General features: G+C 37.6%; 1 protein-coding gene across 2 annotated transcripts; it reads right to left on the bottom strand.

Moving 5' to 3' along the window:
- Positions 1-6,738: 6,738 nt before the first annotated feature.
- PKIB (cAMP-dependent protein kinase inhibitor beta) lies at positions 6,739-41,915 on the bottom strand. Of its 2 annotated transcripts, XM_083350385.1 has the most exons (4): positions 41,697-41,859; positions 41,321-41,397; positions 9,273-9,450; positions 6,739-8,623 (listed from the first exon to the last, which is right to left on the bottom strand). In XM_083350385.1, exons 3-4 carry the CDS (start codon positions 9,418-9,420, stop codon positions 8,547-8,549), a joined length of 225 nt encoding a protein of 74 aa, XP_083206511.1. In that variant the 5' UTR covers positions 9,421-9,450; positions 41,321-41,397; positions 41,697-41,859; the 3' UTR covers positions 6,739-8,546. The 2 variants fall into 2 exon arrangements, with proteins under 2 accessions (XP_083206511.1, XP_083206510.1); XM_083350384.1 differs by lacking the exon at positions 41,321-41,397 and having other exon boundaries at positions 41,697-41,915.
- Between the last annotated feature and the right edge of the window lie 8,589 nt (positions 41,916-50,504).

Genomic DNA, 50,504 nt, shown 5'->3' with positions numbered 1-50,504 from the left:
AGTGGGGAGGGGAAGAAAAAAAGAACAGGTCGGGCACAAGAGAGATTGCCTAAGCCAGGGGTGTCAAACTGGTGGTCCATGGGCCGGATGTGTCATGTGCAGCCCACCCCCACACTGGCTCTGCAAAGGCAAAAAGCATCACGATACGTCGTGATATGTCATGTGATGCGATCGAGTTTGACACCCATGGCCTAAGCAGAGGTGGGGAATGATGGCCCCTTTATGACTCGTGGACTTCAACTCCCAGAATTCTTGGGCCAGTATGGCTGGTTTAGGAATTCTGGGAGCTGAACTCCACAAGTCATAAAAGGGCCATTGTTCCCCAACCCTGGCCTAAAGTGATCACTTAGGCCAGAGGTGTCAAACTTACAAGTCACATGATGTGTCGTGACATATTGTGACTTTTTGCCATTGCCAGCAATGGGGTGGGCTTGGTTTTGCTATGATGCATCAGGCCCGTGGGCCGGCAGTTTGACACCCCTGACTTAGGCAATCTCTCTATCCTGTGTGTGGAGAGTGAAGGTTAGGTACAGAACAGTGCCTACTAATAGCAAATACTTTGCTGAAAGAGAAAGAAAGTTGGCAAAGGTTGTAAATGCAGACACTGGTTATTATTTCAAATTCTTTTTTCAGTGCTGTTATAACTTTGAACCATTGCTGCATGAGGCAAATAAATAAATAAAGTCTACCTGTGTTTCATTCTGCTCTACTCACAGTCACTCATGCCTTGATTACCTCCACAATGGATTCCAGTAAAATGCTTTAAATGGGGCTGCTCTTGAACAGTATCCAGATGTTTCAGCAGGTGCAAAATATGGTGGCATGCAGTTATGTGTGTCCCTAGATGGACATATGTTACATCTTTGCTCCATGAGCTTCACTGGTTGCCATTTTGTTTCTGGTTGTAATTGAAAGTTTTTTTCTTAATCTTTAAAGTCCCACATGGCATGGGGCTGGGTTACCTGAGGGACCACCCCATCAGAGCTGGCAGGAAAAGTGTGGTACATGTGTGTCCTGTCTGTGAAAGAGTTCCATCTGTCAGGACCTAGGAGGTGAACCTTTCCATCATAGCTACCACCCTGTGGGACACCATCCCTCCTGAGGTGAGATTAGCCCCAATCTTTACAGCTTTCCTTAAAGCTCTCAAAACATTTTGTTTTGTTTTTAGCAAGCCTGTGGATACCCTGAGTTTGCATGCTGGTTAAACCATATGTAAACCTCTTCCCTTTCATAGTCTTGTTTTAACCATGCTTATTCTTTTTATGGTGTTGCAAAATACTTTAATATCCGATTTCACTTTACACACAAAGTCACTGGGTGAGATGGCTGGCCATATAAATTTGATTTAAAAAATTCATTCATTCATTCATTCATTTAGTCAGTCAGTCAGTCAGTCAGTCATTCTGGTTGTGGCTTTACAGAATTGTGCAGTAAATCTATATGGAGAGCAGCACAGAACAGCCGCATTCTAGATCAGGCCAATGTCATTTATATTGACATGATTTCATCTTGGTTCTGAGGGGAAAGCATGCAAGTGACTGCATGGATGAGCAGCCTGGGAAAGTCAAAATGCCTAATAATTCCAGTGTCACTTGGATATTTGTGAAAATACCTTTAGGAAACCTATTTATACTCTTCCTGAGAAACTGTGATATGTCTATCCTTGGGCTCATCCACACAGCCCTCTTTTTTTTTTCTATAATCAGTGAGCCAGGGAAAAATTATGTTAACATAAATCATGCTTCTGTCTTATAACCGAAGAAAGTTTTCAGAGCAAGTGAATTGTTCAGTGACTGAATCAGATATCTCCACAGCAGAACTGCTAGGCCGGTTAGAGTTTCTGTCTCTCTTGGTCGTCATCTAGTTATTGTCGTGTTTTGGGCTGACCAGGAGCAAATCCTAGATAAATGTTAAAGTTCCAAGAGGGGATTTTGTACAGAGTACGGAAGATGACATTCATGGAGATATACAAATGCCATTGCCAAGGCATTGAGTGGTAAAAATTATTTCAAGTCCACAAGGAACTGATAAAATTCAGAAGGAACTCAAACCAATACTTCACTGAACTTTAAAGAGGAGGAGGTACAACATTATCAGACTTGCAAAGTTCTGTTACTATAGCCAATCTCAATAAAAAAAATTAAGGTGCTGGTACTTACCTTTAAAGCCCTACATGGCTTAGGCCCGGGATATCTGCAGGACCGTCTGCTGCTGGGGACGACTTCCCATCGCCCAGTGCGCTCACACAGAGAGGGCCTCCTCAGGGTGCCGTCAGCTAGACAATGTCGTCTGGCGACCCCCAGGGGGAGGGCCTTCTCTGTGGGAGCGCCAGCCCTATGGAACCAGCTCCCCCTTGAGCTTCGGATGGCCCCGGACCTCCGGTCCTTTCGCCGCGACCTCAAGATGTTCCTTTTCCATCAGGCTGACCTGGATTGATGATGGGTTTTTAAAAGTTTTAATTTTTAACTGTGTAATTAATATTTGGGGCTGTTATTTAATTTTTTTCTTAACTTTTGTACTGTTGGTTTTTTATTGTTGTTAGCCGCCCTGAGTCCTCTGGGAGATAGGGCGGCATGTAAGTCCCATAATAAATAAATAAATATAAATAAATAAATACTTTTAGCCTCCCTGTGAGGTTAATTTCTTGGTCTGGTCTATTGAATGGGGCTGACAGTTTTGTTTTCTAAGGCAGTGCCCCTTTGTGGCTCATTATTTTTTAAAATGCATCAAGTTACATAGCTGTGAAAACCAAAGTTCTGGTTTCTTTTGCAGCCCAATAGGTACTGATGGGATAATATTTGATGGGGGAGGGGTTGGAGAATATGATCCCAAAGCTGACCTGCTAGGCCAGTGCCAGTTAGGGGAGTCTCAGCAGTGGGTTGGCAATGAGGAAGAAGCTGTGCATTATGTACCCGTTCTCTACAAACAATTTTCCCCACAAAGCAGAATATGTGGATGAGCTCATTATCAAAAGGAGTATCCTCGACTTACAGCAGTTCATTTAGTGACCAAAGTTACAACAGCATGAAAAAAATGACTGTTTTTCACACTTAACAACCATTGCAGCATCCCCATGGTCACATGATCAAAATTCAGGCACTTGGTAACTGACTCATATTTATGACCATTGCAGTGTCTTGGGGTCATGTGATCCCCTTTTGCAACCTTCTGACAAGCAAAGTCAATGGGGAAGCCAGATTCACTTAACAACTGTGTTACTAACTTAACAACTGCAGTGAATCACAATGTTTCACTTAGCAACAGAAATTTCGGGCTCACTTGTGATCGTAAGTTGAGGACTACCTGTATGTATGTCTATTTAGCCTGTTTCCTCTTGTAAAGAAATGCGTCCAAGTACAGGAATATTTCAGAAAATATTAACACGGGCTTTATCCAGGAAAGATGAAACGAATAAAACTGACGAGAAAAAGAATTTTATTTTTTCAATCAGAGATACAAGGAGGAATCCTCTGCAGAGAACAGCTGAATCTGTCCTTGAAAGCACAATAAAGGCATGCTAGTGGTGGTTGAGTAGAAAGGAATACTATATGTAAATGTTGCATGTATATATTTTACCAAGTACTCTGTTTTTAATAAAAAGGCTTCTCTACTCAGTGTTTTGACCTTCCTCAAATGCCTGTCTCCCTCCTGCCCCTTCTCTGTGTTAATATGTACTCTGGCATTACAATGTTATCTTAGGGAGCACACTTTAACCTATATGCATACTTATACATACTCATACTTCTTAAATTTAATAAGGTGGTTACAAGGTTGTAACTATGGAATAAGTAAACATATAAAGGGTCCTTGGTGCTCTCTGAGCTTGGTTGCTTTCTTGCAAATGTTTCGTTACCCAAACTAGTAACACTAATGATGTTACTTAGTTTGGGCAATGAAATGTCTGCAAGAAAACAAGCAAGTTCAGAGAGCACCAAGGACCCCTTGTTTCAAACCCATATTCCCCTTTATAAGTAAACATATATAAAAATAATTAAGTGATGTTGAACTCTGTGGTCATCTCATATCACCTTATGTTTTATGTAATTATTTATTTTTATTTTTTAATTCCATTTACTATAATTATTACATAATACAATATAACTTTAAGTCTATAAATATTTCTATTCAGAAGCAATTTCAGCTTCAATTTTTTGCTTCTTCAGCTGCTCACCGATCCCTGCCAACCAAGTTATTTCCTTCTCTTCTTGAGAGTTGACCAAGGCTACATTATTGGCTTCTAGAGCATAGCAGAATTATATCGGGGGGTTTTCAGAAAGCTAGAGGACCTTTTTGGTAGAAAAGAGAAATCATGGCAGCCCAAAGAAAAAGTGCAAGGATAAAAAAAAATTGAAAGACTAGAATACAATGGGAAATCTTTTCAATCTAGTATACAACTTTATCAAACTAATTTGATGAAACTAAGATACTTGTTTGGCTGAATAGCTACAAATATAAGCTATCCTTCTACATGCAGAAGTTTTTTTAAAAAAATCTGGCTTTAAGTTTATAGATAAATATGCTTCTATTCATCAATTCATACATTTATATAGTGGGGTAATGCATTTCTTAGAAACAAAAAGTATACATCGAAGAGAACATCTTTTTTTTTAAGTAGATAAAATCAGCTTGTAAGAGAATCTATCATTTTTGGCCTAAGTTGGCCCAGTAAACCTAAGTTTACTGTTGACTTAGTAAACCAAAAATGCCAAAGTAGTAAATACAGGTAGTCTTCAGTTTATGACTGCAATTGAGCCCAAAATTTCTGCTGCTAAATGAGACAGTTATGTGAATTTTGTCTCATTTTACAACCTTTCTTGTCACAGTTGTTAAGTGAATCACTGCAATTGTTAAGTTAGTAACACGGTTATTAAGTGAATCTGGCTTCCCCTTTGATTTTGCTTGCCAGGTCACAAAAGGTGATCACATGACTCCAGGACACTGCAACTGTCATAAACATGAACCAGTGCCACATATCTGCATTTTGATACGACCATGGGGATGCTGCAATAGTCATAAGTGTGAAAGCTGGTCCTAAGTCATTCTTTTCAGTCCTGATGTAACTTGGAACAGTCACTGAATGAACGATTGTAACTCAAGGATTACCTGTAATGCTTAGGGACAGTAGATTGATCAAGTTCTCTTTTTGGAGATTTGGGCCAGGACTCTCATCTTGGAAGGCGGAATCCAATATTTGACACACTCACTTGCAATTGGCATTTTTCCTATGGAATGGTGGCTGGCCTCTTATTAGTAGAAGCCCATTAAGATCTGCTGCAACAAATCCAAAATATTTGGGCACGTGCCACAAAATCATTTTTTAATCTGTCCTTGGCACTAAACTGGTACACAATTGCATTACTAGATTTAATAAATCTTAATTTGCCTTCTTTCATGGATCTTCTTCCTAAAATCCAGACACAACTACCTAGCATGCTCATGTTGAAAATGTTGGTGCCATATGCTTAACCTTGGCTTTGTTTTAGGTCAACAATTCCACAGATACTGATGCTCATTAAAGTCTAAGCCAAGTTCCTATGAATGCCTGCACATTTTTTTGTTTATTAATTTGTTTGGAGGTAAGGGAAAATAATATAGTGTTAATTCCTATTTAACAGTTCTTTTACTTTTTTTTCTCTTTCAACAGTCTCAGAACATGCTCTTTCTTACCCTTCTTTAGAATATTTGTATTTCGTATTTGTTAAAAGTTGAAAATTTCACAGCAAGATCAGCTATTCTTGGAAGTTATTTATTTAAATATAAAAAGCATTGATATTAGCTGGCTAGTAATTGTGATCCTGACACATTTGAGAGTTACTGGCATGGGAAAAACTGCTGGAGAGAACTCTGGAATCTACATGAATTTTGCTACTATACATTTATTACAATACAATAAAACCTTCTGGTGGGAAGTACTGTTCAGAAGGAATGCAGCAGTACTTTGACAGGTTTGTGTATATTCAACGTTTAGTTCCATGAAAACTAGCTAGTGTGAGTCACAATCAATACTGATGAAATGTATCTGTGCTATAATAGCATAGTTGCCATTTAATTCAAATGGGCGCAGAGTGCCACCTATTGATTACAGAGAAAATGTTCAACCATATCATTGTTTTGTTGCGCCTTATGCTTAGGATCAGCCTGAAATCTGAAAGTTAACAGGACTCAAAATGTTGCATGATTAATTTGGTATCCAATAATATTAACATTTTTAGAAAATAAATAGAAAAAAATAGCTGGTATTTGAGGGGATAAAATGTAGAAGATTCATTCCTTTGGAAGAAATGTGGCGTTTTGTGCAGAGATCTTAGAAAGGTATCAAAATAGCACAAGGCACACTGTCTTAGTCAACAAAGACAAATCTTAATACTAATACTAGTATTAGTAATGAATACATTTGGTACATTTGGTACAGAGTCATATGCCCATAAGTTACAATTGTGGTTCTCTGAGGCAAGGTAGCCACTAGTTATTAATGTACTTCAACCCAAAATATATTGTTTGGAGTCAGTCCAAACTAATTCTATTGAAAGAAAATGCACATGAATATAATCAGAATTTACATCAAGCATGAGAAATTGAAATTTGTTTTAAAATAATGACTCTGTGCCCACTTCAACCTCAGTGATTATGCTCTAATCTGGGCTTAATTGATTTTTCCTGGAGTAAAAAACTATACAATTGGGTCATGGTATTCTTGTGCAAATAATACACACATACTATATTTTAAAGAATGCAATCTTTATTATTAAATATGGATCAATCCTTTGGAATAGATAAAATATATCAGGAAGAAAATGCTTTAATAATCATTACTTTAACAGGATCGGTTATAAGCCAATAAGCCGACACCCTAACTGAAGCAAAAACTTTATGTTCTTAGATTTTGTGAGGTATGAACTGATAGAACACATTATTCTAATGTAAGGATAATCTATTTCATTCCTCATGCTGAAATGAAATTTAAAAACCATTGCAGATGTCAGGGATTTCTTTTAAAAACTAATTAACAGAATTTTGAGTTTATAGAAAAGCCAGTCTTGAGAAAGCAAAATATCAAATGCACTCAAAAGAACTTCAAAATCTTAGTTGATCTTGACTTGTCTTGACATTTTGAAGGAGCGAAAAAAAGAGAGGCATTTCTGTATGTCTTGAACTTCTGTACATTTCTCAGTCGAGTTCAGATTTGAAAAAGGTTTTGTGGGGCTAATCTCCAGATGCATTTTCTTTTTCTTTAAAAAAATCAAGCTTCGTGCTGTGTCAAAAATAGTCTGGGTCTTGGCTTCTGGGAAAATTAAACTTTGGTATCCAGGGTGACAGAGAAATGTTACTTTAAAGTCTGCAGAGCAGAGGCTTTCCAGATTAGTGTGTAGAACTAGATGAGTTGTTACAATGGAAACTGAGATGGATTTTTTTTTGGGGGGGGGGCAGTGGTTAGCAGGAGGTTTGTCCTATTTCAAAAATGTCCCATATTCTTCTAGTTACATCTTCAGTATCCACTACCTGTTCCTATGTGGAATTATATGTGACTCCTATATGGAATTTGATTGTTTGATAAATAAGGATGCCTATCTTCTGGTACAAAACAGCAATACTCATTATTTATTTAATTTTATTTTTAATCCCATTTATATCCTGCCCTCCTCCGAAGACTCAGGGTGGCTTACAATTTTAGCACAAACCAATGTGCTTAACAATAGCCTTCATTCTATATATATGCCTGCTTATTAGGGCTTTCACCCCCCCCCAAGCGGTATTATTACAAAGTCAGCTTATTGCCCTCAACAATCTGGGTCCTCATTTTACCTACCTCGGAAGGATGGAAGGCTGAGTCAACCTTGAGCCTGGTGGGATGCGAACCTGCACTAATTGCAGGCAGCTGGTGTTACTTAAGGAGGCATTAGCCCACTGCTCCACCAAGGCTGTTATAGTTTAGAACTAGATGCTCTTTTTACTATATTGTTGAAGTCAGGGTATTTCTCATGAGTTCCTTAACTACAAAGAGCACTAAAAAATTCTCCCACTATTTAGCAACGTCCTACGTTTTTAAAACATTTGTTGTATAGTTTATTCAGAATCATACTCATCTAAATTCACTGACTTTTGTATGCTGACTCTTATATACATAAAGTTTGATATATTCTGGGCCTCAAATTACTGATTTTGATATGTGCTTTTGTGTGCTATTCTATGTATAAAATGTGTGTATATGTGCGTGCGCATGTATGTACACATATATACTAAGCTCACACCAAATCTAATATCTACATTTTATATTTATTATCAGAAAAGACCCCAAGTTATTAATGATGTTTGTTGTTGTATTTAGTTCTTTTCAACAATCAGCTGATTACATTGGACTTCATTTGTTCAATAACTGAAAACAATTCTCTTTTTTTTTCTGCAGATACTGGCTATGATTTGTAAATTGCTTCTTGATGAATTCCATATTCATATTAGCCAGCTACAAATATTATATACTTCAGAATCTTGGACATTCTGCCAGTGAAGTTCGTGGATAATCACCAAAACCAAGCATTTTATAAATATTAGGAATCCATTGTTTTTTCTTCCATCACTTGGTTTTTCATAGTGGCATCAGAAAATGCTTCTCCTCCTTCAGCTCCTTTAATTAAAAAGATGTGAACATGAGAAAAAGTATTAGCTTTACAAAGAAAGAGCCAAAACATCTGGAGTTTGAAAGAACTTTTCACAATATTTGCTCACTGTAATATTAGATGCCCAGAGTTTTAAACCAAATTTAAAGAACATGTGCAGCTCATGAAAAAAAAAAGTATGGCAGATATTATGTAACAGCTGTAAATTGGTGTGCTACCTGTTATTGTGGTAAAATTACAAACAAGGCAGCTTCTTGGCCTATGAAGTTGGAAATATCCTTAGAAAATTACTTAGTAATGTGATAACCTAAGGAAGAACATTTCTTAAAGTTATTCAACAGAGAAAGGTAGCCTTTGATTGTCTCAAAAGTGCTTTTTCAGGGCTTTCTGTTTTTTTCTTTAAAGACGTTTCACTTCTCATCCAAGAAGCATCTTCAGCTCTGACTGGATGGTCATTCCATCTGCAAGGAATATAAATCCTTCCATTCCCCATCATCCAGTCAGAGCTGAAGAAGCTTCTTGGATGAGAAGCAAAATGTCTTCAAAGAAAAACAAGAAAGTCCAGTTGCCTCCTGAAAAAGCACCTTTGGGACAACCATGACCTGGATGACTGAGAATCTCCATAGACGTGTAGCTTTTGATTTTTGAAAGTATTACCTTCTGATATCGAGAGTCCGGCTAATTTGTGTGGCAGTTCAGATGTTCCAGCTCCCGCAGAAGAACCCAGAATGTCTGGTAAGGCATTTCGGCGTCCTGCCCGTCCCGATGCAGCAAAATCTGTGACTACAGGCTCAACATCAGTCATCTCTGATGTCTTTCCTCATAGCAACATCTCCTGAAAAACACCAAGAGTCTCAGCTTCAATATTTTGGTGGCCAAATGCAAACCAATCTTGAGAACAAAGTAGCTACTCTTTTAAAAATCAAAATATACTTTTCCTTGGTAGAAGGACAGGTCTCAACACATCAGTGCTGAAACTTTATCCCAAGAGTCTATTTCCTGTCCCCCCCATCTCCACTTTCTACTTACAGTATTTTTCACAGCATTCATGAATAGAACAAAGAGAAATACCCAGTGACTTCCTGTAACTCTACATATTTGAGTGAACTATTTCTTTCTTTGTCTTTTTTACATGGTTTTGCCAGTCAAGAAAAAGAATACTATTCAGAGGAACTTTTTCAAAACTTAAAAACAAGCCCTTCCTAGAATTTGAAGATACTGCAGAAAGCTTTGTTTCAAAGCAATATCAAGAGACAAAATTATCACTAACAGCAGGTACAACAGGGTCACAGATTTTATAATCTCCCCCCTTTTTTTTAAAAAAAAATAGCTTTTGTATACTTGGGGGAATAACATTTTAAGCCTTAAAGCGAAGAAGAAGAAGAAACATACCATCTGATTAAGCAAAGAAACTAAGCAATCTCATTCCTATCTATTAAAAAGCTCATATTTTTGTGGGGTTCTACTACCCTATTTTCTGTTTAAGATGTGAACTAAGGAAAAAAGAATGGACTAATTATATAAAAGCTTTATATTAATTTGGGGGGAAAAAAGAATTTTACAACATATTCTATATGCTACTGATGACATCCTGTGGCTAAACCTGGAACTGCAAGCAAACCTTTTGCTTATTCTGACAGCTGACTGAATAACAGAGTTGTCCTTGATATTATCTTCAAAGACAAGTGTGGAAACACCTGGCACTGAGCATTGGAGGAGCATTGGAGGTGTAAAATTACTGACTTCTATTAAAATAGCCTCCATGGAAGACATAGCTGTAAACACTAACAAAATGTATGACTATATCCCACCACTTAACTACAAATTGATATTGGACACAATCTTGGCTATAACTGAGCATATTAAAGCTAAATTGCATGATAAACCTGACAACTCAAAGCCACCAGACCAAACTTTGACCCTAAATGATGAACTGACAACCCAAAAACAAATAGAAGAACTGGAAATTAACACTGAAATAGGAGACTATAAAGAGCAACAAACGCAGCCTACGGAGAACTTTGAAGTCCAAACTCCAACTTTAACTACAAAACATACAGTTCAAAAAACAACAACGCCCGAAGAAAGCAACATTAAGAGCGAAGATATCAAAGGCCTTTAAATACAGTTTGTTGAGGATTCAGCTAATCAAACGATAACATTAGCTACTATGTTTTACCTAACCCAGATGGAAATGGAACAAGAATTACATCAAACATCAAAAACTGAGCTATTAAAGCTATATTTCAATGATTATAAAGGGGACACCAGCTTGGCAAAACTGTCATTTGGATGGTCTCCGTGGATTCAAATAAGAGGTGGAGGAAGAAAGGCAGACACATTTGAGAATTTAAAGACACTAAGGTGGAAGCCTGATTGGCACAAAAGGAAGGTGAGAGTTAGATTTAAAGATTTAGATTTGTCCTTTTTTTGGAATTTGTAAGGACAGAACTTAAAAAAAATCTTTTTTGATGGACTAAGGGGAATCTTAAAAAAATATAAATATAACTGATTTCATATTTAGGTTTTAGATTTTTAAAGGAAAACAAAATTAAGCTTTTAGAATAAAACTTTGAATTATATACTGCTCAAAAAAAATAAAGGGAACACAAGATAAGACATCCTACTATTAAATACAGTACACTGTGTTGTTTAAGTGTTCCCTTTATTTTTTTTGAGCAGTATACTATAGAATTTAGAATCTTATAATATAAGATAGTATTTTAATAAGTGTTGAATGGTTAAGACAAAAAAAATCTTTTCTAACAATTAGTGATTTGTTAAGATGAAAACTAGAATTTACTGTTAAATCATAAGAATGATTTGTAATGAACATGTAAGTTTTGTAGACAAAAGAATTATCCTTTACTGAAATAGGGAACTGTAGGTTACCCAAAAAGTAACCTTTCTTCTGTATATTATAGGCCACTTTAGAGTATTTTATTGCAATTAGGTAAAACTTAAAAACAGGATTTTGATATGTATTAGTCTAATTACATTGAAAACTTAATTGATTAGGTCATATCTAGAAATGTACTAACTTGATCACTTTGACTATGTGAAAACTAAGGGAATCTGAGAGGGAATCTTTATTGATGCAACCTGAACTATTTACAAACAACTTATTTGTTACTTTTTACTACCCAACCACCATATTGCTTCACAAATACATGTATATGTAAATATTGAAAAACCAATAAAACTTGAATAAAAAAAGATGGAACTAGTAAATGTTGTATTACTGTAACTGGATTCAGGAATAAAGGCCAATTTTAACAATTAACTCTTTACAACTCATTGTAAAGATATTTGTAGTTGTTAACATGTTTATTAGTACAAAAAATCATCTACCCTGATTGCTGTCCCTTAAAGAACTTTTTTTCTAAATGTTCAAGCCAAAAATACTGCCAGCATGATTTTTACAAACTAATGAAAACAAGACAAGCCCATCTTATGATCTATAAAGAAAATCTTATAGGAAAGGGAAAAGGAACTCAAGCAAATTCAGGCACAAATTCTTAGCATTTTAACATTCTTTTAATGATCAATCCAAATGGAAATGAGCTGCTCACACTTCAAACAAGCACCTCTGACAAGGATACCACTATCATCAACTCTTACAAGTGCAGTCAAGATGGCAGTTCTTTGCCATCTGCTGCTGCTTCTTTGGTTATTTACAGAACTGTTGATTGCAGTAGCCTTTGTGTGTGATGCTTGTTTTACAGGGAAACATTAAACAATACCATCATGTTAGCTGCTGTCATGCTGAAATATTTTCTCTTGAATGAAGGACAGTCCTTGGTCAAGGCTGTGGCCATGACAGTGTCCATATAGCAGAGTGAAACCAAGACGCAGGATCAAACTGCAGTAATTTTCCAGCAGTTTAATGGAGTACTCTCATAAATCAGTGGAATCTTTGCTAACATTGAACAAACACAATTAGTCCCAAGAGATACATTCCCATCTCCTTAGTATTTGTACATCAGTAATCTGTTATGGTATTTGCATAAAAATGCACATAGTAATAGGAATACGGGGCAGAAATCATATGTAGCAGGTTCAAGCCAATGCTTGGGAACCCACCAATTTTCACAGGGTAGGAGCATCTGAACCTGAAACAAGACAACGTACAACTATGGTACTATAATGAAGATAACATCAGGTTTTCTTCAAATCTCCTAGTCATTATAAGAGGACCTTTTTAGATGGTCAGTTGTTTTCTTTCTTTCTTTCTTTCTTTCTTTTTTTAAAAAACTAGTTTTTTTAGATCTTGTGCTAGGATAATTGCATTATAATTTATTGTCTATAGCAAACAACAATTAGAACATGATTTACAGGAATATTTAACCAGTCTACTAACCATTGCATGTTGAATCAAAACACAGTGCTTGGTAATGTCCCAATTCTTAACTAATGCATAACACAAAAACTAAATGCTTAGCAAACACATGTCTACTTAGAAACAAGTCCCACTGCATTCGATGAGTTAATCTTAGGCAAGTATAAATAGGATTCCCACCTAAATTAGCTGAGTCTTCTTTTTTCTAATTTTATCAAATTAAATGCTGTATTCTAACTTTCCTTTGCCATATTTTAGAAATACTGTAATCACTAAAATATTGGAAAATTTCCATTATTTTTATAGTCTGGAATAGGGGGGGACAGTGATGCTTTTCAGATCTTTTGAATCCCAACAGTGATCATGCTTCATCATTGGCCAAATTGGCCATTGTCATAATGATAATTTAAGGGTTTTCTACCCACGTATAAGAAAACAACCTACATTATTCAAGACCATCACTTCACTAACTTGTGTAAGAACGTATAGGATCAGCACCAATCTGGCAACCTAATATTGCAACTGTTATGAGGACTAGTGTCAAGATAATGAGTGTGTTTGTCTGTGTGTGTGTGTGTGTGTGTGTGTGTAGTGTATTATTTTCTGCCTGCAGGAAAAAAAACCCAAGGTTTTGTTGTTTTGCAACAAAGTTAACCAATTAAAGATCCGAAGTCTTTGCAATTCTACCCAGAAACAAATAATGAAGTTAATTTATTTTCCCAAAGTCATTCATCTTTTGTCTGATCTTATCTCATTAATATAACTCAACTCACATGACTTTCCATATTTAACCCTTCTATTCTAGATTCTAGGGTGGAAAACAGAATCCTAAAAGCCTCTCTGCCCTATCTTGTACAAACAAATCGTGTTTTATGCTCATTATTTCTATTCTCTAAGAACTGACACATCCTCCCTAAATAATTCACTGCCCTCTTTCCCCGGCCACATCAATACCCTGGCCTGGTATTGAATTCAACACATCACTACTGCAATCTTTATTAGGTCTAGTTGAAAAGTTCAATGTTTTAATTTTTGGGGTTCACTGAGTTGCTTAATTGGTTGAATGAAGATCTTCAATGAAGCTGTTGAAAAAATTGCACTTAATTCATCCCTTTTAAAAACAATTTCAAATGACTGATAAAACAAAATCAATATGAAAATTAAGTCTTCCATAAATCTGTATTGTTTGCTGTAAGACATACTGTATGTTTAGAAGAAATCAAATCATGTTTCTGATCAAGGTTTTCATTCTAATGTATAAATCAACATGTGTGGCTTGGCTGATTCCATATTTCCATAAAAATAAAAATATATAAATTTAAGATTTATATAATTATATAACACAATTATTGTTTGTTTACAATGGGAACCCAAACATTCCTTAGCTATTTATTCAGGTTTTCAACCCTCTGTTCAGGTATGGTAATTTACCTTTACCTATGCTGGTTGTCAACACTGCTAACATTGGATGTTCCTGCTCTGACAACTGATGAAAATGCAGCCATTTTCTCTATTCCTTTAACATGCTTTTTCTTACTTTAGAAATTAGGTGCAGCAGAGGGGAGGGGGTTGGAATGTAAGCTCAGCTAGCCATAATAATAATGCTGCTGTGGGAACCCAAGGACAAGCTGGTAACATTTTAGCGGGCTGAGGAGCTGAGGAGAAAGCCTGTGTGCTTCAAACTAATTGGGGAATGTGATTTATGACAGTTTATTGGGGGTGGGAGTTGTACTTTGTTACTTTGTATCTGGGGGAAGGGAATTTAGTTTTTGGGTTCAACTATGTGGAGGACAGGAAGGCCTGGAGGAACATTGTCCATGGGGTCACAATGGGTCGGACACGACTTTGCAACTAACAACAATAAATGTAGTGCCAATATTTTGTATCCCGAATAAATATACTTTAAGGAAGAATTTTGCCTCAAAGTTCTTTTGATGGGTTTCATCTATTGGAACCATGACACTGGCATTAAAATACTATTTTCTTCCTTATTCTACAGTGTTGTATAACAACCTCAAAATATATACAGGGTTACCTTTCAGTATCCACATTATGTGGGTAGCCAATTCTAATGATTAGTAATGGATATGATGAAAATGGTACTTATTAGATGCCTTAGGCTAATGTAATCCTGACTGGTCTCATCAGCCTCCATTCTCCAAAGAGGTGGACAAAGCTGTGCATATAACATCCTGAAGGAAATACACTATATATTCACGGATGTGTTCATACAGTTGTCATCAGGATACAAGCTTAACTTGAGGACAAATTGTTATTTTTCAAATGTCTACTACCAGCTGGATCAGGAGCTGCTGCAGTGTTACTGATCCATTGGATCTGTACAAATATAGTAATATGCGTACTCCTAAAGTATGGCAGATTGTTGTTGTTTTTTATCAAGTAGTAGGAATAGTTCCCGCCAAACTGCCGACCTTCTGATCGACAAGCTCAGCGTCCTAACCCACTGAGCCACCACGTCCCTATATAGGAATAGTTCTCTGTCTACCCTCATCAATCCTTCTCTGCTGTGTTCTGAGAGAAAATTGTGTTGCACAAAATTCCAAGAACAGTAATGGAAGTGTGAACTACCTTATGCTACAACTCAAACTCCCATCTCCTTGATTTATTTGCAAGGTCAAAAGTTCTTTGTTTTGTATAGTTTATCTTTATTTCCATCTCTCTCACTGTTAACATATTCCCTGGTAGGCAGAGATGTGTTAGGGCTAAATCAATGTTTCTCAACCTTGGTGACTTTAGGATGGGTGGACCTCAACTCCCAGAATTCCCCAGCCAGCTTTGTTGAAGTCCACCCATCTCAAAGTTGCCATGTTTGACAAACACTGGCCTAAATGATATAGAAAACAAAACAGAATGAAAAAGTGAAAGAAATTATTTTCTGTTGCCAACATATTTTTGTTTGAAAAATCTTAAGTTGCTATTGGATTTGAGTACTAAGATGTGCCCTTTCCAAAGATAATTTAAATCCTTCTCTGTCCAGCCTCTTTGCTAGCTTGACTGAACATTTTTCAAATCATGCTCTCACCATTCGTCTCTTTTAGTGTCACTCAGGATGTTTCTTTTTCATACATTCAAGTATAAATAGAAATATCAGCAAATTTGTAAGCAACGGAAACTTTACATTCTTCAAATGTTGATACCTCACAAATATGCTTTCCTCAGAAATGAATAGTTTTGCAAATAATCACACCTGCACAGTTACTCACTCAGCATTCCATTCCTCTTGTGAACCAGCACATTCAGAATGTCTAACCTGCTGTAGATTGATAGGTAATAAATCATTTCTACTCCCAATACCCAGTTGGTGACACTGCACTAGGCCTGATGCAATTAAACATTTGAGACCTTATACCAAGACACCTTGGACATAAATATTACCATCTGCTTCATATTAGTAGAACAATATATTATGACTACAAGGTCATCTTTACAAAAGTCTATGCAGCAAAATATTGCTGGAGACCCAATAATATAGCAACCTCAACTCTATATCCATCGTAAGTCAGAACAATCATACCCACTATATGGGTGAATTTGTCCATTCCTCCATATCCCCCTCCCTTCCTTCCTTCCTTCCTTCCTTCCTTCCTTCCCTCCCTCCCTCCCTCCCTCCCTCCCTCCTTCCTTCCCTAAGAGCAGAGTGGGGGAAAGTGATTTGCAATGAGGGAGGGAGAAAAACAGGCAAGAAATACAGCTGTGGATTTGTCACCTTTCTTGAGGAATGAAGAAAGGCACCATCGCCTGGAGGTAGCCAGCAAATGGCCCTCTCGCACTTCACATACCTGTGGGCTCTGGGGGAGGGGGTGCTGTGAACGGTGTGAGAGTCCACATTACCTGTGCAATGCCGCCCAACCCCCAGCCCGCTCAGTTTCGGCAGACAGCAGGTGCTCCCCTCACAGTGTGGAGAGCCAGCCTCTCTGCACTGTGAGGGAAGCATGCCGCTGCCTGCCAAAACTGGGTGGGCTGGGGGTTGGGCGGTGTCATGCAGGTAATGTGGACTCTCACACCACTTGCAGTGTCCCTCCCCCAGAGCCAGATATGTGAAATGGGAGAGGGCTATTTGCTAGAGCCTTTCTTCATTCCTCATGAAGGTGACAAATCCCCAGTGTGTGACCAGGGGATGGGGCCGAGGTAGCGGGGGCTGATTCCTTGTTGTTTACAGGATGAATCCGTGGGCCACAGGAGACCAACTTGCAGGCTGGACGTGGCCCACGGGCCTTGTGTTTAACATGTCTGATCTAGAGGGAAATGGAATGTTCTGACACATTATGAACATCCTTAATATAAATCTGTCAGAACCACACTCGCCCCCGAAAGACAAGTCAATTGAGGTAGGGTTATAGCTGTTAAAACAATAGAGTTGGCTGTAAAATAAGATACTCCATTTACAAAAGTGGATCTGCATTTGCATGTAACTATCATTCTGTCCTATGAACTCAAACCATCTCACACAGAAACACACAAATATATAGACTTGCATGCAAAACTCCCTTTCTTTTTTTAGCAGAAACTGTACAACAAAAAAGAGGATGAGAGAAATGAGGGATGGCCTAAGAAGAATATATAGCTGGACTGAACGAAAAATGGATCTGGGAAGGAAAAACTGACTGGAGAGGAGGTAAGAGAAAGGGATAGCTGAGAGAGAAGAGAAGAGAAGAAGAGAGAAGAGAGGGAAGCCAATGTTTAAGTAGTGCAGAAAGGGTTACATTCACTAGGTAACCACTCCTTATCAAGTCAAAGTAATCTTTGGGCTAATTTTCAAACACATCGATGCATTTAAGCAGTGAGGTATGCAAACTTTTGTACCATTCCTTTGCTTTCAACAACCTCTGTTCCTATTGATAAATGTAAGAAAATTGCCCAATTCCAGTAAATTCCTTGAATATACCATATACAAACATCAGCTTGAATTACATGGTGTTAAGACGGAGCCTTACACAACTGCAAAAAAAAATATTCTGCTTCCTGTAGGTGTCATACATCTAGAGGAAGTCTTCCGTATGTATAGAAGTGAATTGTGTCTGTAGTACGTATGTAAAACATACTACCACTTTTTTTTCCTACATTTGATGCTAATACTGGGCATCAAGATGGTTAACTGCCCGAAGATTGGAATTAAACCAGGAAGAACTTTCCAGATAATTTTGTTTTTCACCTGCTTCAGGTTTTGGTGAAGATAACGTCAGACAGTTGATCAGTGGCTCATAAACTGAGGGTTATTACACCCCAAAATGACTTTGTTTTCTCTAAGGTGCATGGCCCATATATCAAGAGGAAGCCCTCATTATGTGTATAAGTAAACAGTAATTTGGGGTAATGGAGCAATATGTCATTGCTTGTTTGTGAGTTGAGGATCCGTTTGGGACTCGTGTGACTTAAGTCATTTGTGTAAAACAGTTGTCTCTCTGTGTTTGTGTCTCTGTGTTTGTTTGTGTAAGGATATTATTCAAAACAAAAAAAGTAGTATTCTCCAAACTATTCTCCAAAGCACCTGAAGGCAGGACAAGAAGTGATGTATGGAAACTAATCAAGGAGAGAAACAACCCAGGAAAGATTCTCTGACAGAACAATTAATCGGTGGAAGGAGTTGCCTCCAAAAGTTGTGGGTGCTCCAACACAGGAGATTTTTAAGAAGAGATTGGACAACCATTTGTCTGAAATGGTATAGAGTTTCCTGCTTCAGCAGGGGGTTGGACTAGTAGAACTTCCAACTCTGTTATTCTGTTATTTAAGAATCATTGGAGTAGAACCATGGGTACCATCTTGCATTCTCTGAAGCCCATAGAGCAGAGGTCCTCAACCTTTTGGGTACCAGGGAGAGAGGTTTTTTCCACAGACCAGAGGGTGCACAGTTTTGTGTGCTGCCTGCATCTCGCAGATGGGGCTTCGCTTGTTTGTGCAGACCAGTTGCTGGCATGCCATGGCCCGGTACTGGCCCACGGACTGGGGGTTGGGGACCCTTGCCGTAGAGAACTGAAGTATAATTGGTTGGCGCATTAGTAGCATAATCACTTGTTGATGGAAGTTATTCATCAGTGGAATGAGAGGTCATTTTTGTTATTCCTCCTTCCCATTGCCTCTCCACCATAGCATCTCCCTCTGCTTTGGAGAGTTGGGAAATTGGTGTAAGGCATGAGGTGTAAGGAAATCTAAGGAGATCATTCAGGTGTCTTCACACAAACGTGCTTCTTCAGTACATTATTGCTTATGATTAACATCCTTTCTATTTCATAAAGGATTCTGTTCTTTTCATAGTTACTCCAATCTGGTATTTAACAAACGCATGCGTCATTAACAGTATTTAACTATCTTTTGTATTTTTTGTTCTAAGCACAATTCTACTAAAACTGGGAATAATGATTGTAAAAATTACAACTCAGATAATGGCTACCATTATAAAACACTTATAAAATAATTTGATTTTCACAGATCTTTCTTTGCTTTTATTTGGCTTACATACACATTCCCTACATCTCATAAAACTCTGGAATATTTGAGGGTTGCATGGTAGCAGGATCATATATTGGGGAGTAAAAATTCATACTGCTGGCAGATGCTTTTTCACTGGTATAGATAACATAGAATGCAGTTAAAAAACAACCACAGCACAACTTTTATTATTAACAACATGTACTACCTATGATATTTACAATTTCTACATTTCATCAAGTTAAATGGCCCCAATGTGTTCTTTTTATATCTACTTACCTATCTACCTATCTACCTTCCTAATTACCGGAATAAGAAACAATGGTTTCACATGATGACTGCAGCACCAAAGTAATGATTTTTTTGGGGGGGGGGAGAGATACAGTGTAGTGTCAAACAGAAAACTTGGGAAGAGGGTGTGAAGGTATCCATGGGTGCAAACATCTGGGAAAGCAAAGGAAAATAATGAGATTAGTGAGGAGGGAAGGAATTCCCAGAAATAAAAATTAGATACTTGGACAGATACCTGTCCTTCCGCATGGAGAGGAAGGACAAGAAGCAAGGGAATAACCAATAAGGACTTATTGTGGTCCAAAAATCAACCTAGCCCTATAGCCAAACTATAACAATCAGAATTGGAATTTGTTAAGTCGGCTTCAGGAACAGCCAGGAGTAGCATGAGAAATAAGTAGCTTAGGCTGTTGAGTTGAACTGCTTAAATTCTTCTAATCTAGCCTCATTCATTTCACTTTGGGCATGGCAGGAAGCTTTTATGAATTCCTAGGATATTTATTGAAAGATTTGTTCTTTTTTTCAGAACTAGGAAAAAAATCTAGATATGATCCTCTGTAGAATAGTGGAGAAGAATCTATATGTATAGATCTGTACAGTACTGTATATATGGGAATGTATAGAATCTCTACAGAATCTTCTCTCCTTAGGACTCAAAAGTCCTATAGAATTGGTCAAATGGTAGAAGAGATATATCCCACAATATTCCATTGAGTGTTTCTGCTATAACTGAACTAAGGAGAAGGGCGGTATAGAAATTAAATTTTATTATTATTATTATTATTATTATTATTATTATTATTATTATTATTATTATTATTATTATTATTATTATTATTATTATTATTATTATTATTATTATTATAGCAGAATAGGGCCTTCCTTATACATATCCCTAGGAACAGTCTTCTATCGGTAATGTGAAAATGCCAACTTCTGATACAGGAGTAAATTGCTTGATTCCAGTTGTTCGAAAGCAGATAATCACAGAATATAGGAAGATCACAATTGAAAGCTCAAGCAAGTACATTCAAACTGAAAGACTGAAGTGCTATCATATGTCTATTTCATATGAAAGATGAGAACAAGGCTGTTTCTCAAGAGAAATGAAATTGTTCATAGTAGTTAAGAAATGTGCAGACTTTCTACCGTCTCAGATCAACCTGACACACATTAATGCAAATCATTCATATCATCCTAAAGCACTTAAAAGGTATAGCTGGGATTTACAGCCCAAAATCCTGGATGATGGCCTTATTCAGTATGAAACTACTGAACAGTAGTTATAAATTTATACTACTCCATATAATCTGTAAATAAACTTGCTAACAGGCATAATTGTTTGATTGTTACTTAGGAACACAATTTCCTAATCAGGCTATTTAAAAAAATAACTTGAGGTGAGGTATTAAAGCAAGTTTATCGGCTTTGGGGAAAAAATATAGGAAAAAAACAAATGAACTGATACTGAGGTCTGAAAAGCCCTTAGATTCATTTTTTTTTCTTTTGTAAAGCATGACAGCGGGAATACATTATGCCACTAACAAGCACCATGCTGAAGCTGATTCATGTACCATGTTTGGCAGATATCAAACAGCTCCTGTGAGTCATTCCTGCATTTATGCACATCCATAAATACTGCCTATGCTAATGTTACAAGGCACACCAGAGGAAAAACAAAGAAATTGAACCCTAGTATCACGCACAAACCAAAGGATTCCTTTGTTTATACATTACACTATACTGAAATTCAGCTTTCAACTGAGATTTCCCACATAGTTGTACCACCCAAGATGTTTTTTTTTTCCTCTCGGGAGCCTTGGGGCTACTTCACATTTCAACAAAGTGCAACAGTGGTGTGGAGCTGAAATCGGCCCCCAATTCCTGAAGCTGTAGACTTCTTAGAGACTCGGACAGAGTCCTCTAAAGAGTTGGATAGAGTTTGATTGTATTTTAGCTTGTTTTAAATAAGATGCTTTTATTTTTTTTGTTTTGTTACATTTGATCGCAGTCTATCTTTTTGTATGGTTTTGAAAGATAGGAGGGTCAGAGATTCAATCTACCTTTTGTGTGCAATGTGTGTGTACGTACTCACATATACTACACAAGGTATTTTCCTTTGCAGATCAGATTTGAAAAGACTTTTAGTAAATATAAAGAAAAGCTGTTAGGCAGGTTTTGTAATGAGAATATTCTATATAATTTGGAGGAAATAAAACATTACAGATTAGATCTTGAGGAACTGTGATCAAAGGAATGAAATAATGCATTTGCTTAGCCCAGCTCTTCCTTTCCTGCTCTGTGTTAAGATTCCCCTCTATACTTTCAGGGTGAAAGAGAAAGAAGCTAGTTCTTTCATCCTATTCCTGCATGACTCATTTCTAAAGTAACATGCACTGAATTGTCCTACATGTCAAACACAGAAATTTAGTATCACTTTAGGACAGGCATAAACAATCCACAACTCACAGTGCGCCCCCCCCCCCAAGCTATTTATATGCATGTTCCAGAATGAACCATGCTGAGTTGAGCAGCAACACATCAAATTGCAGAAATGCCTTTTCACATTAAAGTGAGAGAAAAAACCTATATAAATGGAAATCTAAACTGATTCTTGGCTAGATAGCCATGGAGAAAATCTGTGTGGTCGCTGAGAGTTAACATTGACGTGATGGCTCATAAGCAAGCAATCAAAACTGGGCTTAGGCTAAGCAAACATGTTTGATTGAGCAAACATGTAGTGAATAATTGAGCAGTACAACTGAACAACAATCTTACTGTATATGGGCATCAAGCCCTCACGCTACTGCCATTACTCAAAAGTTCAATACTCTTAACAATATTGCTCTTACTAGCACGGGTGAGGCTGGTAATAAAATACTGCAGTTGATTACTAAGTACATATTTACTTTCTAAAGTAAACAAAGCAACACACAACTCTACAAAGGGCATTTATATTTTTAAGTTATATTTCAAATTGCTAGCTTCCCAACTGGGCTTTTCAACCAGACATGCAAAGGATTTTAAGAATGGTCAAGGGGAGAATAAACATTCTTTTCTATTGAAAGTGAAAACAGGAGAGTCAAAACAGGAACCTAACTATCCAAACTAAATTTCTGTAAGTTTTACATGCAAGGTTGGGAACAAATCATAAATAAGTGTTTTAAACTGTTGGTCAGGAACCACAGAATTGTTGGCAAAGGCATCCTTCTTTGGTCTTGTCTGGCTGACAGCTTTAAAGGAGAAACTTGAATGGACTAAGACATAAGAGGGTTGACTACAAGCTAAGCTTATGTTTCTAGGGTGCAAAGGAGGGGGATCCTGTTCTTTGCTGTGGTAAAGAGATATGGGGTAACATGGATGGAAAACAGGATACATTATAACTTTTAATGTCAATTTTCTGTTGCATGGAAAGGATGGGGAGAGGTACTGTTTTTTGTAGGCTGCTATCTAGTTTCATTTAAAAAAATATTCAACTATAAAAAAGCAGAGCACTGAACAAAGGAAACAGTGATGGAGATTGAAATAGTGGCGATCTCCAAGCAAATGCTGTTGCCCTGGATAGTTATAAATCTGCAGGGAAATTAAGGTAGGATTCACTAACTGCATGAATCTGTTATTTAGTGGATCCTAAAAACATGAGTGGCCTTTTTCTGTCCAACCATTAATCACAGAAAAAAGATCAGATATTTGCCCCTTCCACCGAACAGCGTTGCTTATAATTCCATGTGCCTCTACATACCTTAAGATTCTGCCCAGAACCTTTCAGAGGCTTGTAACTGACCCTGTTTTGCTCTCAAATTAAGGAACTTAAGGACATGAAATTAATGCAAAGAAATGAACAAAGAAGCCACATCAGACACTAATTCTTCAAAGGGGAGGGGGTGGCAGTTAATAACAGCAATACCTAGATACAGTAGCTTTAAATAAATTTGGAAGGAAGAGGATTAGTGAATCCTATGGACTGGGGATACACATATACTTAGATGTATAATGAAACCATTATCCACACTGTTGCCAATAAAACAGCATGGATTCACCCATATTAAAAGGAGTCCAGCTGTATGTGGGAATATTTGACCACTCTATAGTCAAGAACATTGGAAGTATATATCTACTAGATTCTTAAAGTAGTTTTTCTCTAAAAATTTGGTTCCTTACTTCTGGCCAGATAGGATACCTTTTTAAGAAGCAAAATCTATAAAACACAACAGTTTAAAGGATTCGAAAGTTGAGTGATCAGCTCAGTAAGCCCTGTCACTGCCTTCCCAGAAACTGCATCATTCTACAGCCGAAGGATGGACGTTCAGCGCTGTTGATGAATACATCTTCCATTATACGCAGAATGAAGGTCAAACCATGGAAAGTTAGCAAGTGCTATCTGCTCCCTTTTCCTATGAACCTAATGCAGGTGACATTAAGTTAAAGAAAGGATTATCTTAGACTCTCAAAAGGAAAGAGCCTTTCTGGAATCAGGAAAAAAGGCAAATTAGGTATTGATTTGGATGCAGTGCAGATACCTAAGCTTGTACAGCCAGAACTTTAGGAGAAAATGTTCAACACTATCAAAGCAGAAATTACCAGGAATTATCAGGAAGAAGAGAGGGGGAAAAAAGGGAATTGTATAGAATTGTACGAACGACAACTCTAGTTCAACTGCTGCAGTCTCAATGCAATGAACGTTTTGCATAATTCATAATTCCATTGAAACTTTTAAACAAGAAAAATAACAAATATAAAGTAGTGAAAAGAAAAAAGCAAACAAAAAGCAAATAATGCAAGGGGGAAAAGTTGAAGAAAAATAGAAAAAAGCTATAAACGGCTTCCAATATTCTTCACTGCAGTTATAAGTATAAATATAGTTCAATCTTTCTGTAGTTATATATTATCTTCTTTCTATAGTTTAATATTCAAAACCATGTTTAGTTTTTCCCCACTTTTATGCAAAAAGTCTGTAAGAAGGCGCGTATGAATAGTAGTATGAAATGTACCAAAAATGAAAATACTTTATTTTCCTTTATATGCCTGTTTTCCAGATCTTCTGTACAAGATCCTTCATTTGTTTTGCTAACACTGGAGACACATTTGATGGTGAGAAGCAAAAAAAATCCTCATTGGGGATTCTGAAAGTCAGGCCGGTTCCCTTTCTGTCAATACTCATCTCCTTTTCGCAGAGACTTTGAGACAATAAAACCCCTAAGTGAACTAGGAAATACGAAATAACAAACTACATTATAACAGAGTGTACTCACTATATTGGAAAGGAAAAAACTGAGGGTTGTACCCTAGTCAGGGAACAGGTCTGTCATTGATTTATGTCAGTGTATGTTTTTATCATAACTAAAGGATAAAAGAAAGTCTATTTGTAATTGAGAGGAAGTCCAAGTAAATGAAAATGCATCATGTCATTTGAACTATCAGGATAAGCATAGAACTAGGTGATATAGATCTTTGTGAGAGATTCTTTGGGGAAATGGTACAGATCAGCACCATATACAGTTTGGTTTAATCCTAACTAGGTTTACTAACAAAAAGTTAACATAGTTAAGCTTATACTATAACTACAGCCTTATCTCTGTCTATCTTATTCCCACCCCATCTATAACAGGGGTCTTCCAACTTGGCAACTTTAAGATTTGTGGACTGGCTGAGGAATTCTGGGAGTTGAAGTCCACAAGTCTTAAAAGTTGCCAAGTTCGAAGACCCCCGATCTATAACAATCTGTCGCTTGAGCTGATGTCATCAGCTACCTTTAAGCCACCTACAAGTTGGCTTCTGTCAGTTGCTTCTCCAAACTGTTGCTGCAGCATTCACTTTGTAGTTTCTCAGACTATGTTATGGGAGAAGGTAAGCATGCTTTATAGCTATTGGTTGGCTGTAGTTCCTCCACTGGAGGGGTGAAGCTGCTAGCTCTGCTGCTTCCTTCACCTTCTCTGCTGCTGATTTGGTAAAATCCAAGTCCTTATTACCTCAATTGCTTGTTTTGCTGATGGCTGCTCCACTCCCTTGGCTGCAAATGTTTGCTTTTGGCTCCCCCACAGCAAATGCATCTACTCGCACACCCACACTCTAGTGCTCTCAGCATTTTACCTTGTAATTGAGACCAGGTGTGGCACAGTGTCCTTCAGGCTGCCTTAAAGGCTCATGGGAGAAAACAAAGGAAAAGGAAAAGCTAATGCTAGCCACTGCCAGACTTTCCTTCTACAACCCTTAAGCCATTGGGAATCACATCTTCAGTTGCCTTCTTTTAATTTTAGTAGCAGCTATATATTGGCACAAAGATACTGGCATCTATTGTAGAAGTTTCCATTCCTACAATCAGTATTTGCAGTGATACCATCTGGAGTTTATATAGCAGTGTGAAATTAAAAGGGAAGTACAATACATTTTGGTCCACACTCAAATATGGAAGCTCATTGGGTGATTTTAAGCCTTTCTCTCAGTTCAATTTACATCAGTGGGTTGTTATTTTGGGAATGAGGGATGACCCCCCCCCCAAGCTGTTCTTGAAGGATAGGTGGAATATAGATCTAAGATACATAGATAATGAAGTTTTTTTCCATACTTTTTTCCATACCTACTGTGTTTTATAATTTTTAAAAAACTGAAATCCAGTTTCTTGATCCAAATATGATTTTCTTATGCCCCTAAAGCAGTACCATGATTTTTCAACTTAATTTCTAAGACTACTTATCTTTTATCGATGTCTTAATGCAGAATAATTTATACATAATCACAGCATCTGAAGAGCAATTTTCTGTAAGTTTACTTTTGACATTAGTTTCTTAAGAACAAAGGCTTTATAAAACAACCATTAATCAATTCTCATCCAGATACATGATGCATAGTTTTATTATGTAACCTGCAAATGCCTAACTACTTCAAATACATTTTAAGGAAAATGGATGCTGTCTATCTTGAATTTAATTCTGCCAGGAGATATAAACCTTTCTTCTTTGATAATGAAAGAAAAAAAACCAGGGAGAAAAGAGAACACTTATTTTAGGTGGCAATCTTAAGAAATCAGCACCAGGGTAAATATAAATTGTCACAGTTCAGCTTGCAGTATAGATGAAAAGAGCAGCTGTGCTTACCCACTGCAATTGGTCAGATTTTGGAAGATTTCTGGTTTAACGAGATATAAACAATGTGCTGGCACATCCTGCTCAATAGCTACCACTCGGCTTTCCCTACCACTGAGAACAGCTACACTCTTTAGCATGACATGCACACCAGGCATTTTGGTTTGCTCCCCTCCGAACAACCCATAATTGGAAAGCAAAGATAAATTCTTGACCTCCCAAATAAACCACAGGAACTTCTGCATTATGTTTAATCCATTCCATTGACAGGAAAAAGCCATGGAAAACAATCAAGTTAGTTAACTCTAAGCTGCTGTTGTTCAGAATTCTGGCTCTGAGTGCTGAGAAAGACATAGAATCACAGAACTTGATTACTCTAATGCCAGGTGGATTGTTGAATAGCTATCTATGAATGGCTATTTCAGGCAAAATAGGCTGATCAAATATGCTTAATCTGAGCAAAAAAACACATTTTGCATCTGTTGAACAAGGTGCTTTTGCATTTTGGTTTACATAACTTTTTTGTTTTCGTTTGTTTTGAGTCAGATATCTGTTATTTTTCAAACATTATTTTCAAAATAATAATGAAATATATTAGCATGAATTTGATATCACATGGGCTTCCAGCAGCTTCTAAAATTATGCAGTTTTTACAGATCTTACATATCTGCTCTCTTTGCTAATATTATCTCATAGGATATTATCTCATTCTACAATGTTTAGAAAGCATGAATGACAAAACTGGACATTAAAACGTATGTTAAAGCAGGTTTATCTCCTTATTAATACACTGACAAGTTGTAGATTTTAGATTTTAAATGTTTAAAGTCAACTATTGCTTTTCCCTCACTTTGTGGTAATATATTCAATGAAGAGTAAGCTTCTGAGCAAAGTCCTACAACCCTTTAATTTGTGCCCAACTCACCCACCCCAATGTAATGAAGTAAATTAGAGAAATCCTACAGAAAGTACACACAACAAAAGACAAGGAAAATATCTTTTCAATTGTATTTCAGTTAAGAGATATAGGTGCTTACTCATCTTCTATATTAAAATGCCTCATTCATAAATATGATTAACTATGTCTATATCAGGACCAATATGTGGGTCTAAAAAAGATTACAGTCCTGGGGAGCCCTCTTGGTGATGTTCTCTCCTCTCCGTTAAAAAATAATTTTTGACCCCAATTATCTTAATTTGTACAAATTATGACATAATACTCTACTTGGTTTCCTAATTTGGGTCTGATACATTGCGTTAATCCCACCATTGATCTTTATAAAAATAGCTTATGAACATGCATTATATTGTAGATGGAACTTACTCAACAAACTATGGCTACTGTGAGAAAGTCTGATTCAAAATTCAGGAACACTGACACACAGCACTGGATAGCTCATAGGGGTGCCTCAGCAGCTGCAGTCAGAAACCAACATACATGGTTTGTTGAACAAGCCATACAGTATAAGCTTAGTTTACAGATTAAATGACAGCTGTCATGGGTGGGTTTACACTATCTTATGCAAAAACTGCATAAAATAAAAACATTAGGGAATTCTACACTGGATCTTACTTAACTGATAGAGTAACATGATAGACATGGTACCCATCCAGTTAACGTTTGCTTCACACCACAGCTTGGAAAGGTAAAATGTCTTTCAAGTCAAGCTTAAATGTTGACTTCATATAATTTGGTCATATAATCAACAGCAGAGCAATAGAGTACCGTTAAATATTTTTTCAGTTCTCCAGTCTAGTCTATAGGCATAAAAAACTAAGAAGTGGTCAGTCCATTTCTAGCTCAGATAAGCTACCCAAGGATTGCCACTTGCATATCATTAATCTTTGGGAACCCTACTGGTAAGAATGAAGAGGCTTTCCAGTTCCCCTGTAATCATTAGCTAGAGGAACAACCCCCATTTCTGCATCACAGCAATGAAAGGAGAAGTGAAACACAACTAGCTCACCAGGTGGCTTGGTTGTTGGAACTTTTTCACCATTTCCTTTTTTTTTTAGTAGACAGTATTCATAGCGTGGGGTGATAAATCTCTGTTGTACACCTGATTAAGTAGTAATTATAAGAAATACAGTTCAGGGAAAAACAGTTTAGAAGAATGATGCACAAGAATTACCCATGATTCCCACCCTACTGTATATGATTTTTTCTCCCTGAAAGAAGACCGCAAATGTGATTTATAGACGTTAGCTACTACCCTCACTATCAAGGATGTTTATATTAATTCATGATGCTTTGTTTTTAACAATAGCTTGATGATGAAACAAATGCTGCAGGAGAGGAAAGCTGGTTCCTTTGCTCTTGCTTTGTCTCAGTTCTTTGCTTTTATGGAACAGGAACAGAAATAAAATTCAAACTCCTGTTGTGTATGCTGGGAGGAACCCAAGTTTAATGACTGAGGCAGTTTATAAGCAGGTTGCCAGCCTATTGGAAAAAAGGCAGTACAGTGCAAAAGTGCTTAACAACCCAATTAAATATTGAAAATCATCACTAGAAGAATCCCACTATCTTTTAAAAACTTTTCCAATGTCACATTTGGGCTCTTATGTACCCACTTATGGGCATTACTTACATTACTTCTTTTAGAATAATCCCAGAACCTTTTTCTTATGATTAATATTTATGAATTTATTAGAGTTAATGTTTTTCCACAAAACAAAAAAAAACATCATGATTCTTTAATAATACTTTTGTACATCATTTTCCCAGTTGCCCCAGAACTTGCCAGTCCTTGGAAGCTAACAATCAGTATCACGATCTGAATTTTATTTCAGAACAACAGGTCAATGCTAGTTTTTTTAAAATCTGGAGAAAAGCCATATGTTTCTTATTAAAGGCTTTTTGTTCATAGCCCTGGGACATTCTGCTGTACAAAGCCCTTGGCACTTAGTTTGGATGATTAACCCTAGGTTTACAAAGCTCCCTAATCTAAAACCAAACAAGCCATAGGATGGCTAAGTGCAAGGTGCAAATCCCATCACAAAATGAAATGAGTAGAACAAAGGCACCTGATATCTACCTTTAAAGGAAAAAATGGAAATAATTCATAACATTCCGCCAACAAAGAAAGTCACTGTTTGTTCAAGATACAGATATACATGCATTTACAGTATCTTCAATTCCTTTTAAGCTTTTAACTTCCTTCAAAGCAAATATTCAATCACCGAAAATTCTTAACCCTTGAGAGGCAAATATAATTGCCTTCCTTAATTATGGATTTTTATATAATGTCTCAGAGACCATATGCATTTTCATAAGCACAGACACAACTTCTAGCTAATTTGCAAACAGAGAAGAGCTTTCCACCCATTTACATAAGTAGGGCCAGATCAGTAATAGACACAATCCATCTTCCAGACAGACTTAAATAAATCCTAATAACAGATTAGCAGAGAACATATATCTCCTCCCGAGTCTCCATTAAACAGAAGCTTTCAGAGGCATTCTCCAGCTGCTGGGAAGCCATTTAAAGATGGTGTTTTAAGAGCAAAGAACAAAAATGCTGGTGTTGCTGAATTTTTTAATTTTTGTTATTCTCAGAGTACAAAATCATCTGGCTGATATTTTAAAGAAGCATGCAACATCAGGACGAGGCCTTTTCAAAATATACAAATACAGGGACCCATATGTATGACATATTATATTTATGCAGATTCATACATTTTTGTGAATATCTCTCCACAAAAAAATAAAATGAATGATTGCCTTTATAGAAGCTTATTGAAAAAAAATAACTCTTTTCTATTCCATAGTGAACTAGAGAGAGATTATTTTATTGTTTGAATTAGGCCAGTTGTGGCATCCATACCATATTATGGTATACAAGCCCTGTTTTATCATAATGGGTGAATTCTGTTGCTGGACTGATCCAGTTATACATCGCAGTAGCTCACAATTATGTCACTGTGGTAAATTACAGTTAACAAAATCATGGTTCATGCTTATAATGAAGATAGTTTTTTAAAAATATGCAGAAACAATGCAATAGTTAAACTAGAAGTTTAAGCATTCCAGCTTCTATCTTCTTTTTTAATAAAGTTAAGATTCAATTACTCATATTTATAAAGAAAACAGTGACAGTTTTTAACCCCCAAATTAGGAAACCAAAACACCACTAGCTTAAGATATTTATTTTATAAATCTCACTACTTTAGAGATATCACATGGGTTGAAAATGTTACTGATTTTTGACAATGAAGCAACATCAGCATCCTTTGGTCTCTCATTTTACAGAGAGGTCTATACCACGGGTGTCAAACTCACCACGTCACGTGATGTATCGCGATGTATCATGACTTTTTTCTCATTGCCGGACCTGGGGTGGGTGTGGCCTCTGCATGATGCAACTGGCCCACAGGCCGGCAATTTGACAACCCTGGTCTATACTGTCACTTTTGGTCCAATTACTATGGAACATCATGGATATTGACAAATATACCGAAAGAAATTCTGTAAGGAACAGATATAGAACACTTTTTGAGCAGGTACAATAACACAAAATATGTGTTAGTGAAATCAGTGTGAAAATTGAAAGAAAAACAAAGCAGTTTCAGTCTTCACAGCTTTAAATAGATTTTGTCCATCACACAAGGACAATAAACAAATAAATAAATACAAGCAAGATATCACAATATTTTTTTAGGACAGGATTGTTTTATAAAATCTGACATAGTGCAGAAACATAACTGAAAATCGGACACAAAAGTTATATTTGTTACTCTGTGCCAGGAATTCTGGTATCCCTGGATGTGTTGGACTATAATTTTCCCACAGACCACAATGGCTTGAATTTACGGGAATTATAACACCAGACTGACTATCTTTATTGCATCATAACTATTAGGCCCAAAACCAAGAATGACACATAGCAATTCTTCCAAGTAGAGTGCTTTATTTTTTCATACCTATAGACTGTCATGGTTCCGACAGACAAGAGATGAATAATGCAGAACTCTGAGGCTTGCAAATTCCTCAAATAACATGTTTATTAGTTACAAAGTATTGGCACTTCAAAAGTGAAACCAAGCCTGGATACACAAGTAACAATTACCCAATACAAAGTTTAAAAAATCCCACCCATAGAACTATGCAAGCAACTACGTTCCCCAATACATCTTCTTGGTGGGCTTTTTATGTAATGCCCAGCCTGCAGTCTTGGGAGCAGCCGATGACCTTGATTCCCATGGGACAAAAGATTATTTTGACTAGCGAAGCACCTGAGCAAACCCCCCCCACCATTCTATATGGCAACAGAAAATGAGTAGGAAAAAATGGCTGCAGCCATGCTCATTTGTAGAGTTGACATAGACAAAATCTTGCCAGAGTGAGGACTCTGCTATCTATATCTACAATAAACTCTGTGAAGTATTAAGGAAGAGTTGTCTTCACCCTTTTCACCCTTTTTCCTCACATATAATATCTGGGCTAAGTTGCCTCTTACTCTTCTGGAATGCACTCCCTCACTCCTGTAGTGATCCATCTCATCACTGCATTCTGTCACTATAAGATATGTTAAAGAAAAAAGTGGGGTTTCAATGGAGTAGTTGTGTTCTTTTTTTAACTACCCCTTTTTGAACACCCCTTGGGTAAATAAGCAATCAAATTTAATACCCTCATTGCCTGGAACAACAACTGAATACATCAGTGGTCAATTTTACCTTTTTTCAAGGAATATTCCTCACCTTCCTCCCAAAAGATCATTTCAAATTCTGTAAGCGAATTTGAAAGGTGATTGCTGAGAAGAACATTAAAAGTCTCCCCATAGATGTTGCATTCTGGATTGTGGCTGTCATCTCCTCTTCCCATTTTTAAGAATAAGAACTGGAATATTTGAGAAAGAAAGGAACTTTATCTTACCATATTTTAGCCCATTTTTTCCTTTAAAAAGGAGAGAATTAAAACTGAAGCTGAAATAAGAATTATTAAATTAAGGAAAGACTTTCCTGTGAAGTTGCCTTAGTCATAAAAATAAAAGGATTTGGTCAATACTGCTTTCTGTCTGTAAGACCCACATTTTCTACTATATATTTTTATCTATAAAAATCTATTAAAGGAGGAAAGTCAGAAAAGCTTTTCAACAGAGAGCAATCGATGTGTAAAATTCCACGCCAGTCCATTTTTATTCCCCAGCCTCCCACAAAACCTGCCGGATGATGGCCTGCTTTCATTTTCTCTTTGACCCTTCCTTTTCTTGACTGATAAAAAGTTGACTTTGGTCAAGCCATGGTAAGCTCCCGCTAACTTCAAAAGCATGCCTCATATAGTTTTCTTGGAAAAATACAGAAACTCTTTTATCTCCGAATGCTTTTGTTAAAACTTCCAATTTATTTTACAGCCCTGAGATTTAATGGCAGTTTCTCATTGATGTACTAAGCCCTACTTAGCTTTGCAAGATTGGCTTGATACTACCAGCTACCCAGAAGACCCAACCAGTCCACAGGGGAATTCAGACCTGTTGCCAAATCCCTCTGGATCCTGGAATTAAAAAAAAAGTCCCATCATGCAAAAAGAAGACAAAATTGATAATCCCCTCACCATTTGTGTTTTCTAATTTCTTTAAACCAAGCCAAACCAAATCAAACTGGTGCCATGAAACCAGAAATAAATGGGCACTGTTGACAGCTTCTTAACTTTATATACAAAACAAAATCATTCCAAATCTATATTTATTTGCATTCCTCCTTTATTATTTTTAAAAATAACTCAGGGCAGAGAACACACCAACACGCCTTCCTCCTCCTATTTTTTCCATAACAGCAACTACTTTTATTGCCAGGGTTTGAAAAGTTGAAACCCCTTTAGAAAAGTAACAAACACTGAGAGCCTATGAGTCCTGTTTTTTGTTCATTCATTTATCTTTGCTAGATTACCACTGGTATATTACAGGTAGTTCTTGATTTACAACCATTTGTTTAACAATCATTCAAAGTTGCAACAGCACTGAAAGAAGTGACTTACAACTGGCCCTTGCACTTACAACCATCACAACATCCCCGCAGTCATATGATCCAAATTTGGGCACTTGGCAACCCCCATGTTTTCACCATGATTACAGTGTCCAAGAATCCTGTGATCACCATTTGCAACTTTCCCAGCCAGCTTCCAATGAATAGTCAATGGGGCGAGCTAGATTCGCTTTCATTCACTTAACAATAGCAGTGATTTGCTTTACAACCAAGGGGGGAAAAAGTTGTAAAATTTAACCATGTTGCTTAGCAGTGGAAACTCTGGTAAAATTGTGGTCTAAATCATTCCACTTGTACCCTGTGTGAATGAATGGAACATTGGCTAGTTTTACAATTTCTGCTCTTCTAACAAACTGGTTATTTCCAGTTCTACTCCTGGGATTTACAGGAAACATGTAAATGTTATTATTATGTAAAGTATAAACCCATAGACAGTGATTCAAATGTAGTTGTCATATTTGAGCTGGAATGAGATACAGAAAACATTCTTTGCTGCTGGCTTGACTGGATTTTTGCACCCTACACATGGTAGCAAATGTGATAGCTACGGTATAAGATAGAGATTCTTTGATGGAATACTTTCCTAAGTGTTTTCCTCTTTCAGGAAATTTACTTCTGGTTTCAGAATTTCCTCTCTAGCCCTGTTTTTTCAATGTCCTGTTACAACCTGGGCTGGATTCCATGAAAAGTTCAAACACAGCTGTGATTTTAATGAAAAGAACAGCAGGAAGTTATTTATCTGTTGAGGCCATGCCTAATAAATGACTAAAAATGCAGAATATACATCAATAAAGGAGAACATTTGTAGCTCATGGTTGAAATGAGGGGTCCTTGGTGCTCAACAGTGCTAACACTGATGATGTTACCTAGTTTGAGTAATGAAACGTCTGCAAGAAAACAACCAAGTTAGAAAACATCAAGGAACCCTCGGAACATACATCAGATCCAGGTCAATAATATTCTGGGTTCACACTAGAAGATGACAAATATTTCTTCACTTTAGAAACCTAATGTTAATTTTAATCTGCTTTAAATGAACTTGTCACAGCAAGAACAATCTCAAATGTTTAAGTCCTGTTTATTTGGGGGAAAAACATACACAATGTATAATTTGTCATAAGTACTAAGAGCTCATCGACTAATAATAATATAACATACAATAAGCATGCAATTTTTTTACCTTTCCATGAAATGAAAAAGTGCAAAAAAACCACCCCAAAATACATAGCAACACAGATGTTCAGAGTACAGATATGAGCAGACAAATGACCACTTCTAGAGATAACCAAATGAGTGGGACTTTTCAGTCAAGCTTTATTATAAAAGCCATTCTCTAAATCTAATTCCAAGCAGTTGGGCTACAGTTCCTGGCCTGGGGAGTGTAAATATGCTAATAGATTATGACCAAAATGCAAAATTATAAGAAACAGGACTCTTTCTCAGAGCTGATCTTATTCTTTTTTTAAATCACTCCCTAGAAAACAAAGAAAATAATATTTGCCAATTGTACTGGACTATGAAATGGCTGAAGGTTATTCTAAGATATACCACTTCCCGAATCAAAAGTTCTAAAGAGTTTCACATCAGGGAAAACACACATCCTGACGTAAGCAACTAAAAGAAAGAGGAAGTGCTAAAGGCCAAGAAATGTACTCACTGGACATTTAACACTCAATTGCTACAAGTGCTCAGAATATTCCAAAGTAGAGTTTCTAAGGGTATTGCAGCAGGAAATGCTCTCAATGTTTATTTATTATTAGAATTCCTATTCACTCCATGTCCATTTTTTTTCTCATCCCTTCTCGGTGCAGCTGCCTCATCATCTTATCTTTGCTGTGTCCCACCTTCTTAATTTTCTTTCTTTTGCTAAACTAATCAATAAAGGTATAACTACACAGATCAATATTAAATGATCAACATGTGCTCAGAATTGATAAATATAACATTGGGAAAAAACTGGGTGAGGGAAGCAAAATGTTATTAACAGAACAAAACAGTGAGCATATGGCTTGAAAGTCTTCTTCCTTGTTTCCTTGTTTGAAAAAAGATATTGACAAGCAAGAGATACCAATATTCCACTACTACAAACTTTCTGGTGTTGCATTCTTTCAGTCAACACAGATGTGGACAGTACAACTGAGAATGACCAAAGGAAGCAGAATTTTCTCTATGCCATTGCTGACATTCTTTGCCTGGATTTTTATAGTACACATCTGCAGCTCTAGCTAAAATCTATATCCTCCAAATTCACAACGATGTCTTAATATATTAAAATTACTATGAATGTAGCCAAGAATAACATATGCAGTTCTAATATGCAGCAGTTGATCCAGAAGCATACGAACCTTCTTTTTTAATGATTCAGGTGAAACAAATGGAGCAGAATAAATCTGTGTGCATACACATGGGTTGGTTTTTTTTGCATGAATTTATATGGATCTATATGTGAAATTGGTATATGCAGAGAAGGGTCAAGTAGTGTTTGCATGTGGGTAGCTTTGCTTTGCTGGCAATTAATTTTAATTAGCGGTTATTAAGTCAATGCAAAGATTTAGCAGAGAGGAAAAATTCCCAAGATTGGTTTCAGCTGGCATTGGCAAACCTAAACTGACAAGCCAGGGAGGCTGGGCATTCTACTGGATTTTATTTTATTTATTTATTTAGATTTTTATCTCAACATTATTACTTTCTAAGTAACTCAAAGTGGCAGACATCTCTAATGCACCTTCCTCCTCCTATTTCCCCACAACAACAACCCTGTGCAGTGTGTTGGACTGGGAGAGGATGATTGGTCCAATCACCCAGCTACCTTTCAGGCCTAAGGCGAGACTAGAACTCACACACAGTTCCTGATTTCTAGGTCAGCACCTTCACCACTACACCAAACTGGCTCCCATGTTTATCATTGTTCTGACAACCCTTCAAGAGGAACTTTTCAACCTTTTCTACCCTTCAAGTGTATTCTTGCAGTTTCTTAAGAATATAAACAGTAATTTAAGAGGTATACTTATATAATTAATATGGACAAATCCTGCCACATTACAGAGGTTTCATGAAATACAGTGATCCTTGAAGGTACTCCCAATTTGTTTCAGCTTTGTCTTTGTTAAGACTCTTCTTAACAATCTTTTTGGTGCTCCTGGTCTATTTCCAAGATATTTCCAGCTCAACTTGGCTAAAACATTACTTTAAACATTGCTTATTAATAGGATTTGATTATTTCATGCAATGGTTTTGCCTGCCATTAAAGCAAATCCCAAGAAAAAAAAAGAATCAGCAAGTTTCCAAAGCCACACTTTAGAAGCCAAGAGCAGCAATGCAATTGAATTAGTCAAAGAAGAAGAAAACAGATCAGATGATTTATGTACAACAAAATTGCCCATTTGCTCATTAAGGCATTACAAACAACAATAGTCAACTTATTGAACAAGTCATAATGCCATACACATGTGATTAGTTCTGCAAATATTTGTGTCGACTTAATGAAAGCTTTGGCTGCTTGATTTGTCTAGTCTGCTAAAATTATCTGATTCAGACACTGAAAAGTATTTCAGTACATAGAGTATCCCATCCACAGTCATGGTCAGTGGCTTCAAAGTGGGCACAACTGGACAAAAAAAGCCTTACCTTTTTATAGAAAGTGTAAGGAAAAGAAAAAGGAATGGGGCTTGGATGGCCAAAAATGCCCACTATTTTTAAGCTAGATCATTTGTTGCAGCCACTTCCTACCTGCACATGCACATAAGATAGTTGTCTGAATCTAAATGGAAATTCAGACTGCCTCAATTCTTTGAGGGTCAATTATCCATCTCAAATGCATTCAAATTGATTTAAAATTGATCTATTTTTTTCAGATCAATTCAACCAATCAGGAGAGCCAGCTGCCATAGTGGTTAAGGTGCTGATCTTGAAACTAGGAACCTATAAGTTCTAGTCCTGCCTTAATCATGAATAATGGGCTGGGTGACTTTGGGCCAGTCACTCTCAGGATAATCCACCTCAAAATCCTGCTAACTACAGGTAGTCCTTGACTTACAACAGTTTGTTTAGTGACAGTTCAAAGTTCATCATTGCCAGAGGACATCCAGTTGGGGCCCCTTTCATGGGCCTGGCAGGAGCTGAAGCAAAGGACATGAGCTCACCCCACTCCACAACAGCATTTGGGTCTCGAACCTCCAATCCAATGTCCCAACCATTAATGGATAAACAGAAAAAAGCTGTGGAAAATTATTTCAATGTATTGTTACTCTGGCAAGATTACTACATGCACACAAATGGCCGTTATTTGTAATGGCCTCCAAATAATCCTGGGTAAAAGAAGGAAGTGAAGTTTCTCAATAGAGATCCACAAAATATCCTACTTCTATGGTGGATTGGACCCTCCCACAAAGATTTTACTATTGTAAATAAACAAAGCACAGGAAATTCTTTGCTTTCAAGCTGTTGCCAAGAAAAGTGAGTGGACAGCTTATGTTGAAGGAGATTTTACTTTCCTCTATTGATCATGCAGAAGAGATTTATACAAACTGGCTACAGAAACATATGGAACTTAGAAGTGAGATATGTAGTATGTTGCAGTATTCCTGTTAAAGATTCTAGCTGCTCAGGAAAATATTCTTTTTTCTAAGATATATGTAATTCCAATATACTCCCTGGCTATTTTGTGGATTTTCCTTTCTATTGAGTCAGGTTCCTGTACTTTCTGAAGGTATCCAGTCTTTGATGATTTGTTTTAAGATTCCCCACTCAAGTTAAGTGTCTTATAGTTTTTCAAAATTCTTCTAAAGAATTTTTTTCTTGAATTGCTGCATTATTCATTTATTTATATCCTGCTTTTACTATTTTTATAAATAACTCAAGGTGGTGAACATACCTAACATTCCTTCCTCTTCCTATTTTTCCCACAACGATCCTGTGAGGTGGATTGAGCTTAGACAGAATGTGTGGCCCAAAGTCACCCAGACCGCTTTTTTATTTCCTTTTTGAAAACAGATGGTACTGTTCTATATCCAAATGATTAACAGTTACAGAATTAAGTAATTAAGTACCAGGTTTCAAGATGGGACAGGTAGAATAAAATAAACAAGAAAAGGCAAATAGAAGAAAGTGCTTTTCAGCAATAGTAAACTGTTATTTCTCACACAATCCAATAAATAGAATTGGCTTCCATTCCAGCATGATAATTAAAGAGTTTCCAGGCAAAATGGTGATGAGCATGAGGCATTTTTGCTAATTATAAAACAAGTCCTTAGAGAGTTGCAACAAATTTTAGCCTTTCACTGGGTTGGCCATGGGTGGAAGGGGAGCTGATTTTTTTTCCTGGAGTGTTTATGACAAAAGCTCTTCTCCCCATATTAACTATTTCAGAATAGACCTAACTTATTAAAATAATTACATACTTATTTCCCACTGGCAGTTGCCAATTTTTATTTTTCCTGGAAAACTGAGAATATATCAGCAGCACCAATGCTACTGTTAGTGCTTTTCTATATTCTCATCTGGGAAAATATTACAGAACAAAACCTCTTTTAAATAAACATTATTTTGCCTGATGCACAGGAAAACACTAGATGACATCTTTTATCACAACAATTATAATGAAATAAAGATTTTAATATTTAAAGGCCTGGATTAGGGGAGCTTGAATGGGGACATGCATAACCCTTGATCACCAGCCTTGCTGTCCCTTATTATTATCTCTCCCCCATTTTCTGGTCTAGAATTTACTAGCAATGTTTACATAAATGAAATAAAACACATCCCATCTAAAAAACGTTGCCATTCCTGCCACCCTCCAAGGCAGAACATTATCAGTTGATCAGAGGAGTGAACTGAAGAGTAAATAGCTTGGGACATGAACGGAAAGATGTTTTAACTGGTAGCTCCAACTCACTCCTTAGCTGCTGTCCCTCAGCAACTCTGAGTTAGTTGAAAACCAAGTGGCCAATTATCAGTAGACAGGTGAAATAAACTGAGTCTTCTGGCATAAACTGTCTCTCATCCCAGCTTGTATTATAATACATTTGTTATTTCAGGTGCCATAAATGTGACATTGTACATACTGAGGGGCAAAATGTCCCTCCTTCTGAAAAGAATTAAAAAGAGAGTTGCTGATCATGTACAGTCCTATTCCTTTACCATAAATTATAAATATATCCAGGTCATAAATCCACCTTGGCAATGCCTTCATTAAGCCAACTGAATTTTCATAATAGATCAATAAATTTTCACAGCCTGGGATCCCTGTACCCCCAGAGAGTACAAGATGGTATTTTAGGGCATACAACAAAGAGTGGTTTGTGTTCATTAATGATGAGCCGTAATTACTTTTGTAGGGGGTGCAAACATTAATCAAACATCTCTTAGGAATGTGGGGCAAAGAAAAGGTTGGGAGCTACTGAAATAGATGCAAGCTTTCAGTTTTAGCAGAACCCTTCATCAGGCAAGAGACTTTTAAAATAGGAGGAAAACAAATGGGATGGGGGGGGGCACAGTGATTGGTGCTTAAATTTGTACAGCTCAGGGTCTTATGATTTAGATTCACTAGAAATTGCCTGCAGCTCTATAGATTAAACCTCACATGCTGATTTTCAATAAGCCGTTATCTTCTATTTTGATCTACCACCCTGTGATTTATTTATTATTATTATTTTGGTGCAAAGTTTTCAGTCTAAAAGTGAATAATTACATTCCCAAAGCAGTAGTTCAGAAAGCTTCTGATGGCACGAAACTATGCACAATTCATAAGTTCAAAGTTCTCCATTCCATAAAATCTCACATTCCATTAAGCTAATCTTTGCTCAGCTGTGGTTTTAAGTAAACAATAACTGGGTTCACACAGCACATTATGCTGAAGTTAAACAAGCCACCGTTTGGTTTAGCCCGAACAAATGCGTTCACATTCATACAAATGCATTAAAGAAAGGCAGCCTTCCTTGCAGGTTTCCTTTGAAAAATTATATGATGAACACCTGATGGTGTCTAACCTGCAATTAAAATGTTCCCACCAGATAGAATACATCTTTAGTTTAAACACACCCTCTTTCTAGCCAAGGTTAACAATACTCAGGTATGCACAGACAGGAGGCATGATCACTGAACACCAATCCCACCCAGCATCCAAAAAGTAGGTGTACAGATTGTGGCAAAGATACACGTAGTTCTTCATTTACGACCACAATTGAGTCCAAAATTTCTGTTGTTAAATGAGACACTTGTCAAGTGACATTTGCCCCATTTGATGACTTTTCTTGCCACACTTGTTAAGTGAAAAATTGCAGTTGATAAGTTAGTAACCCGGTTGTTAAGTCAGCCTGGCTTCCCCATTGACTTTACTTGTCAGAAGGTCACAAAAGGTGATCCACCTGACCTTAGGACACAGTGGCGGTCATAAATATGAACCAGTTGCCAAGCATCTGAATTTTGATTACATGATGATGGGGATGCTGTGATGATGGGGATGCTGCAAAGGTCGTAACTTTGAAAAAATGGTCATAAATCACATTTTTCAGTGCCGTTGTAACTTTGAACTATCACTAAAAGAACTGTTGTACCTCGAGGACTACCTGTATTCTGCTTCTTCAGGGATTCTTTGACGGCAAAGTTGACCCTTTTCGACAGCTCCCAGCTTGTTAGTCCCCTCCTGAGTCAGAAACAACAACTACCGGTACTATTAGTGGGTAGGCATAATAAAAGTCAAAGTCCTCCAGCTTACAAGGAGGGAAGGTAAAGTTCGCTTCAAAGGCGCTTACGTGTGGCGTTATTCTTTTAAGCAGAAAGAGATACTGGACGGAGATGGAGCAGCGTAAGTAGATCTCCAAGGTGCCCTCGCGTAGGTGCTTCGACACCCCCCTCTCCCGCCCCCGCGCCCCCCCAATTTATGAAGTAAAACTTTGGGGTTTGCCTCAACCTTAAGAGGGCAAACCGTCGTCCGGGACTTACCGCTTTGTCGATTCCGAAGAAAAAGAAGAAGAAAAAGCAAACGCTGAGGGAACGGCGCCAGCGGCACCGAGACGCACTCCCGCCACAGCACTCCCCGACCCGCTTTCGCTTTGCGCCGCAAGATCTCCAGCGTCCACCGCTCGCCGCCTGGATAGGCAGCCTCGCAACCAACAACCAGGAAGGAGGCGGTCATACCCTACCGGCAGCTGGCGATAGGGATGGAGGAGGAAGGGAAAGAGGCGGGCGCACGGGCTCGGTGGCTTCTTAGTGGATCCGATGAAAACCTTTCTGCCGGCTTCTCTCCTCCCGCCCGCCTCCCCATCTTCTTCCCAGGAGGAAGGGATTTTTACGTACGGTATAGATCTGGGGAAACGGCGGGACAGATGGAAGGGAATTCAGAACCTCTTCCCCCCCCCTTTTTTTTTTTGTAGAAACGGGTTTTTTAAAAAAATCTAAAGCGGCTCTGTTTCCCGGTATTGGGGGAATCTGGAAGAGATCTGGGAACGGATAAAGAGCCATTCCAGAGAGAATTCAAAAGTATAGGTTATGGCCAAATTGCGCGAAGGAAGGTCAACTCCAGTCTTTTATATCTCTGAAACGTCAGCCCAACTAAAACAAATCCCAACTAATTTCTTTGCCGTGTTACGCACGTCTAAATCCCACTGAAATCAGCGGGACTCGCTTCAGACATTCTGAAGGCGTAGGTACAGTGTTGGCAATTTTACCGCTCTGTACGTGTATGGTGGCAGAAAAGCTGCTTGAGACCACAGCTGTACGCCCGCCGGGAATGAGTCCTATGTCCCATGCAGCATCCTGGCTGCAAGAGAAGCTCCCTGGTGGCAGTCTTAAGAGCTCTGCTCTTCAAAGGAGCATTTTGTTGGAGCGCACCTCCTACAGGTGAGACACATGTGGTATGTTGATGCCTGTTGAGATGGTTACCCAGCATGACACAGTAACTGCGTTCTACAGTTGTACTTTGGGGCTACCCTCTTCCCCTGGTGTCTCAGTTGCCTGCAGGATATGGTCAAAAAAATCCCCCTCACAGGCTGATTCTGATACCTTGCTCGCAGGCCTTCTTCTCTGTTCATCACAAATTCATCTAAGGCTTTCATGATCTCATTGCTCTACAGGTATCCTCGACTTCTGACGACAATGGGTACCAGAATTTCCACTGCTAAGCAAAGTGGTTGTTAAGTAACACCTGTTTTTGCATCCTTTTTTTGCCATGGTTGTTAAGTGTATCACTGAAGTTGCTAAGTGAATCCTGGGGTCATTAAGTGAATCTGGATTCTCCCATTGAATTTGCTTGTTGGGAGGTGGCTGGGAAGGTCACAAATGGTGAATACACAACCCCGGGATACTGCAATCATTGTACTGTAAATGCATGCTGGTTGCTAAGCACCCAAATGTTGATCGTGTAACTATGGGGAAGCTGCGATGATTGTAAGTGCAAGGACTGCTTGCAAGTCATTTTTTTCAGTACCATTATAACTTCAAATGGTAGCTAAATAAATGGTTGTGAATTGAGGACTGCCTGTAGAGACTGAATGCCATCTGCCTCCATCCCAAAACTCATGACTGATAGCTAGCTACCAGTCATACCACATACTGGATTGTGGGGCAGTGCTTGAGTAAGCCTGCCTATCAAACTGATGCTGCTCTAGTCTTGAAGGCATGGTCACCATAGAAATGAGTTCCCATGCTCCCCCACCAACCCAGACCCCATAGTCCCAAGTAGAGCAATATACAATGTGCACAGTGCTATTTTGCTTCTTGCTTTGGAAGAGTGTTAATTCTGGCGACGGGAAAGTTCTTGCAAGCAAAGAAATGCTACCCAAGTAGCCGCAGAGTAAGTGACCAAAGACTTGGCCTGAGATATCCACAAAACTCATTGCTGTTAAACCCTCCCCACAGAAAGGAGAGGGGAAAATGGGGAGCTCTTATGCTTTGAACTCCCACTCCGTATTCACCCTTGCCTCAGCCTTCAAAGTCTAGATCTTTTTTATTCCCTGAAATGTTCCCCAAAGCGGTCATTATCAATGAGACTATTCCAGGCCTCAGTGTTATCGTTATTCATAGTTCTATTAGTTAACATAGTATTTATTTTAAAAAATTCATATAATAACTGTTTGGGGGGTTGATGACCCATCTGAAACTTCATGAGTTGAGCTAAAGAGTTTGGGGACTCTTGATCTAAAAGGAAGATGTTACGAGAAACTTGAGTGCTGGAGTCTCTGATTCGACTTCTCTTCCCACTGAGCTTCACTTCCCAGAGAGAAAACCACCTCTTTTCTTCTTCATTGTACATGGAGTCAGGGCTTGGTGAATGTAGGCAGAGTTAGCCAGTTGCCCAATCCACAGGACACAATGCAAGGAACATTGGGCACTGTCTCCTACTTCAGCTCACCTACCTTCTCCCTTCCATGATCTGTCAGGCTAGCCAGTGCATTGTAGGGAGAAAAGTGGGAAGGAGCAATGGATAATGAGTGAGCTTCGGCTTCCACTGATGCTGCAGGGAAAGGACACAGCTGTCAATAGGCAGCTGTGATTGACACCACTGAGAAGCCACCAGTGGCCCAGAATTGGCAAAATTGGCATCAGTCCTGCTCTAAGTAATAAAAAGAGTGAAAAGTATGGTCATGCAAAAGAATAATAAGAGATAATTTTGTTGAATACTTCCTTGGCTTGTGATTGGTCTGAAAGTGTGTATTTTTTTTCACAAGGGGCCTTGAAAGAAAATGAATAGAAAAAGTGAATGCAAACCCCACCAAATACGGGACACTTCCCTAGGGCTAGAAAAGTGGAAGTTGGCTGATAGGAAAAACTTCCTTTCCCTGTCGTTCATACTGAAGTTACTTTTGTCTCTTTATATTTTGGCTCCTGTTTGCGCATGCTTCTTTTAATCTTTTGTGACGACTCTGAATTAAAACTGCACATCAGACACAATGATTCTGTTTTGAAAACATTGCATTTGTCACACTGCATGTGTGATAATCTGTTCCTCTAGTAAATTTCCTCTTCTTCAGCAAACTTGCTACATTTCCTTAATTTGTAGTGGAAGATGGCAGTCACAAGATAACCTTTTTTCAGAGTCCAAAAACAATTTACTTGTGTGTGAAGGTATTTGTGGGTCTGTGTCTGTGTGCATTTGTGTATATAGGAGAGAGAGGGGGAGGGAGGGAGAGAGGGAGAAAGGGAGAGAGAAAAAAAGAAAGATAGATAGAGATTGAAATTTATTTCCAGGTAGACAACCTTGTTTTAAACACCTTGGAAATCCATAATGATTTCAAAATGTAATATTAATTTATCCATTACCATTTCTTTTCTAAAATATTTCAGATCTCAATTCAGGTTCAATTAGTTATGAATACAGCTGCAATCCACCCTTACCTGAAAATTAAATCCCTCTGAAAATATATAGCATTATACTGCATTCCCTATCAACACAATAATTTAGTAGGACTGCTGATACAAAATGAGAGCTAGTTTGGTATAGTGGTTTAAGGCAGACATGTCAAACACAAGGCCTGGGGGCCGGATCCGGCCCGCGAAGTGGTTTCATGTGGCCCGTGAAGCCATCCTGGAAACAGTGAGGGAACGGCCCCCACTGCCTTGGCCCTGGCCCAGAGACCCTCCTCCTGCCAGAGACCCTCAAGATCTGTCCCACTCCTGCCCAGGCTCCCTGATGCAAACGATGTAGAGCTGGCCACGCCCACCCAGTAGGCCATATGCACTCTAGCCACACCCACCCAGTAGGCCACGCCCACCCTGGCCATACCCACCCGGCCCCCTGAGGGCAACCTCAATGCTGACGCGGCCCTCAATGAAATTGAGTTTGACACCCCTGGTTTAAGGCATCAGGTTAGAAACCAGACGATTGTGAGTTCTAGCCCTGCCTTAAGCACCAACCCAGCTGGGTGTCCTTGGGCCAGCCACCCTTTCTCAGCTCTAGGAAAACAAGCAATGGGAAATCGCTTCTGAAAAACCTTGCCAAGAGAGTTCTGGTTTTGACGTTGCAATGAAAGAGACACGGGAAGAGGGGGCTCTGTCTTTCTCATTTGATTTTGCTGTGCTGGGGGACCCTGAAAAGGGTCAAAAGTTGCCCTATAGAGGTGACAAGCAAGGGGGAACCCTCATTGATTGTGGGAGGCGGCAGCCCTCCCGTTTGATTGAAGGAAGCCCTCCAAACTGGTAGGGGAAAGACTGGCTACATTCACATAGCCAGTCAGAAGCTGCTGTCAACGGAAGACAACAAGCACTAACAAGCAATTTTACAGCAACGTGGATGAAAGTGGGTGAGACCTGAGCTCTCTTTATGACTTTAAGACCTCTTCCTGAAAATCTGACCAAAGCACTTTCCCCAATGAGGAGGGAAAGGGAATTATGGACCCATTCCCTCAGGAAAATAAAAGTGATGAATTAATTATTTGGGGAAAATGGAGAAACTTACAAGACTAATTTGGAATTTACACACACACACACACACACAGAGAGAGAGAGAGAGAGAGAGAGAGAGAGAGAGAGAGAGAGAGAGAGAGCACTTGGAAATTTGGGGACTAAAAGTGTTTTTAAGACCTTTTTTAAAAAAAAAGACTTGAAAAGTTTACAATATAAGTTTCAGATTCAAAAACTGAAAAATGGTGTTAATGATATCTAGTGGTGAATTATGACACTACAACTTATTATACCTAAGAGAAACCTGACTTGAAGAACAGAATTAGATAAGACTTTGGCTGGCCTTGGAAGGTTTTATTTTTGAGAATTGCAGCTGAGAATGGGGGCTGCTTATCTGTGTAGCAGAAATGATAATACTACTCTAAAATTGGCCTGTCTGAACTATGAACACAAATACTGACTTTTAGAACTCTATTGTGGAACTATTTTCCTGTAGAAGAAACATACACTATTGCCTGATATGATGGACCATTTTTGATTATAAATCTTGATTGATAAACAACATTTAATGGATCTTTCTTCTCCCTGGACAGAAAGGATATATTTCTCACTGGACAGAAAAAAATGAATTTTACTTATATTTGCTTAGGGGAGGTTTAAGAACGGCTAGTTGGTTGGATAATTTATAAAGGCCACTTACAAAAAAATAAAATAGATGTTCCATACTTAGCTCTAAATGGTAAAGAACCATCTTTAACATCTGTCTCCATAAGCCTCAGTTTGACATACCAGCAAGAAAATACTGATGAACCACAGAAATAAATTTTCTCTATGTTGAAATTAATACAAAAAAGAATTGCTTTAGATCATGATGAGATTAAAAATAACACAAAGGAGATAAAAGAACAATTTTCTAATTTAAATCTACAGACTCAGAAAATAACAACCCAGAAAACAGAAGGAAAACTAGAGAATGCTGACACAAAAATTAAGGATCTAAAGGAATAAACTAATGACCAGACTCAGACAAATGAAGACTTAGAAAACACAACAATAATATTGGAAATAGAAAAGACATTCTACAAACCAAGATTTCAGAACATACTGGAGGATAAGGAAGGAGAGCTGGTGGAATGGAAGATAGAGCTGTTAACAGACCTGTGAGGAAATGGAGAAGGAGGGAGGCTGTTTAATGAATATCAATGGGCTAGTTTTTACAAAAATACTTTAACTAAATTTTTTATCTTGTTTCAAATAACATACACAAAAATAGAGGAAGAATTATTTGATGATCCAAATGCACTGTCTTGGAAAGTTAGTTGGCAAAGGAAGAAAGCTAGAGTAAGACTGAAGGAAACAGAAGCATTGACCTATTAAAGGGGATGTTATATTACTAATTAGATGTTTCAATATGGTTAAGAATAGATTGCTAGAAATAGAAGTATTATAACTAGATAGGATTTGTATCAGAATATCATATCTTGTTATGAAAAATGAAATAAGAATATGCTAATAACTTTGAAAGGGAAGCTTTTGGTTACCCAAATATAATTTGTTTTAAAATTATAAATGATTAGGATATTTTTAACATGGATGGGAAATTTAAATTGAAAAAAGCGAAAATAGGATATGGATTGAATAAATGGATATTTAGTGTAAATGCAATTAAGATATGTTTTGGTTAGAAAAGATATTTTAAACTGATATTATTGACACTATTACAAAAATCTAACAAATGTTGATATGCAACTGTTTACTAACAACAATAAGAATTGTATTTGCTTAGTGTGGAAAAATGCTTATTACCAAAAGAAGAGAGGATGTATTGGAGGGTGTAATATTGGATTTAATTTAAAGAAGCTTACATGTACCACGGAATTACTAATGGACTCAGTCATCACGTGTATGTATGTATGTATGCATGTATGTATGTATGTATGTATGTATGTATGTATGTATATGTATATGTATATATAAAATATTGCCAAGAAAACTTCAGGGACTTGTCCAGGCAGCCACCAGGAGGCAACTCTGACTCAAAACACACCCCAAAATACAAACGGAGCACGAAAGTCTGGAACATCCACAGATGGCAGCAAAAAGATACCAAAAACTCATTTTGCTTTTGTCTATTGTCTTAATTTTGGAATCCTAATTTGCTAGCCCTATATTTAACAATTTCCAAAGCAAATTTACAATGGCTATTTTATAACTGGGATAGAGCCTCAAGCATAATGATTATTTACTGCATGAATTTATTCCTAAACTGGATGAGCAGAGGGCAGGTGTTAGCAGTTGCCATTTCATCACGTTGTCTTATCTATACATAAACATGCTTCCAACAGTGAGCAGGCAATTACAGTGTCATTTGGAACTACAATTATAGATAAAGATGTGCATTATAAATGACTACTGTGATGAGAAACCAACCAGATCCTCTGGTAATTAATATAATCATCATCTCAAATCAATCGTACTGACAGTGTGAGGATATCATAAGAAGGGGAAGACTCCCCCCTTTTTATTTCTATCCTATTCAGTTCTGATGAATATAAAACCAACTGGGATTAATTAGTTGCAAGTGGAGCTCTGCTAGCTGAGTACATTATTAAAAATGGCAGTGTTTGGCTCATTCTTCTTGATAATAAGGAATGTGTCGAATAGTCTGAGAAAAATGTGTTTAAATACATTCATGAACCTCTTATCAAATCGGCAGGGGAAAATTATGAAATGTCAATTTAATAAATGTGTGTGATTGCTAGATGTGTATCTCTTTAATTATTTTGTAACATATATAAGAGATAAGAAAATATAGAGGCTTAATTGTTATCATTGCTTAAATATCTATTCCATGGCTAAAGAGCCATAAAATTGAATGCTGTTAAGTACTAATACATGGAAAAGCAAAATAAAATCTTATTCTTTCCATCATACCAAAGTAAGATGGTACAAAATATGTCAGATGTTAAAATAAGCTTAGAGAAAACAAATTGGAAACTTCAAATATGTTACAATTTCACAGACATAGAATAGGATAATAATTATTGGGTTCACTCATTGCACTAAGCCATAATGTATAAAACCAACCAGTTTGTATGATGAATCTTCCATTAATTATTTAAATGATGCTGCATTTTATAGTTTAGCAAGATATGCTTTCTTCTGTGAATCAGGGTTAATCAAATCATAGCTTGGTGCAATTTGCAAACCAGATTCAACAGAAACATATCAATGTGAATTGCATCATGAAATTATCAGAATACTTTCTGTTTTGTACAAAATCTGACAAAGGATTATTTAAAAAATTAAGATTGTTGTAATGAATTGTCAAAGACCAAAATGCAGAAGGAATACAAATTTCAGACGTAATAATAGAACCAAAAATATCAGTTTTAAATTATGAAATTTCTAAAATGAGACTACAATAAAATGCATGCTTTACTCATTTAGGATATGCTTCATTAGAAGTAATTGTACAAATATAATTGGATATTTTTTCTTAAAGATCTGGGTTTAGATCAGGAAGAGAGACCTAAGACACTGTTCTTGATTTCTTTTATTACCTTTCTCATGTGAGATTGGGTCCTTTCACAAACAGGTATAAGAAGTCCTTTCTTGCAGCACTGAAAGAATAATCACAATTTCTATATTAGGGCATTTATGATTTAGCATCTTTGTATTGATTTAATAGGCTCCTCAGTATTGCTGACACTTTTTTCTAAGACATGAAATGCATCATCCACTATGTGCCTGTGGGTAGAAATATGTTGACCCAAGATTAGTGATCTATTCAGACCAATTACAGCTGGAATACAGGGTATTTCACTAACTGTGAGTTGTAGCTTGATCATAAATATTGTGGTATTCAAGAACTGTCAAATGTATTATACCTTAAAAATCCTAGTGAGAGTTAATTTAACTGAAGTCAATCAAAATTACTTCTGAAAGTTAAGGCACTGAATTATAATTAAAATTTCTTTCCTTTAAAGCAGGGGTGTCAAACTCAATTTCATTGAGGGCTGCATCAGCGTTGTAGTTGCCGTCAGCGGGCTGGGTGGCTGTGGCCAGGGTGGGCATGGCCTACTGAGTGGGCGTGGCTAGAGTGCATATGGCCTACTGGGTGGGCGTGGCCAGCTCTACATTGTTCGCATCAAGGGTGCCTATGGGGGCCTGGGCAGGAGTGGGACAGATCTGAGGGTCTCTGGCAGGAGGAGGGTCTCTGGGCCAGGGCCAAGGCAGTGGGGGCCGTTCCCTCACTGTTTCCAGGATGGCTTCGCGGGCCACATGAAACCACTTTGCGGGCCGGATCCGGCCCCTGGGCCTTGTGTTTGACATGTCTGCTTTAAAATGTGCCAGATCATTCTGCAATTTCCTTGATTATGAATCTTCTTCTCCCTTCCTAAGAGTCTCCTT

The sequence above is a fragment of the Vipera ursinii genome (assembly GCF_947247035.1).
Source record: "Vipera ursinii genome assembly, chromosome: 1".
Taxonomy (NCBI): domain Eukaryota; kingdom Metazoa; phylum Chordata; class Lepidosauria; order Squamata; family Viperidae; genus Vipera; species Vipera ursinii.
This window is presented reverse-complemented; position numbering and strand designations above follow the sequence as displayed.

Coding starts and splice junctions, on each gene's coding strand:
- PKIB (XM_083350384.1), bottom strand. CDS start 9,420: ATGACTGATGTTGAGCCTGTAGTCACAGATTTTGCTGCATCGGGACGG. Junction 8,624..9,272: donor CGGACTCTCGATATCAGAAG/GTAATACTTTCA, acceptor TTTTAATTAAAG/GAGCTGAAGGAGGAGAAGCA.